Source organism: Ovis canadensis, chromosome 13 (genome assembly GCF_042477335.2).
Source record: "Ovis canadensis isolate MfBH-ARS-UI-01 breed Bighorn chromosome 13, ARS-UI_OviCan_v2, whole genome shotgun sequence".
In the NCBI taxonomy this organism is placed as follows: Eukaryota; Metazoa; Chordata; class Mammalia; order Artiodactyla; family Bovidae; genus Ovis; species Ovis canadensis.
In genome coordinates, this window is record NC_091257.1 from 53,332,465 (window position 1) to 53,404,553 (window position 72,089).

The 72,089-nt window shown below is 45.6% G+C and overlaps 1 protein-coding gene across 5 annotated transcripts; it reads left to right on the top strand.

Annotated features, from left to right (window-relative positions):
• The first annotated feature begins 33,783 nt into the window (after positions 1-33,783).
• Positions 33,784-48,480, top strand: ZNF133 (zinc finger protein 133). 5 transcript variants are annotated; one of them, XM_069547768.1, is made up of 5 exons: positions 33,784-34,205; positions 35,331-35,506; positions 42,422-42,548; positions 42,950-43,045; positions 46,597-48,480. In XM_069547768.1, exons 3-5 carry the CDS (start codon positions 42,428-42,430, stop codon positions 48,282-48,284), a joined length of 1,905 nt encoding a protein of 634 aa, XP_069403869.1. In that variant the 5' UTR covers positions 33,784-34,205; positions 35,331-35,506; positions 42,422-42,427; the 3' UTR covers positions 48,285-48,480. The 5 variants fall into 5 exon arrangements, with proteins under 5 accessions (XP_069403869.1, XP_069403872.1, XP_069403873.1 ...); XM_069547771.1 differs by having other exon boundaries at positions 34,078-34,205; positions 35,353-35,506; XM_069547770.1 differs by lacking the exon at positions 33,784-34,205 and adding an exon at positions 34,256-34,431.
• Positions 48,481-72,089: the final 23,609 nt, after the last annotated feature.

Here is a 72,089-nt window from a genome sequence, read left to right on the forward strand (position 1 = left end):
AGAGTCCACCCAAACCCATGTCCATCAAGTCAGTGATGGATGTCCTAGACCTGAGACCAAAGACATCTGTTTTCATATTTGACTGAGCATAGTTTTAAAGAAGTGTGTACATAATAAACTCTGTGCTGCTTCTTGGCCCCTGAAGTCTAAAATACTATCTGGCCCTTTAAGAAACAGCTTGTCAGTCCCCATTCGAAAGCACACCTGGCCAGGCTCTTACTGAAAGGCCATTTGAATTGTTTCCAGTTTAGTGCTATTAAAAGCAATTTTCAGTTATGGAATTCTGCCCTCAGAGTCTGTAGAGGAAGAAGTGCCGGATGCAGAGGTACACGCGTCCAGTTTTTGACACTGAACACCAAAGAGCCCTGGAGAACACGGAGTCCTTGGCGTCTCACCAGCACCGTTTCTGGTGGTATCCAAAGCTTTCGTCCAATGTGGATTATCTGTCATTTAAATTTTTATTGTCTGGTTGGAATTTCCATTGCTTTTATTGTGAATTAGGTTGATCACCTTTATATACAAGACTACCTGCTCTTGTCTTTTGTTCGCTTTTCTTTTGGATGTTGGATTATGGATATTAACCAGCTCTTTCTGATTTTTAAATAACAGTTGTTCTTTCAGTAGTAAGGCAGTTAGGCCTTTGTTGTTTTAGTAGCAAATGTTTTTTCCAAGTCTGTCATTTCAAAATACTTTTAGAAATAACGCTTTTTCCCTAAATAAACTTTTTTCCTTAGAAAATTAATCTACTGTAAAAAAATAGTTGATGTACAGTATTATATAAGTTACAGGTACACAATATAGTGAATCACAATTTTTAAAGGTTATACTCCATTTATAGGTATTATAAAATATTGGCTGTAGTCTGCATACTTTACTGTAAAATATATTCTTATAGCTTATTTTATACATAATAGTTTGTACTTCTTAATCATCTATAAAAGATTTATGGGTATGAAACTGCAGCAGTCTTTTCCTTCATGGCTTCTGGGTTTTATGTCTTATTTAGAAAAATCTTCCGTATTTGGAGATGATTTAAAAAAAAAAAAAAAAACAACCCTCAAGCTTCTTTCCGTGCTTTTATGCTTTTAAAGTACTTTTCTCCATCTGGAATTTTCTTCAGTGTAAGGAGCAAGCCATGGCTCCAGCTGGCACTCAGCTGTCCTAGAGTCATTTATTGAATCATCTATCTTTTTTTCATTGCTTTGAAATGTCATCTTTCCATATGTGTTGGGGTCTATTTCTGGGCTCTCTTATTTGTCCCATTGATCTCACTGTACATTCATATGCTGTTTTAAGTACCTTTAAGTAAGTGTAGTTTTATACGTGCTCAGTCACTCCGTCATGTCCAACTCCTTGCGACCCTGTGGACTGTGGCCCGCCAGGCTCCTCTGTCCATGGGATTCTCCACGCGAGAACGCTGGAGTAGGTTGCCATTCCCTTCTTCGGGGGACCTTCCCAAGCCAGGGATCAAACCCAAGTCTCCTGCACTGTAGGCGGCTTATTTACCAACTGAGCCACCAGGGAAGCCCAAGAATACTGGAATGAGAAGCCTATCCCTTCTCCAGGGGATCTTCCCGACCCAGGAATCAAATTGGGGTCTCCTGCATTGCAGGCAGATTCTTTACCAGCTGAGCTACCAGGGAAGCCCTAGTTATTATTACTTAGAAGGGCAGTCTCACCTATTAGCCTTCTTTTATAGAGTTTTCTTGGCTAGTTTTGCATGATATGAACTTCATTTTTTTAATGTCTAAATTTTTTCATATTTTCTTTGTGTAAATCTTATACTTCTACTTATTTATTTTTGGCTGCGCTGGGTCTTCTTTGCTTTGTGCAAGCTTTCTCCAATTGTGAGTGGGGGCTGCTCTAGGTGCAGTGTGCTGGCTTCTCATTGAGGTGGCTTCTTTTGTTGCAGAGCACAGGTTTTATGCACACAGGCTTCAGCAGTTGCAGGCATATGGGCTAAGTTGCTCCGCAGCATGTGGGATCTTTCTGGACCAGGGACTGAACTCATGTGCCCTGCACAGGCAGGTGGATTTTTTTTTTTTTTTGCCTCTTCAATGTTAACTTTATTTTTTTTTTTTAAATTTTAAAATCTTTAATTCTTACATGCATTCCCAAACATGAACCCCCCTCCCACCTCCCTCCCCAGAACATCATTCTGGGTCATCCCCATGCACCAGCCCCAAGCATGCTGCATCCTGCGTCAGACATAGACTGGCGATTCAATTCACATGATAGTATACATGTTAGAATGTCATTCTCCCAAATCATCCCACCCTCTCCCTCTCCCTCTGAGTCCAAAAGTCCGTTATACACATCTGTGTCTCTTTCCCTGTCTTGCATACAGGGTCGTCATTGCCATCTTCCTAAATTCCATATATATGTGTTAGTATACTGTATTGGTGTTTTTCTTTCTGGCTTACTTCACTCTGTATAATCGGCTCCAGTTTCATCCATCTCATCAGAACTGATTCAAATGAATTCTTTTTAACCGCTGAGTAATACTCCATTGTGTATATGTACCACAGCTTTCTTATCCATTCATCTGCTGATGGACATCTAGGTTGTTTCCATGTCCTGGCTATTATAAACAGTGCTGCGATGAACATTGGGGTACATGTGTCTCTTTCAATTCTGGTTTCCTCGGTGTGTATGCCCAGAAGTGGGATTGCTGGGTCATAAGGTAGTTCTATTTGCAATTTTTTAAGGAATCTCCACACTGTTCTCCATAGTGGCTGTACTAGTTTGCATTCCCACCAACAGTGTAGGAGGGTTCCCTTTTCTCCACACCCTCTCCAGCATTTATTGCTTGCAGATTTTTGGATCGCAGCCATTCTGACTGGTGTGAAGTGGTACCTCATTGTGGTTTTGATTTGCATTTCTCTAATAATGAGTGATGTTGAGCATCTTTTCATGTGTTTGTTAGCCATCCGTATGTCTTCTTTGGAGAAATGTCTATTTAGTTCTTTGGCCCATTTTTTGATAGGGTCGTTTATTTTTCTGGAGTTGAGCTGCAGAAGTTGCTTGTATATTTTGAGATTAGTTGTTTGTCAGTTGCTTCATTTGCTATTATTTTCTCCCATTCAGAAGGCTGTCTTTTCACCTTGCTTATATTTTCCTTTGTTGTGCAGAAGCTTTTAATTTTAATTAGATCCCATTTGTTTATTTTTGCTTTTATTTCCAGCATTCTGGGAGGTGGATCATAGAGGATCCTGCTGTGATTTATGTCTGAGAGTGTTTTGCCTATGTTCTCCTCTAGGAGTTTTATAGTTTCTGATCTTACATTTAGATCTTTAATCCATTTTGAGTTTATGTTTGTGTGCAGTGTTAGAAAGTGATCTAGTTTCATTCTTTTACAAGTGGTTGACCAGTTTTCCCAGCACCACTTGTTAAAGAGATTGTCTTTACTCCATTGTATATTCTTGCCTCCTTTGTCAAAGATAAGGTGTCCATATGTGTGTGGATTTATCTCTGGGCTTTCTATTTTGTTCCATTGATCTATATGTCTGTCTTTGTGCCAGTACCATACTGTCTTGATGACTGTGGCTTTGTAGTAGAGCCTGAAGTCAGACAAGTTGATTCCTCCAGTTCCATTCTTCTTTCTCAAGATTGCTTTGGCTATTCGAGGTTTTTTGTATTTCCATACAAATCTTGAAATTATTTGTTCTAGTTCTGTGAAAAATGTGGCTGGTAGCTTGATAGGGATTGCATTGAATTTGTAAATAGGCAGGTGGATTTTTAACAACTCTACCACCAGGGAAGTCCTCATATGAACTTTAGAATCAGCTTGTCTAATTAAGAAATAGATATTTTTTATTGAGATTGCATGAAATTTTTAGATAAGTATGGCAACCCACTCCAGGATTCTTGCCTGGAGAATTCCATGGACAGAGGATGGGCTACAGTCCATAGGGTCAAGAGTTGGACATGACTAAAGTGACTGAGCATAGGGAGGAAAAAGTATAATGTCAGTTCTTGTTATTAAAAAATAGGGTGTATTTTGCTATTTGCTCAATATTTTTTAAGTTTTACTGGAGCTATAAAGTTTTGGTTCATTTAAATTCATCTTAATTGAGTTTGTTCCTAGATATTCTGTCTTTTGTGGGCATTGCAAGTGAATTTTCCTTTTGTTATATTTTCTAACAGGTTCCTTGCACATCAGAAAGCCATTGCTTATTGAATGTTAAATTTGTAATTAGTCACATTACTGAATTTTCTTTTTATTTCTATTCATTTTTCAGTTGAATCTCCCAGATACACAATCGTATCACCCACAAGTAGCGATTCTTTCACCTAAAATTTAACTTATACATTTACTTTTACTGTAAGATTTCATTACAGGGCAATGCAAGGATTTTCCAATTTGTTGTCTTTGAAGGCTGAGTCTACAGCTGGGACAGGCAGGGTCCAGGTACTCTGCTTTCCACCCTGGGAGCCCGTGGAAGAGTCCCCTGAGCACAAAACTTAACAGAGAGAAGCTCTAAGCAGAGGGTCATACCTGGAGGTGAGAAAACCACGGGGCATCTCCCAAAATGACCTTCATCTCTGTACCCTTGAGCAACATTTTCCATATCTCTGTTGAAATGAAGATGGTTAAGATCACTCAAGTCATACCAAGCCTCAACTGAGTGATTCAAATACTGAAATTCTTTCAATACTGAAGACATGTTCCCGGCTCTTAAAGCTACTAATCCCAGGCAGGAGTAAATTGGCACAATACCTTGGAAACCTGTTTGGCATCATTTCTTAAGTTTTAAATCACCTCTAGCCTCTGATCCAGAAATTTCACTCCTAAGTTTTTATGCTCAAGAGAAATGAAATGCTCACACCTTGAGTCAATTAATCTATGACAAAGGAGGGAAGGATATACAATAGAGAAAATACCGTCTGTTCAGCAAAGCTGGGAAAGCAGGACAGCCTCATGTAAGTCAGTGATGTTAGAACCCACTCACACCATATACAAAAATAAATTCAAAGTGACTTAAGGACTTAAACATAAGACAGGACACCATAAAACTCCTAGAAGAGATCATAGGCAAAATGCTCTCTGACATAAATAGCACCAGTGTCTCCTTAGGTCAATCTCCCAAGGCAACAGAAATAAAAACAAAAATAAACAAATGGGACCTAATCAGATTTACAAGCTTCTGCACAGCAAAGGAAGTAATAAACAAAAGGAAAAGACCACCTACAGAATAGGAGAAAATATTTGCAAACTATGTGACCAGCAAGGACTTAATCTCCAAAATATACAAACAGCTCATACAACCCAGCAAAAAAAAAAAAAAGCAAACAACCTAATCAAAAAATGGGCAGAAGACCTAAATAGGCAATTCTCCGAAGAAGAAATACAGAAAGTCAACAAGCAAGTGAAAAGATGGTCAGCATCACTAATTATTGGAGAAATGCAAATCAAAACCACAATGAGGTATCACCTCACACTGGTTAGAATAGCCATCATTAAAAATTCTATAAACAATACTGGAGAGGGTATGGAGAAAAGGGAACCCTCCTACACTGATGGTGGGAATGTAAATTCATATAGCCACTATGGAGAACAGTATAGAGGTTGCTCAGAAACCTAAAAATAGAACTACCTTATGACACAGCAATCCCATTCCTGAGCATATATCCAGAGAAAACTGTAATTCAAAAAAAAAACCCCATGCACCCCAATGTTCATAGCAGCACTATTCACAATAGACAAGACATGGAAACCATGAATGTCCATTGACAGATGAATGGATAAAAATGTGGTACATACATACAGTGGAATACCACTCAGCCATAAAAAGTGAGATGCCAGTTAAAATGACATGGATGGACTTAGCGACTGTCATACTGAGTAAAGTAAGTCAGAGAGAGACAAATACAATCACTTATACGTAGAATCTAAAATATGACACAAATGAACACGTCCAAGAAATAGAAACAGACTCACTGACATGGAGAACAGACTTGTGGCTGCCAAGGGGAGGGATGGTGGGGGCCAGATGGGTTGGGAGTTTGGGATTAGCAGATACAAACCATTACATATAGAATGGATAAACAAGAAGGTCCTACTGTATAGCACATAGAAATACAGTCAATATCCGGTAACAAACCATAATGGAAAAGAATGCACATATGCACGTAACTGAATCACTTTGCTGTACAGCAGAAATTAACCCAATTATAAATCTACTATACTTAAATAAAAAGTAAGAAGAGCGAGAAGTGAGCGTACAGAGTCTCCAGTGTCACAGGCAGGAACATTTTCAGTATTTCTGCTGGCTCCATCTTCCAATCAAAACCAACTCAAATGTCCATCAGCAGGACAGATAAACTGTGATCTGTTCACTCAGCATAATCTATCTTAGCAGTGAAAATGCCTGGCAGAGACATTCACGATGATAATGACCATATTCCTGCTACACTCACAGCGTGATTGGTTCCACAGATGTGATGTGAGCCCAGAAGCCAGACCTGGCAGAGGCACACTGTGGGTTTCTACTATGAACTACTTTTGTGTATCTTCAAAATTCTCCATAATTAAGGTTTTATTTTTTCAAGCTGCCCTGAAAGAAAAAGGTAAAGAAACATGTAAAGCCATTTAGGAAATTTTCCATCAAAATTGCTAAAATTAAGTCTGACAGTTAAGAAAAAAATGGAAGGAAAACAGTAAAGCATTTTATAAAAACATTAACCCAAAATATTATATAAGAAGTTTTTGCTGTATGGAGGAGTGGGGTGGCATCGTCTGTGACCTGAATCGAGCAGCTTGGAAGAACTGGCCATGCTTATTCACTCACTGTGGGTGGACTACAGGGATCCAACCTCTAGGGCAGAGGGACAGTGCGCCCTGCGTCTGCCACTCACCTGTGCCCACACTGCTCACCTGTCCTGGTTCTAGACCAGCACCCACTTCAGTGTGTCATGAGGAATGAGAATCACAGACACAGATGCTCTCACTTCTTGCAGGAAACCAAAAGCCATGGCGTGTAGCGGGGCAGATTTGCTTTTGGAATGATGCTCTGAGTAGGCAGAGCAAGCAGATGGCAGTTCATTTAGAGAAGCACACAGAGCCCTGAGGTCGGGGTGGTGGAAGATTACTTTCGCATGAGACTGGCAGCACAGCCCCTGGAGCCAAAGCCTGGAGACCTGTGTATGCCTTGAATCCCTGATTTCAGTATGACCTCAAAGACCCAGGGGACAGAGTATGTGGGAAGGTTTAGCAGCCTATTTGGCCTGAAGGATACTTAATGCTGGTACTCAATGAACCTACTTTCTGTTATTACAATCATAATAGATCTGCCCCTTTGTTCTGATAGGGGCTTCCCTTGTGGTCACCTGGTAAAGAATCTGCCTGCAATGCAGGAGACCTGGGTTTGATCCCTCGGTTGGGAAGATCCCTGGAGAAGGGAAAGGCTACCCACTCCAGTATTCTGGCCTGGAGAATTCCATGGATGTACAGTCCATGGAGTCGCAAAGAGTCAGACATGACTGAGCGACTTTCACTTTCACCTTTGTTCTGATGTGCCATATGCCCCTTGAGGGTTTCTGGAGCCAGCCCATATTTGCAGAATGACCAGACTCCACTATGGGTAACTTGAGCATCTTTTTGCTAAAGCTTTCATTGATTCAGGCTGCACCTAATCAACTTAGGTAGGCACTCAGAGTTTTTAAATAGCCAAACAGACCTTTGATAACACTTTTATAGATCACATCCAGGGTCACGTGCCACTGTGACACAAACCTCCATTTGCTGTCCTGTGAAATGGGTGCACATCCTTCAGGTGCTAGGAAGGAGAAGCCTGTGGTTAACAGGAATAGATCCTTGCATAAGGGTAAGACTTAGAGGTCCCAGGAAGATGGCCCCGGGTGATTCCTCTCCTCTCTGGGTTTGCCCCAGACTCTCCTGCTCCTGACTTCCTCACCACAAGATGCCGGGCGATTCACCAGGTTCAGTCTGGGAGCAGGCATGAAGGGTCCTGCCCATCTTCTCAGACACACAAGATCGCAGATTTTCTTCTCTAGGTCTTGGTGTCTGCCACAGATCCCAGATATAGGCTGTAGACCGTGGGAGAGTGGATTCCCGCCATCCCTGCCTTCTCCCCACGGGGCACAGGGCAGACATTCGCCACCGAGAACACCCTCTGCGCATTTGTTTAGTAGGTGTAGCAGTAGACACGTTTCGCCCCAACAACTTCTTTAGTATTGTCACTATCATCTCAAGAAAGTCTCATCAAGCTGTTCCATTTACTCCAAAGCAGCGAAATGAAAACTGCTGTGACCAGGGCTTGGCCTGCACTTGATTTCAAAAGGCCTCGGGCGGCCCCTCCCAAGATCATCTGGGCTCAGGATGTCCCTCCCTGGTCATGCCCAGATTCTTGATGGATTTACTAAGTTTCATGGGAGAAAGCTTTTCTCTGTTATTTGTTTAGCAAATCCTCCTGTTGGGAGATGACTGTAAGAAGCACATGGAGAAGAAACCCAGTCACATGTGGTCTCCAGAGCTGACCCCTAGTATTCCAGAGGCCCCAGGGGCCAGGTGGGGAAAATGCAGTACTGGACTGGGGTGAGATGTTTGCCTAAAGGTCTGCACTCGTTGAGAGCAACGCTGACCACCCCTAGGGGAGTCTCAGACACCCGTGCCGCCAGGTCAGGCAGCAGGGAGGGAGCAGTGGCGGGGACCAGGGTGGCCAGGAGAGGCTTGCCCCTTCCAGAGGGAGCCCCCACCTCACCCCAGGCCCGTTTGCCTTGTGGAAATGAATACCAGCTTCATGTTGGACACTTTTTTTTTTTTAATTGAAAAGACATTCAACATCAGTCATCATTAGGGAAATGAAAGTCAAACGACAGTGAGATACCACCTCATCCCCATTAGGATGGGTTATTATTTAAAAGATAATAAAACAAACAAACAAAAAGTCTTGGTGAAAATGTAGACAGGCTGGAACTCTTGTACACTGTTGATGGGAATGCCTCAAGGTATAGCTGCTAGGGAAAATAGGATGGCTATTCATCAAAAAATTAAGGATAGAATTACCCTATGATACAGCAGTTCCATTTCTGGATGTATGATTTGAAACAGGGTCTCAAAGAGGTGTTTGTACGCTCATGTTCATAGCAGAATTATTCACAATAGCTAAAATGTGGAAGTACCCCCACTGTCCACTGATGGATGAATGAACGGATTAAGTGTGGTATATTCACACGATGGAAATCTATTCAACCTTAAAAAGGTAGAATATTCTGTACTACAACATGGACCTAACATAGAACATTATTGACATTGTGATACAGGAAATAAGCCAGTCGCAACCAGACAAATAGCATTGTTATTGTTTAGTCGCCAAGTCATATCTGACTCTTTTGTGACCCTGTGGACTGTCGCCTGCCAGTCTCCTCTGTCCATGGGATTTCTCAGGCAAGAGTACTGGAGTGGGTTGCCATTTCCTCCTCTAGGGGATCTTTGCAACCCAGGGATCCAACTCGAATCTCCTGCATTGGCAGGTAGATCCTTCACCACTGAGTCACCAAGGAAGCCCACAAATCATTCCATTAAACAAGGTACTTAACATGATAAAATTCATAGAAATTCAGTAGAAAGTAGGACTGTGGTTGCCAGGGGCTGTGGGAGTGGGGAACGGGGAGTCAGTGTTTAATGGGAACAGGGTTTTGTAAGAGGAAGAGTTTGGGAGACAGATAGTGGAGATGGCTGCACAACAATGTGAGTGTACTTGATGCCATTGAACTGTACACTTAAAAGTAGTTAAGAAGGTAAATTTTATGTGTATTTTCCCACAATAAACAGCAAGTTGGAAATAAAGTTTAAGAATAGCACACACCAAGGAAGGCTTGTCTTTGGTCCACTGGAGCCCAAGGCTGCTGGCTGTCCCCTCTGCTGTGGGCGATGAGCTCCCACGGCAGCCAGGGCACCAAGTCCACTCTCCTCCTGGCCCAGCTGCGTGCCATCTCCGGAACTGGGCGCACCTGGGTTTGAATCCTGGCTCTGCTTCTCAGAGTCATGAGGTGCTGGGAGACTTCTAAGCAGGGGTCAAGGATTACAGAAGCAGCTTTGCCTCTGTGTTTGTCTCCTACCTGAAGGTACCTGGAGGTTCTGACCCCACATGGCTCAGCCCAGGAAACCTGGGTGATGGCAGAGGTGAGTTCGGCTCTTGCCCACGTGAACTGATACCTGTACGCTGACCTCAAATGGTGTTTTAGAATCCCAGGCTCTCTTGGAATCTGTGCTTAACAGTTTAAGGGGAGGGCAGGTGTGCACGTGGGCCGAGCTCAACCCTGTGAAGAAAGCGGGGAGGGTGCATTAGCAAAACAATTTTTACATAACTTCCCCTCACATTTTCCTGTAGAATTTGGAAGTTTTATTATTGCCTGTTTTCTTTAAGGAATTCCAGTGGACTTGTCTTTCCTGACAGCATAAAATTTAGTAAAAGTAAATTAGAACGTTTTTGATAAAAGTAAATGTATGAGTTATAGTCTTAAATTATGCCGTCTTTTCTTGGACATTTAATGAGGATTTGAAAACTAGTAAGTTGTGCAGGGCCCTGTCCTCAAGGAGCTTACATTCCAGAGAAGAGACAGAAAATTAAAGTACTTTTGTTGCTTCTGTGCAAGGGGGTACTAGGGGTCGATGAGTGACTGGGTGGAGGGGAGAGGTCAGGGGACATGTCCTGGTGGGTGGGAAGCCTGAACTGACAGTCCCGGGGACCAGGACTGGGCCAGAGAGTCAGGGGGAGGGAAATGGAGAAACACAGGAACAGAGTTCTCAGGCCTATGATGGAAAACCTCAGATTGCTGCTAAGTCACTTCAGTCATGTCCGACTCTGTGTGACCCCATAGACGGCAGCCCACCAGGCTCCCCCGTCCCTGGGATTCTCCAGGCAAGAACACTGGAGTGGGTTGCCATTTCCTTCTCCAATGCAGGAAAGTGAAAAGTGAAAGTGAAGTCACTCAGTCGTGTCCAACTCTTAGCAACCCCATGGGCTGCAGCCTACTAAGCTCCTCCGTCCATGGGATTTTCCAGGCAAGAGTACTGGAGTGGGGTGCCATCGCCTTCTCCGAAACCTCAGATTAGGGCCCAGTATTAAGTGCTATGGGTCTGGTATTAAGTGCACATATAGTGAAGCCCACAGAGCCTCAAATGCCTGGGCCACAGCCTCTCCTACCCACCCTACTCCCCAGGAGGAAGTCCCCCACCCAAACAATCCTCCTTGTCAAGAGGGACCAGCACGGATCCTGCTTATTTCTGAGAAACGGGTGTCAGCCTATGGCATTGTTCAGACAAGCCAGCCACATCCTCCGGCATGAGCTCGAGGTCACCCCGCCCCTCGATACCACCAAGCCCACCTCCATGAGCAATAGGTTATTTGGGCCTCCCTGGTGACTCAGTGGTGAAGAATCCGCCTTCCAGTGCAGGAGACATGGGTTCAATCCCTGATCCGGGAAGATCTCACATGCTGTGGAGCAGCTCAGCCCATGCACCACAACCACTGAGCCTGTGCTTTAGAGCCTGGGAGCCACTACTTCTGAGACCACGTGCCACCACTACCGAAGTCTGTATGCCCAGGAACCTGTGCTCCATAACAGGAGAAGCCTCCGCAGTGAGAGGCTCGTGCACCACAGCTGGAGAGTAGCCCCTTCTCTCAGCAACAAAGACTCAGTGCAGCCATAAATAAATAAAACATTGAAACAGGCTGTTTGCTCTGCCTCCAGTGCAGTCCCCCTGGGGTCCTCCCCCAGCTGTGAGCACAGGTGACGGTCTCACCTGTTCATCGAGTGTCAGTGTCCTCGGCCATCCCCATAACCTAAGATGGGAATCCCTTCCTCACCAGCAGGATGAAGAGACAGTTAAGCAATGCTCAGAACGATATGTATGGAGGGCTGTAGATGACAGTTGTTGGGGGATTCCATGAAGCAGGAGCAGTGGATAGCTGCTCAGGAAGTGGGCAGAGGCCAGTTTATGACCGTTCTGGTGTCTTTAACCAGGCCGTGCAGACCTTAGTGGCAGGTGCCACTGGAGCTTGCCCAGCAGAGAGGAGGACTGACCCTGTCTGAGTGGTGACCGGATGACTCTGGGCAGTGTGTGGGCTGGGTTCAGAGGGGCTGAGGCTTGAGGTCAAGCAAGTCTGATTAGGGAGCCACTCTGGACATCCAGGTAAGAGAATGAGGACCTCCACCAGGACTGGGGTGTGGCGGGGAGAAGGGGGCCTTGGGAAGGGTTTATGATGTAGGAAATGTAGTCAGTTTGCCTCACCTGATCCAAAGGCAGCAGGTGTGTGTCAAATCCACTAGTGAGTGGGTATTAAAGGGGCTTTGGCTGGAACCCAGCAGGACCACAGAGGCTGTGCAGGTTAGCTCTTCCCCAGGGTGGCTGGCTTGAGGATGTGTGGTAGCCAGGGGCCCACCTTGCACTTCACTGGCCCAGTGTAGCAGGGAAATATGTAGGAGGTCACCAGGAGAGCTGAGATGAAGATACGGCCCCCAGGTGATGGTTTTGAACATAATCCCAAAAGACAACGTGATCTCGTGCTCAAACGCTGACTCAGGCTGGGCGTGCAGAATTCTGAAAAGGCAAACACCATGTCTCTCTCCATTTTCCCATGTGAGATAGGAGTTGGAAGAAAAAAAAACTCTCATTTCTTCCCTTTGGGTATGATTAACCTTCAGCATGTTGACTCAAGTATGAATTAACGAATGGATCCAAATTTAGGTGTTTCCCCCCCCAAATTTAGGGAGTATTTCTGTGGTCCTTTGGACTATGACTTCAAGAGAAAACACAGAAAGATAAGAAACTCAGTGAATGAAATACTAAAGAGCTGGATTGTTGCGGTTCTCAACCCTGGCTGCATGGTAGAAATATCTGGGGAGATTTTTTTAAATAGTTAAACCCAGGTCCTTACCCAGACGTTGTGAAATAGTTAGAGAGACAGAGCCCTGGCATCTGTATTTATGTTACCACCCCCAGAAAGATTTGTAGAAGGGGTGCCTGCCAGGTTGTTAGCCCAGGAACTGGTGAAAGAGAAATACCGTCATGAGTTCAACAGGCAACATGTTATATTAAAGGACTTCCACAATCACTAGTTTTCATGACCTTGTTTCACTCACATATCATACTAAACCAGTGCTCAAAACCCTTACTCATTAAATGGTTCTCAGACCAAGCATTTAAGATTTAAGCATGTGAGGGACTTCCCTGGTGGTCCAATGGTTGAGACTTTGCCTTCCAATGCAGGGGGTGCAGGTTCAATCAGGTCGGGGGGCTGACATCCACATGCCTCGTGGCCAAAATATCACAGCATAAAACAGGAATGATATTGTAATGTATTCAATAAAGACTTTTTAAATGGTCCACATCAGAAAAATCTTTTAAAAATTATACGATTCTGTTTTAAAAAAAGATTTAAGTGTGTGAAACCTTCAAGTTGGCAAAAGAAAACATTCAAGAAGTTTGCACCTTATTGTTCAAGCTTAAGTACATTATGAAGCACTTTGGAGGGCTGGTGGGTATCCAGTGTGTTAGCTGAGTTTGGTGAACCACTGGAGAATTAAACAAACTGAAAGCAGTACCCCAGACTGGTGAGGGTTAGGTGGGTGTCTTATATTCTGATGACCATTTTTGTTTCACCTTCTCCCCTCCCCAGAGTAAACCATAAATTAAGGTTTACAAGGACTCAGAGGATTTTTTTTTTCCCTAATAAGTCCCCCAAAAAGTGTGGTGGACTCTGGAGAAACCTGCTTTTCGTGTGCTCCTGAGTTCAGCTACTGATTCTCCCTGTGGCTCTGAGCAGTTTCTTCTCAGTTTTCCCATCAGCGTAATTACTGAGAGGCACCACACCTCACACACAACACTCACAGCAACATGAAACTCTGCCAAAGACTTTCAAAAACATAGAAGTCTCCTTCCCCTCCTCATACATGCTTTAATTCCAGAACAACACATTCATTGACATGGTGGTACAGTGAGCAGAGAAAATTACAGACTCCCAAGTAAATCTGACTAAAGGCATATGTATGTGTATATGACAATTTTTCAATTTTTGTCTTTTGGTTTAGAATACTTAATTCATTCACACTTAAGGCAATTACTGATATGGATGCTGGGTTTACAACTGCCAGTTTGCTTTTTGTTTTCTATGTGTGTATCATCTCCTTTTTGTTCCTCTCTTCCTTCATTACCACTTATTCTGTGTTGAACAAATATTTAGGATATTATTAACTACTTTTGTTGCTTTTATAATTTTTTGAAAGTTTTCCCCCACTGGTTACTGTAGGTATTTTAATTTACATTTTTAACTTATCAATAATAACTCATTTCAAGTTAATACTGACTTAATTCTGATAAAATATGTCAGTTTTACCTCAATATGGATCCATTTTCTCCCATTCCTTATGATATTGTCCTAAGTATTACACCCTATGTCTTATGTTACCTCACATACCACACAATCTTTTTTATTTACGAATTATTCTTTGTTTGCAGTTCTTCACAGGTGTTTTATTCCACCTTGTTGCTGAAGCTTTCAAGTGGACTCCTGAACTCTTCTAGAAATGTTTTCATTCCTAGATAGCTGTCTAATTGCTGATCTCTGTCAGGGAATGGAGGTTGGGGTCCCTTCAGTTCAGTTCAGTTGCTAAGTCGTGTCCAACTCTTTGCGACCCCATGAACTGTAGCTTGCCAGGCTCTTCTGTCCATGGGATTCTCGAGGCAAGAACACTGGAGTGGGTTGCCATTCCCTTCTTCGGGGGATCTTCCCAACCCAGGGATCAAGCTTGGGTCTCCCGCATTGCATGCAGAGTCTCTACAGTCTGAGCCACCAGGGAAGCCCTCATACTTTAAAAAAACAGATCTAAATACGGATTTTTTTCACTTAATAAATTGCAAAAGCAGGGATTTAATTTCAGATACAAATGTTCATTCAACGTATATTGACATACTTATTGTATATTATTACAGACAAGTAGAATAGAGAAAAAGAGATGATGCAAGCCACAAAAAGCCTAAATCCTCACGCAAGTTTGGTCCTTGACCTTCTGTGAATTAGGAAAAATGACTTCACTGTGCTGTGTTAGTACTTTCAGTGCCTATTTTAAAGTGTCTATAAAAGGCTTAATTAAAAACATTAAAGTAATTATGTTACTTACCCCTTAGTTCCTCTTTCTGTATAATCACCATTTAGGCAGAATATCTACCTCAGGGCATGATAAAAGATAAACAAAAGATAGACAAAACTGCAGGATATAAAATACTCAAATAATTGGGTTTCAAACTTCAGATTTAAGATTTCATTCTCATCTTGACGTTTTCTTGGGGAAGCAACAGGATGCAGTTACAAGCGTGGCTTTTACACAGAGACTGGTGTTTGAATCCAAGCTCAGATCCTGCGACTAGGCTGGCACCCTCAGCTTTTTTCTATCCACTGATGTAAAGTATTCTGTGGCCGGTCTGGGCTTCCTCTGCTGCTGTGCAGGAAAGCCTGCTTCCTGTGAATGTCTGGAAGGAGTGCTGCCTGCTTTTCACTTAAGTCCAGCGTTCCCTGTGTATGTTAGTCGCTCAATCTTTATGTCCAACTCTTTGTTTCCCCATGGACTGTAGCCCACCAGGTCCCCCCATCCATGGGATTTTCCAGGCAAGAATACTGGAGTGGGTTGCCATTCCCTTCTCCAGGGGATCTTTCCAAGCCAGGGACTGAACCCAGGTCTCCCACACTGCAAGCAGATTCTTTACTGTCTGAGCCACCAGGGAAGCCCTTTCCTCCAGAGAATACAGTCTACAATGTTCTTAAGTGAAGTGACTTCTGCCCCCAAACAGGAGGAGTCTTAGCTTTCCCTGGACAGTACCTTGATTTTTGTGAGAGAAGTTTGAAGTCGGCCCTCTGTGTCCCTGGGTTCCATATCTGAGGATGCAACCAATAGTGGGTCAAAAATATCCATCCCCCTCCAAGTTCCAGAAAGTTCCAAAAAGCAAAACTTGAATTTTCTGGGCACTGGCAAGTATTTACATAGATTTTATGTTGTATTCACACAGCATTTACATTGTACTGGGGGCTTCCCTGACAGCTGATGCTGGCTGTGGGCTGAGAAATGATGCCTGTTCCTTTAAGCCACCAAGGTTTGGTGTGATTGGTTCCACAGGAATAGGTGACAGTATAACCAGTTTGTTGGGACAAGTTGAGCATCTTAAAGCAAAGCCACGATCAGACCTGCCCAGTGATGCTTAGACACAGTCTGCAGGTAAGTAACCATCACTCATGTGCTTCCAAAGGCGCTCGGGGGTCTGGACCAGAAGAGAATATTTCAGATTGAGGAGGTAAAGCAGTGATTCTCAGCAGGGTACCATTCCCCAAAGGTGTTTTGGAAGTTCGTGGAAGTGTGGTTGGGGTGTAGGCAGGCGGTCTACATGTACAACAGAGTGCACCGCAGCCCCACAAAAAGAAGCAGTTCACCTCCTACAGGGCTTCCAAATGTGCCTTGCCCTAGGCTTCTGCTGGATCTGGCAAAGGAAGCCCTGAGAGCACTGTGGAGGGTGGAGGCGAGGTAAGGGTACCCGCTTTTGGTATATTCCCGCCCAGCAAAGGATCAGTTGTGGTCAAGTTCTCCTGCCCGAGGCTCCAAGACTCACTGTGTTCGGTCAACTGCTGCTTCTGCTCTGAAACTCCTTTGCTCACCCCTCCAGAGCCTCAGCCGTCCCCGATGGCTGCCAGAGCCTGCCTTTACCTTCCTGGACTTCCCTTACATCCTCCTCCAAGCACGCCGTCTGTTTCTTGCTGAGGCACCTGCTGATACCTTGTGCGCCCTTCGTTTCCCGTCTTTAGAAGTGTTATCCCTGCTTATGGTAAGATGGTTTCCCTTTTCTCTGATGATCTTCAAGTGAGTCTGGTCTGTCTTCTCTGAACACTAGTTTTTATTCTATGCCCCACCCTTAACTCTTCTATTTTTCTGCGCTTCTCATCTGGAATGTAATTCTGAGCTTCTCACTTACTTTAAGAAAATGCATTCTTTAATTTTGGCTGCACTGGGTCTTCGTTGCCACACGTGGGCTTTCTGTAGTTACGGTGAGTGGGAGCTACTCTCCAGCTGTGGTGCTTGGGCTTCTCACTGCGGTGGCTTCTCTTGTTGCAGCACAAACTCTAGGTACACAGGCTTCAGTAGCTGTGGCACATGGGCTTAGTTGTCCTGTGGCATATAGGATCTTCCTGGATCAGGGATGGAACCTGTGTCCCCTGCATTGGCAGGTAGACTCTTAAACACTGCATCACCAGGGAAGTCCTCACTTACTTTTAAATCTAAACTTATTAATTATAACCAACTTCTACAGAGAGGTGTGAATATTTGCTCTTTTATTACATTTTCTAGTAGTTATGCTGGAGCACCTGCTGCTGCTGCTGCTAAGTCGCGTCAGTCGTGTCCGACTCTGTGCGACCCCATAGACGGCAGCCCACCAGGCTCCCCCGTCCCTGGGATTCTCCAGGCAAGAACACTGGAGTGGGTTGCCATTTCCTTCTCCAATGCAGGAAAGTGAAAAGTGAAAGTGAAGTTGTTCAGTCGTGCCCGACTCTTAGCGACCCCATGGACTGCAGCCCACCAGGCTCCTCCATCCATGGGATTTTCCAGGCAAGAGTACTGGAGTGGGTCGCCAGTGCCTTCTCCACTGGAGCACCTACATTTTGGAATATGTATTACATATTATTTCTTCATAAATGAATTTTCTTCTAGTTATTTATATTATGATTTGGAATATACATTATATATACACATCAAATAAAACATACCTATTTATCATACATATGGTATATAATATATGTAATATTTAATTATATATGCTTATTAACCATGAATTTCATTTCCAGACAGTGAAAGGAATATTCTTAATATTAATTGTTTTGAATTCAAATCAAGCTGACCGTAATTCTGCTTTCTTACTGCTATGGCCATCTGATTTTAAACTCTGGAAGGGCAGAGACCATGTTGGTTGTGTTATCTTTCTATCTCGAGCACATGATAACTTGCTTGGCATTCAATGAGTATGTGTGAGTTGAAAGAATAATGGGCAGGAAGCTTTCATCTGAGCCCCTCCCCATCACCAGGTCCAGAAGCCTAGTGGAAATTCCCACCTCACCAATGCAGACTCAGAAGGTTGGAGTCTCCTGGGGCAGGAATGGCAGCCTGGGTGGCCTCTTTGGCCCGTGATTGCTTATTCTATCTGCACTTCCCAAGATGTTGGAAATATGCCCAGACAAGGTGATGAAGACTCCCTGAAGTAGATGCTGAGTCCAGAATAATGACAATGGGACATGCCAGTGCCTCTTGAAGAGTGAAGAAAGAAAGTGAAAGTGTTAGTCTCTCAGTCGTGTCCGACTCTCTGTGACCCCATGGACTGTAACCTGCCAGGCTTCTCTGTCCATGGGATTCTCCAGGCAAGAATATTGGAGTGGGTTGCCATTCCCTTCTCCAGATCCAGGGGAGAGTGCTCTTGGAGTACTGGGTATTAAAGACAGTGGCAAGGAACATGTAGCCTTTGACACACCCTCCTACATGTTGACTGGCATTCCTAATTTCCTTCTGTGTCTTTACTGTACATCCCGCTGCGACCTGTTGAGAAAGTTGCAGGCTATAATGAAACCAGACAAGTATGCTAGAGCTGGTCTCACTAAAAATGATTTGACTCTTGGCTGCTGTCATCACTGTGGTTCTGTAAAACCACCTCTTCCAAGGAGTTGAGAATCTTTTGCAGACATGACTTCATGTATCTGTACGACAAACTTATTCATAGGTGGGTATCATCATCCCAGTTATGCCTTAGGCAGTTAGGACTGTCTCAACACCACCCGGAAAATTGGCTATAAAGTTGAGACTGGAGACTCTGTCCTGCAATTTTCACTTTCGTTCTGGACCTGTCAGAGCTTGTTGCCACTGGCTACAAGGCATGAAAGACACTTGGGAAAATACATAAGCATCTTGCTATCCAGAGTGCAAACAGCAATACCAAACATTTGGTGTTTGAAACACTCTCCAAAGCAGGAAACCAATAAGATTCCAACACATCAGCAATAGAAACTGTAGAACATCTCTGGCTAACAACACATGCCAAAAGTACTTGGGTCTTCCAAATATCACACCGTGAAATAAAAGGAAAAAAGAAAAGAAATACAAATAAAGGATAAAGAGATGGAATCAAGAAATATTCGCTTTTAATTTCAATTTTTTTCTTTTTCTTTTTTAGCCACCCCATGTGGCTTGGGGAATCTAGTTCCCCAACGAGGGATCGAACCCACACCACCTGCACTGGACGTGCAAAGTCCCAACCCCTGGACCACCAGGGAAGTCACAAGAAACATTCCTCTAACAAAATATTGCAAATAAGGGAGAAAAAAGATTCTTCCTAGAAAGCCTGTTGCAATACTCACACGTGAGAGGGAATCAAAGAGAAGGGAAGAACTACATTGACATCATTTGCTGTTTTAAGACATCTAATTCTCCCCCAAATTCACTGCTGTCTTCTCCCAGCTGGTGTATTGCTCAGTGACAACCAAGAGTCTAAAGGGTCTTGGGGTCCCAGTTGATGCCCATGTCCCCCACATACAGGCTGTATTCATGACCCACATGGTTGACATAAATGTCTACCCTTGAGTTGAAAGTGTCCCAGCTTATGGTTAACAGGAAGCTGATTTCCTAACTTAGAAAAATTACTTAACTAGAGACTTCCCTGGTGATCCAGAGGTTAAGAATCTGTCCTGCGAGGCAATGGGTTTGATCTCTGGTCGGTGAACCAAGATCCCACATGCCACAGGGCGACTGAACTCAAGAGCCACAGCCACTGAGTGTTCTTGCCTAGAAAATCCCATGGACAGGGGAGCCTCGTGTGCTACAGTCCATGGGGTCGCAAAAGAGTTGGACACGACCTTGCGACTAAACAACAAAATAATTGTTTCGGGTACTGTTTAAGCCCTCTGTATGAATAAGTTAACTTAATAGATGAATAATGAAAATAATTACCAAAAATGTTACTTAACTAAAACTATAATAGAACATGGTGTTTAAAATGCTGCAATCACCTCTCTAACGCACTGAGTTTAGAGCTTCGCTTCTCCCTGGTGCAGGGACACCAAGCATTCCCAGCACACTGGCCAGACGTAGAGCCACTATGAAGTGGGATGAGGTGCTGGGCTTGGCTCAGAGACCTGGCACTGTGACCTTGCACAGACCAGGATCTGACACCCGGGACCTCCCCTGTGAAGGAACAGGCCCAAACTCGAAGACTTCAGAAGCCTGTCTCTTGAGCTCCTACCTGCTTACATGTGAATCTGCCTGACTAGACTGTGTGCTTTTCTGACCGCAGCTGGAGTCAGCTCGTGTTGCCCTTTGATGTGGATCCCAGTATCGCCAGAGGACTGTCTGATGGAACAAGGTGTTAAAGACCTTTCTACACCCACTGCATGGACATATTTCTTGACTTTATCGTTCCCTGGTGAGACTGTGAGTTTCCTGGGTGCAGGAGAAGGACCCCCTCAGTTTGAATCACAGCAGCCCAGTAAGGACCCAGTGTGTAGTTTTAGCCGTGTGTGTTACAGCATATTATCAAACCAATAGAGACATAAACTTGTATTTCAAACTAACATAAATAGATACATTTGTGAGAGATATATATTTGTTTTTTAAGTGAATCTACTTCAATATTTATAATCTTACATGATCTTTTTATTTCTTAAGAAAAAGAATTCTGAAAAAGTCTGTTTTTAGGTGAAAAGAAAATCAGTGAATTTAGCAGGCAGGATAATGAGACCCATTCATATTTTCTCAGTGGAATCTTGAACTCTAAGGAATTCAAAGTACATAAGCAAGACTGACTTTGCTTTTGTGATTTGGAATTCCAGCAGTGAATGAGAAGATAAACAAGATCACTGCTTAATGTCTGACCCCCTGTCTACTCCCTGTCTGACTACCTTGCTGGAGCCCATAAATCAATCCTAAAACTCTGAATTTGCAATTCACTGATACAATGATTTTTTTTTCTTCTTCTTGTATTTGTCTCTCTAAAGATGATCACTCTATGTTCAACAGCAAAAATAATTTTATTTCATTTTGTAAAGACCCAGTCCTGTTGAACCTCAGAATTCAAGTGGACAGGAGAACATTCTGGAAAGCTCTAATTTTATACAACCTGAGTTTTCTCAATGTCTGAACAACAGTGGCCCCACGAAGGCCACAGCAGCCATCTCGCTTCCACCCTGGAAGCTCTTCAGAAGTTGCTGAGGGACTTCCCTGGTGGTCTGGAGGTTAGGACCGCACAGTCTCACTGCTGAGGGCCTGGGTTCAATCCCCAGTTGGCAACTAAGATCCCACAAGCCTTACAGTGCCATCAAAAAATAATAATAATAATTTGTTCAGTTCCACGGAGTCATCCTGTCGATTTTGTCTTTCCATTTCAAGGGTTCAGCCAACCCTGGAGTACTTTCTGGAGCACCAACTGTAAAAGCGACAGGCAGTAAGATGAGACCCAGCACCTGCCCTTTGGGGAGCTCATTCCTCATGAGAAACATGTTGCAACAGACTGTAATATAAAATATTAAGGCAGAGGTTTCTAAAACGCACTACAGAAGTCAAATCAGGACAGCGTAAGGAAATTTGGAGAAGAGGCAACACTTGAGCTGGGCTTTGAAGGATGAATAAGAGTTTGTTGGAGGAAGGAGGCATGATATTCAGCTCACAGGGTACTGGAAGATGGGGACTTAGAAGCTCGATGTTTTGAGAAAATTCCAAGCTGTTTGAAGTGGCCAGGAATGCCTGCAGTGCGGAGGGGAAACAGAGAGGACACTAAAGATTTAGGGTTGAATCCAGGTAAGACTGGAACAGAGTTGAGATTTTATCCTGTAGCCAGCAAGGCGCCCCTGGAGGTTTGCGAGCAGTTTGGGTAAATGGGTAGAGCTCCATTTAGATAACAAAAGAGAAGATTAAAAGGCGGCAAGGAGCTTTCCGAATGCCAGGACACTCCTGAGCAGCTGGTGTGTTTCTCCCAGAAAGAGAACAAAGGGCCTGAGGCTACACCCAAGGCTGCGGCCAAACAACACAGAGAACCAGTAGATTAAAGAATCACTGATGTGATGGGGTGGGGGTGGGGGGGGCGTGGGCAGAAAGGGAGATGTTGGGAAAGACTCTAGGAAGGTGGGTGATCATTGGAATTGAGAGCAGGGGATGGAGGTCTGGGGTGCCTGACACCCACTGGCATTGGAGGCTCAGTCAGAGCTCAAAAGACTCCTCTGGGATGGATCTTGCATTCTACATACACAGATAAAGCTTGGTTTTGATTCAAGAGCTCATGGACCACTGTGATTCCAAAACAGTGGAGCAACACACGTTCAGATGATACGAGAAAAGCGTGAACGTTAAACTGCCTCCCCAACCCCACTCCATGCCAGACCAGACTGAGATGTCTTCTGTTTGTTTGTTTGTTCTTTTTTTTAAAATTTGTTTTGTTTCGTTTGAGGGGATGCATGCACAGTTTTGCTTGCTAGCTTGCTGTGGTCATCTAGAGATTAGCTGAGTGTCTTCTCCCGAGAATGTAATGAATTAATTGCTAGACTTCTGAATCATTGGCCTGAGATTTTATGTTTGCCTCCAGGTGAGAAAAGCTGGTGACAAGTAGAAAGAAAGAAAGCAGTTACAAAATAGGTTATTAATAAGCTGCTGCTACTGTGTTGGTTGGACCTGTCAGGAGAGCAGTTTGAGGTTGCTGTGCGAGGTGTGAGCCTAACAAAACTAAGGAGTGCAATTCACATCTGAGACCTTGTAGAAATGAATGTCTATCAGGAAAAATTTCAAGGAAAACAAAATGCCTTAAGGAAGAGGACACCTTTTTCTAATTTGCACAAGAATGCTATCAAGACTAGCAGAAGCTGTCTTTTCCTGTTGAAAGTGGTTTACTGGTGAGACATGTAAGAACAGTACATATTAATATGTTCCTTTCACCCAGCTATCAGAGGCTTAAAGGAAACACAATCCATTCATTCTCTAGTTGCTGGAATCCTACTATAGATATCAACCTGGAATTCAGTCTTTAGCCAGAAGAGACACAATTTAAGGCATAATCAGGCCTAAAATCTTGTTACAGTCAAATGCAATGTTCTTTTACCAGAAGAGAACCCACAGCCTCTCAACTTCTGCCCACATCTTCTGGAAGTGGAGAAGGAAGCCAGCAGCTCCCTGATTGAGTTCTTTGCTAGGATTCTTATATCGGTTCCTTAACTGCGAGGTGTTTTCTTACATGAGCACATGTCTTGGTCCCTTCATATTGCCAAGACAAAAATACTGCATGGCTTAAACAAATTATTTATTTCCGACAGTCCCATAGGCTGGAAAGTGCAGGATCAAGGCTCTGGCAGATATGGTGTCTTGTGAGAACCTGCTTCAGGTTCGGCTGTCTCATGGACAGCAAACTTTTCTATGGTGGAAGGGCTGAGGGAACTTTTCGGGGTCTTTGTTTCAAGGGCACTAATCCCATTCATAAGGTTCTGTCCTCATGACTGAATCAGCTTCCAAAGGCCCCACCTCCAAATACTGTCACACTGGAGCTGAGGTTTCAACATATGAATACTGGAGGGACACACACTTTCAGTCTATAGCAATATAACATCAAGAACGCCACACACAAAAAAAAGAATGCCACAAATAATATTTCAGGGTTGCTAAATATAATTCCAAAGAAATTACACCTTCATTTATTTATTTTTTAAAGTATTTATTGCCTGGCATCTTCCTGGAAATTGTGAGCTCTTGAGAAGACAGACGCTCTGTCTTGTTTATTGTCAAAGCCTTAGTGCCTAGAATAATGCCAGGCACATGCTGTGCTGTGCTTAGTTGCTCAGTCATGTCTGACTCTTTGTGACCTCATGGACTGTAGCCCTCCAGGCTCCTCTGTCCATGGGGATTCTCCAGGCAAGAATCCTGGAGTGCGTTGCCACTTCTTCTCCAGGGGATCTTACCCAGCCAGGGATCAAACCCTGGTCTCCTGTACTGTAGGCGGATTCTTTACCTCTGAGCCACCAGGGAAGCCCGATTATAAGAATATGCATCATGATTTCCGTTATCTTCAATGGTATCCATGCTTAAAATACATTTAAATATTTCAGTCTCAGAAATATCTGAAAAGATACAAGATGGGTGGTTTCCTCTGAGGCCGTGGTCATCCCTGTTGTTCCTGGGAAGGGCTGGCTCTAGACAGCTGAGCCCTGACTTCTGAGTGGCTGGCCTGTGCCCAGTCTCCACCTGGACAGCCAGCGGCCTATGGGGAGGGGAGGGCTCCCTGTGTAGAGGGTGCCCCCTGCTGTTCAGTGGTGCGGAGGCCATGTGGAGAGCAGAGGGGAGGCTTCCAGGGGAGGAGGGTCTCAGGTCAAAGGTCAGAGCCCTCTGGACCTCACTGGAAAGGACCTTCAAGGTGATCAGTTCAAACCCATGTATTTCAGATAGAGAAACTGAGGCCCAAAGAGGTCAAATGTCTTGTCCGTGCTCACAGTTAGTTAAAGCTGGCTTTCCTGACCCCTGCCTCACATCAAATAGACACCAAACTCACAACTCGAATGTCTTCCGCCATTTTATTTTTTAATTTTTTTTTCTTCCGCCATTTAAAAAAAAAAGAACAATTCATCACAAATTTATTTTCAGCTTTCTATAATGTGAATTATTCATATTTTCAAGACATGATTTAAAACAATCGAGTGATTTTAAAAGTCATTTATTATATTTGGACCCCAGAAGCTCCCCAGGAAGGGATTTCCTTAAGAACCAACAGAAGAGGGGCTTGCCTCTTACTAGCCCAGCCGTTTCGTTCATTACTTTTCTCCAGAGGCCTCATGTTTTGAAGGTTTTAAAAATCTACCAAACAAAGCGCGTATTTAGAGGAAACATGTTCACTTTTAGATGCACAGACTATAGTTCTAACAGACATCACCAAATGAAATTGGATGTGTGGAACACTCTACCCCACGACAGTGACAGTGTGGGCTTTCTGGAAACAGTAGCTATTAGGATTGTATCTTCACAGCCAAAGCCAATGGGGAAAGGGATTTTTTGTGAGTCTGTGGTGCCCTGTGGAAGGGTAGTATCTCTTCAATCTGGTGTTTTGAAATACTAAAAGAATGTTAAGAGTTCAAAGGAACCTGGTATCTTTGACTGCGGTATGGACACATATATCTGAGGATGTCTGAAGGCCCAGAAGCCCCAGGCTGGGGCTGACTCTGTGAGTCACTGGCTCTCCCGCCCTGGGGACCACTTTGTTCTCACATGGGACTGGGATGGGCCGTGATCTAGTCTGTCGATGCATCTACCTTGGTATGAGGGCTTGCCCGTACAACCCTCCAAACCTGACCACTCAACTAAAGCAAATGTTTCCTGTAAAGTATTTTTTTGGCAGGGGCGGGGTGGGGGGGGAGGTGGGGGCCTGCACCACCTTTTTGGCTTGCCTGGATCTTAATTTCCTGACCAGGGATAGAACATATGACCCTGCAGTGAAAGCATGGAGTTCTAACCACTGGACAGCCAGGGAAGGCCCTAAACTAATCCTTTCACAGATATAAATGTATCTGGAGACTAGTAAAGTTGTGTTGAACATATGCCACTGTTTGCTAAAGCCACAGGCTTCTCAAAAACAGAGAAAAAGCTAATTCCATTTATATGAAGTTCCAGGATGAGAATCACTAATCTAGCCATTGCCCTTAAGGCCACGAGGATGAGGATGTACCTGGAAGGGGCCTGAGGGAACATCCTGGAGTGATGGGAACGTTCTGAAACTGGAGAAGGATTGGGGTTTATGGGTGTCTGTATCTGTCACACTTCATTAGATGGTACTCGTTAGTTTCACACACTTCACTGTAAGCACATTTTACTTTCAAAATGAGCTGTAAACAAGTACTGAACTTTAACTAATGACTTGCATGCTGAAGTGCTTAGGGGTGAACTGATGTCTGTGACCTTGCAGTGCATCCCAAATTAGATGAACTAACGGACGGGCAAAAAGAGGGGTGTGTGACAAATACATGTATATATATATATATATATATATATACACACATATATATGATAAAATATTAACTGTGATGGGCGTCTGGACATTCGAATCTCCCAATTATTTGTGCCAGAAAATTTTAATAATAATATGGGAGAAAAAGAATTAAGATTCAATCATTTACTACCTTCAACTTTATGTTACTATAGCTTAGTCAGCTTTCAAAATTCTACTTTAGAAAAGGACATTTATACAGTTCTAGCCAAAGAAGTCTTCAGAGTGGAAAGCTGGTACCTCGGTGGTGTTTCTCTCTAGTAACATGGTTGGCTGGTTATTACTTGCAGACATATCCTTCTTTCCCATAGTCTGTGCTGCTGGAGGGCACATTCACCTAACAAGCCCTGTGAGTGGTGTGTGGTGGCCACTTAATGCATGTGTGGTAAGAGCAGAACTGGGGGCTCAGATGTGGATTCTGCAGCTTACTGGCTGCTGCCAGCTCTCAGCTTCTGTGTCCTCATCTACAAAAGGGAGTGATCTCCATTTGGCTGTTCTGAGGGTTCAAGAAGGTGATGTAGGTAAAACAAGAGTATCTGGCTCCTGAGTAGTAGTAGTAGTGTTAGTCGCTCAGACATGTCCAACTCTTTGCAACCCAATGGACTGTAGCGTGCCAGGCTCGTGTGTCCATGGAATTCTCCAGGCAAGAATACCACAGTGGGTTGCCATTCCCTTCTCCAGGGGATATTCCCGACCTAGGGATCGAACCTGGGTCTCCTGCGTTGCAGGCAGATTCTTTACCATCTGAGCCACCAGGGAAGCTCCTGGCTCCTGAGAAGAGCTTTAAAAATAGAAAAATGGGTAAAAGGTCCTAAAGGGTCTACCCAGAGATGGTCTTTGGTACAAGCAGAAACTGAGCAGCACTGAACGTGATGCCTCATGAAGGACACAATCCTACTCCAGTCAGTGCTCAGACTAGGACCTCAACCTGGGCACAACCGTACGGGAGCCCTAGGCAGACGCTAGTAAGAACCACGGTTTCCAAAAAAGAAGCCCCGACTCTTCAAAAATGCTGTTGTCATAAAAGACAAAAGCACAACTGTGGAATATTCCAGATTAGAGGAAATTAGGGACACCACAATTAAAACTCAAATCCTAGACTGGATCCTGCGCTGGGGAGGGGTACATATAAAACACACTCGGGCCAGTTGTCAAATCAGAATGTGGTTGGTAGGCTAGTGTAAAATATTGCTCTAGTGTTAAATTTGGAAGAACTGATGCTAAAGCTGAAGCTTCAATCCTTTGGCCACCTGATGTGAAGAACTGATTCATTGGAAAAGACCCTGATGCTGGGAAAGATTGAAGGTGGAAGGAGAAGGGGACGACAGAGGATGACCTGGTTGGATGGCATCACCAACTCAATGGACATTAGTTTGAGCAAGTTCCAAGAGTTGTTGATGGACAGGGAAGCCTGGCATGCTGCAGTCCGTGGGGTTGCAAAGAGTCAGAAACGACTGAGTCACTGAACTGAACCGAGTGTTAAATTTACTGAACCCAGTAAGTACTGTGGTCACATAAGAGAATGTCTTTGTTCTTAGGAAACACATGCCAACATAGCTAAGGGTCTACAGCGTGTGCAATTACACGTGGTTCAAAGGAGAGAAAGAAGAGCTTGCTCAATTGGACAGATAAGAGAGACCCTGGAGCAAAACACTAATTATCAGTGAGTCTGATAAATACAGTATTGGTGTTGTCCACTTAAAAAATATGTACAACCTAAACCCACTTTAGTATTTTTGCCTGGGAAATTCCGCGGACACACGAGCCTGGTGTGCTACAGTCCATGGTGTTGCAAAGAGTTGGACATGACTTAGCAACTAAACAATAGCAACTGTGGTTCTAGCCAATATGAGAGAACAAAAAGTTGTAAGGAACTGGAGATTGGGGCTGAAACAAAACTCCTACTGTTTACAGATGTGATAAATTGTGAGAATTGTATTTTAGTCAGTGGACATACTGAGGATTTAAACCCGAGGGACATCCTCTCAGATGGCTCTGAGGGACTGTTCAGAAGAGGTAAGGGAGGAGCCAAGAGATACAGGGGTTTTTGAGAGGAAAAAAAAAAAACCACAGGTAGTCAAAACATTAAAATATTACTGTTATTTAAAGGAAAACCAGTGGACTTCCTAGGTGGCTCAGCAATAAATAAACTGCCTGTAAAGCAGGAACTGCAGGAGACTCAAGTTCAATTCCTGGGTCTGGAGGATCCCTGGGAGGAGGGCATAGCAGCCCACTCTGGTATTCTTACTTGGAAAATCCCATGCACAGAGGAGCCTGGAGTGCTACAGTCGATAGGGTCACAAAGAGTCAGACACGATTGAAATGGCTGAGCATGCACCTAAAGAAAAACTAGTCTCAGGTTAATGAACTTAGCACTTTTCCAGGTATGGGAAAATCCAAGAGTCTAGGTTCTTTGAAATCAATCCTTTGATATACACCCAATGTAGTTGGTAAAGAATCTGCCTGCAATGCAGGAGAACCCAGTTCAATTCCTGGGTCGGAAGATCTGCTGGAGAAGGGATAGGCTACCCATTCCAGTATTCTTGGGCTTCCCTTGTAGCTCAGCTCTCGTAAAGAATCTGCCTGCAATGTGGCAGACCTAGGTTTGATCGCTGGGTTGGGAAGATCCTCTGAAGGAGGGAAAGGCTACCCACTCTAGTATTCGGGCTTGGAGAATTCCATGGATTGTATGGAATGGCAAAGAGTCAGACACAGCAGTGCAACTTTCAGTTTCAACTATCTAGGACCAGCACTCTCTTTTTCTCTATCTTGAATCCCCACAGGGTGCATAGTTGGTGGTGACTGTAGTAGCCACAGCATCCTTTGTTTACTGATTTCATAGGTGACAGTCTTTGTTCATTGCTGGTGAGGACTAAGAATGGTTACACAAAGGATGTTGTGGGCCATTAAGCCGTCACATTACTGGCCCCCTGCCCCATGGTGAGCCCTTAGGGACTTCAGGATGGAAACAGAACACTCGATCTTGAGCCGTCAGGCCCATCCCCATGTACTTCAGGGGACTAGGATGGGAAAGAACAGGATGCTAGCCCTAGATAGATAAGGTGCTTGTCAAAAAATGCTTTCAAGACGGCTTCACAGCTGAATCCTACCAAAAATTTAGAGAAGAGCTAACACCTATCCTACTCAAACTCTTCCAGAAAATTGCAGAGGAAGGTAAACTTCCAAACTCATTCTATGAGGCAACCATCACCCTAATACCAAAACCTGACAAAGATGCCACAAAAAAGGAAAACTACAGGCCAATATCACTGATGAACATAGATGCAAAAATCCTTAACAAAATTCTAGCAATCAGAATCCAACAACACATTAAAAAGATCATACACCATGACTAAGTGGGCTTTTTCCCAGGGATACAAGTATTCTTCAATATCCACAAATCAATCAATGTAATACACCACATTAACAAATTGAAAAATAAAAGCCATATGATTATCTCAATAGATGCAGAGAAGGCCTTTGACAAAATTCAACATCCATTTATGATAAAAACTCTCCAGAAAGCAGGAATAGAAGGAACATACCTCAACATAATAAAAGCTATATATGACAAACCCACAGCAAACATTATCCTCAATGGTGAAAAATTGAAAGCATTTCCCCTAAAGTCAGGAACAAGACAAGGGTGCCCACTTTCACCACTACTATTCAACATAGTTCTGGAAGTTTTGGCCACAGCAATCAGAGCAGAAAAAGAAATGAAAGGAATCCAAATTGGATAAGAAGAAGTAAAACTCTCACTGTTTGCAGATGACATGATCCTCTACATAGAAAACCCTAAAGACTCCACCAGAAAATTACTAGAGCTCATCAATGAATATAGTAAAGCTGCAGGATATAAAATCAACACACAGAAATCCCTTGCATTCCTATACACTAATAATGAGAAAATAGAAAGAGAAATTAAGGAAACAATTCCACTCACCATTGCAACGAAAAGAATAAAATACTTAGGAATATTAGGAATATATCTACCTAAAGAAACTAAAGACCTATATATAGAAAACTATAATACACTGGTGAAAGAAATCAAAGAGGACACTAATAGATGGAGAAATATACCCAGTTCATGGATCGGAAGAATCAATATAGTGAAAACGAGTATACTACCCAAAGCAATCTATAGATTCAATGCAAACCCTATCAAGCTACCAACGGTATTTTTCACAGAGCTAGAACAAATGATTTCACAATTTGTATGGAAATACAAAAAACCTCGAACAGCCAGAGCAATCTTGAGAAAGAAGAATGGAACTGGAGGAATCAACCTGCCTGACTTCAGGCTCTACTACAAAGCCACAGTCATCAAGACAGTATGGTACTGGCACAAAGACAGAAATATAGATCAATGGAACAAAACAGAAGGCCCAGAGATAAATCCACACACCTATGGACACTTTATCTTTGACAAAGGAGACAAGAATATACAATGGATTAAAGACAATCTCTTTAACAAGTGGTGCTGGGAAAACTGGTCAACCACTTGTAAAAGAATGAAACTAGAACACTCTCTAACACCATACACAAAAATAAACTCAAAATAGATTAAAGATCTAAATGTAAGACCAGAAACTATAAAACTCCTAGAGGAGAACATAGGCAAAACACTCTCTGACATAAATCACAGCAGGATCCTCTATGATCCACCTCCAAGAGTAATGGAAATAAAAGCAAAAATAAACAAATGGGACCTAATTAAAATTAGAAGCTTCTGCACAACAAAGGAAACTATAAGCAAGGTGGAAAAACAGCCTTCGGAATGGGAGAAAATAATAGCAAATGAAGCAACTGACAAAGAACTAATCTCAAAAATATACAAGCAACTGCTGCAGCTCAATTCCAGAAAAATAAACGACCCAATCAAAAAATGGGACAAAGAACTAAATAGACATTTCTCCAAAGAATACAGATGGCTAACAAACACATGAAAAGATGCTCAACATCACTCATTATCAGAGAAATGGAAATAATAACCACAGTGAGGTACCATTTCACGCCAGTTAGAATGGCTGCGATCCAAAAGTCTACAAGCAATAAATGCTGGAGAGGGTGTGGAGAAAAGGGAACCCTCTTACACTGTTAGTGGGAATGCAAACTAGTACAGCCACTATGGAGAACAGTGTGGAGATTCCTTAAAAAACTGGAAATAGAACTGCCTTATGACCCAGCAATCTCACTGCTGGGCATACACACCGCGGAAACCAGAATTGAAAGAGACACGTGTACCCCAATGTTCATTGCAGCACTGTTTACAATAGCCAGGACATGGAAGCAACCTAGATGCCCATCAGCAGACAAATGGATAAGAAAGCTGTGGTACATATACACAATGGAGTATTTACTCAGCCATTAAAAAGAATACATTTGAATCAGTTCTAATGAGGTGGATGAAACTGGAACCTATTATACAGAGTGAAGTAAGCCAGAAAGGAAAACACCAATACAGTATGCTAACGCATATATATGGAATTTAGAAGGATGGTAACATTAACCCCGGAGCAGGCAATGGCACCCCACTCCAGTACCCTTGCCTGGAAAATCCCATGGGCAGAGGAGCCTGGTAGGCTGCAGACCATGGGATCCTGAAGAGTTGGACATGACTGAGCGACTTCACTTTCACTTTTCACTTTCATGCATTGGAGAAGGAAATGGCAACCCACTCCAGTGTTCTTGCCTGGAGAATCCCAGGGGTGGGGGAGCCTGGTGGGCTACTGTCTATGGGGTCACACAGAGTCGTACACGACTGAAGCGACTTAGCAGCAGCAACGATAACCCTGTATGTGACACAGCAAAAGAGACACAGATGTATAGAACAGTCTTTTGGACTCTGTGGGAGAGGGAGAGGGTAGGATGAGTTGGGAGAATGGCATTGAAAATGCCATGTATAATGGCATGTATAATATCATATAAGAAACAAATCGCCAGTCCAGGTTCGAGCAGGATAAAGGATGCTTGGGACTGGTGCACTGGGATGACCCATAGGGATTGTATGGGGAGGGAAGTGGGAGGTGGGTTCAGATGGGGAATAGCTGTACACCCATGGTGGATTCATGTTGATGTATGGCAAAACCAATACAATATTGTAAAGTAATTAGCCTCCAATTAAAACGAATAAATTTAAATTTAAAAAAAAAGAATGCTTTCAGTGTACCCAGACTTTGGCATCTTTTCCTTCATGGAAAAGCACTAAATTCATTAACTTGATGTCTGGTTTTCCTTAATAGTAATTTTTTGATGTTCTGATATCTGTTTTGTAAAACTCCAATATATCTTGGGTCCCCTGCCCTTCAAAGCAGTCCTTCAGAGCTAACTGAGAGGCAAGGCTTCCTAGGCTTGAAGTCCTCTGAAAACCTGCCTAATAAAATAGAATTCTCAGTTTTGGGGTTGTGTGTGTGTGTGTGTGTGTATATATATATATGTACATATGTATTTTTTAGTGGATTCTAATTTCTTGGTGAACTACTAGTCCTAGTGTAGAGCAGAAAGGGATGTGGAGAGAGTGTTCAAGTCAGACCAGGGACTTTCCTTAGGGCAGGGGCTGAAATGAATTCACTGTGAATGAGGCAACCTCCGGGCAAGAGAAGGGAAGGGATTCACCGTCAGGGAGCTGACAAAGAATTTTAGGAAATGCTTGTCTCTCCTTGGCTTTCCAGGCCATGTGAACATTTTCTTGGTCTTCTAGATGACAAAACTTCAGAAAGCAAATCTAGGGGAAGTAAGGAAAACTGAGAGTGTCTTGGCGGAAACACCCTCCACAGTGAAGGGGGGCGGGTGTGCTCCTCAGCTCCCCAGTGGGCATGTCCCAGATGGCACCAGTACCTCCCTGACCTCAGTCAGAAGCCTGAACAAAGACTCAGAGAGCTGCAGACCAAAAAGAAAAAGATGCTACCAACTGCTGTTTTAGTAAACAACGGAATGCTGCCTGCCATGAAGCCATCAACCTCTGCAGGCACTCTGAGGGAAACTAAGGATGGAGAAAAACAGTATGCTGACCCTAGATACTTCAGATGCATCTCAAAGGAATTGTGTAAGAGAGCCCAGATTCTTTTATCTTCCCATAGTAAAAAACTTCTAAATTCATAAAGCTGTCTGTTCCTTTGTGATCAGCAGTAACCTTTCGATGTTCAACCACTCTGTTTTCTTTTCAGCAAACTCCTACATATCCTGCTCCTCCCATAACCCTTTGAAACAGTTCCTCAGAGGTGCGAGGCTGTCTCCTAGGTATAAGACCACCAAATAAAACACAATTCTCAACTTTTAGGTTGTCATTCTTGACATTTTGCTTTTTTAGTGGACACTACGAGGGGCTGAATCCCAAGCTATGGTCTAACGGTGAGGCTCCTGTCGCCCAGAAGACGGATGAAATTGCCCATAAACGCGCGGACTGCGACAGAGGAACAGGATCTAGGGATAGCGGTGCGGTGTGCTAGTTTGGGGACATGGGCTCGGAACCCAGGGCTGCCTTCTTTGACAGTAAGATCGCGGGAAGATGCCTCGCCTTCTCAGTGTCAGTCCCCACCGTGGGTTTAAGTGAATTAAACGGAGCTGGTCGACATCACGCCTGCGCGGCTCATGGACCCCTCCCCACCCGCCCCGACACAGCCTTGCTTTCCCCGCAAGCAAGCGTGGCCCGGAAACCGTTGTACGCTCCGCCGCGCACCCCAGAAACTAAACGGAGATTCCCCGGGCACATCACTTCCGCAAGCTGAGGGGGGGTGCCCGGCACCGGAGGCAGGAGTCACTGCTGGGGTCACTGGGGAGTGTAGTCTTTAAGGCTGAGGCGTTAGCGAAGGACTCACGGAAAGGAGAGACATTTCACCCGGGGTCCTCTGTAAAAGAGGGGGCGGGGCGGAAATCTAGGCGCTACAGTGGCCATTCTTCCCTGGGCATTTAACGGAGAAGCTGCTCCCTCAGAGGCCTCTGGGCGCGCCGAGCATCCTGGGAGATGTAGTCCCGGCGCTTGTCCGAGGATTCTGGGTAGTGTAGTCCTGGTGCTGGGCTGAGGATTCTGGGTAGTGTAGTCCTGGCGTCCTGGCCCAGCTGGTGGCTGGAGTGACCCCTTGTTCCTCGCGGGTGAGTGCGGCGCCCGTGGGGCTCTAAGCTGCAGCCGTGCCCTTCCCTGAGCGGAAAGGTAGGTCCTGAAAGTCTGGGCTGTTGGCTGCACCTGAGGCTGGGGACTGTGCGGGTGCCGGGCAGAGGAGGCGACGGCGGGACGCGCTGTCGCGATTCAGGCCGTGCCCTCCCGGATGTCATATTTGGGATGTGAGCGCGCATCTCCGATGGACGTGGGCGAAGCTTAGCCGCGAACCCGGTGGTGGCGGATGCCGGAATCCAGCCACGTCCCGGGGCTCCTGTGGGTGAGGACAGGTTAGGCCTTGGCCGAAAGAGCAGTGATGATGGGGGGGAGTCCCTCTACCCCCAAGTCCCTGGGGGCCAGAGGGTTGAGTAAGTTGGCATGGGGGCCTGATGTTTCCCAGGTGCTGGGATGAGGGCCAGCCCGCCGCCAAGAGTTTTGGTGGGTGGTTTGCCGTGGGCAGCATGTGCCTGGGATGGGCTGGGTATGGAACGGGCCACTTTGGCAGCGATCTTGGGTGTGTTTTTGACCGGTTGCCCCTGGATTCAGGCCTTGGAGGAAGAGGTTGTCTGAGGCCCACTGGGCAAGATTCTCAAAGGTCCTGGAAACCTGCGTTGACCACAGCAGTCACGGATGTGCACGGCTCCGGTGTTTCCAGACTGCGAGATTTTGAATTCCATTTTAAAGTTTTATTAGGGAGAGATTTTAGACAGAAATAAATAGAACTCTACAGACCCACATCCAGATGTAACCCTTGTCACCTGGAGAGCAATCTTGATTCATCTCAAAATGACACACTGAGAAGCCTTACAACCCACAGAGGTTCCCTGTCCCTGTCCTACTTGAAGAGCCTAGCCTCGGCTGCCAGCTTTCATCCAGACTCTGTGACTTTGTAATGGTGTCATCTTGGATAAGGGACTGACTTCACTGTGCTTCAGTTTTCTCATCTGTAAAATAAAGGTTATAAATCGTACTCCATTGGGTTGTGAGGCTAGAATGAAGTAAGACGGTTCTGTGCCTGGAACCATCTCTGATGTGTACAGTCCTAAGTGCCCAGTGAGTACGAACTTTGCTTAGGAAGGTCAGAGGCAAGAGTGGGTCAGCTCAGGCCTGGTGTCGGCAGCATTACTGGGGCAGGCTGTGTTCTCAGCGAGCTGCCCGCAGCCTTTTCTTCTGTGACAGGTCCATTCCTGATGCCTTTAAGGAAAAGGAAAGTCTAAGGGCGTGAGTTTCCAGTGACTCTCCTGAACCTTACTGCTCTTGTGCTGCCCAGAGAGGAAGCCTGCTGGGCGAGGAGAGGGCTCCTGACAGCCCGGACTCACGTGGGGACTGCTCGCCTTCCGTGTGCTGAACCAAAGGTGGGTTTCCTTCGCTCAGCCTTGACATCTTCTGCCCAGCATGCCCCGCCCGGGGATCAGAGCCCAGCTGGTTTCCCCAGGGGACATGTCTGTCATAGGGGTGGCTGCTGTCCCAGGCCCTCTTGTTCAGACCCTGCGTCCTCCTTGAAGACTGCCCCCTCCCCCCCATCCCTGTGGTTTGTTCAGGCCTGTGCACTCTCAGGCTTGTCTGCTGTGAAGGCCTCGGCCTTCTGTTCTGGTTCCATCCAGCGAGGCCCTCACTGCCTGTGTCCCCGTCCTGTCATCTCACCTGCAGTTAGCTCAGGAGGCAGCTCTAACATTAGAGCTTCCTGTAAAGTACCCACAGGGTGATCACTATACTCAAGAGAATTAATAGTTGTTTCGGTCAGAGCAGCTGTGTTCAGAGGCAGGAGAGGAGAGGTGTGTGGCCGGGGAGGAATTCCGGGGGACAGTGTCCCTGTCTCTGGCCCTCCCCCCGTTTCTGCCCTTGCGGACCTCAGTGAACACCCACAGCTGGGCCTCTTTGTTCTTTCCAGGCTCACCTGCCCTGTTCTCTCAGCAGCACGTGTGCTGTGCCCTGCACTCCTCTCCTGGTCTCCACTCCTGCTCCGCCCTCATTTTTGTCTCTTCTCCACCTTCTTGTCCCTCTCCGCACCTTCCTGTTGAATTGAGCACCTGAGGTCTACATAGTGAACGTGCCACTCAGCCTGCTAGAAAGAGACCTTCCTAATCGTCTGCTTCTGTCCCAACTCCAAAGTCAGGATGCTGGGGTTCAAATCTCAGTTTTACCATGTCTAGCTGTGTGGCCCGGAGCTTGTTATTTCACCTCCCTGAGCCTTCTTTTCCTCATCTGCCAGATGGGAATCATCAGGATGATGTCCACCTCCCAGGGATGTTGGAGGAGATAACCCTAGCAATGCAGTTACAGTGCGGGGCACATAAAGGCTAAGTAATTGTTAGAATTACTTTTAATGCCTCCAACTTCTCCAAGTCTCCTCCTCAGTCTCCTCTCCGACTCCCAACCTGGTCAGACCCTGCTTTACAGCTGCATAGAAGCATATTCCGTTGTCTGCTTGTGTTTCCCCAAGTATCTCTGTTTCTCTGTCGACTGGTAATGAGCTGGGATGCTCTCCCCCTGCAGAGCACCCTGCACATCCCTGGCAGTGTTCCCAGGCTCCCTGTTGATGATGGGACCCTGGGGCTCAGGACTCCAGGGCTTAGGCTGTGTCATGACTTACTGACCCTCCCACTGGACCAGGAGTGGTTGTTAGAGGGTAGGGTACCTCGTTTGCTCCTCTTGAGCCGTTGATACAGTTCCTGTCACTGGGTTAGACTAAGCAGGTGAAGACACCAGCGTCATCTTTGCTAGGCCCCACACCCTCTCCACATGGTATCGGGCCTCTGCTTCTGTTGGTCCCTCTAGCAGGGGTGCTGACATTCTTAACCTGGTGCCTTGGGCCCTCCGAGAGCATACAGACTTAAGCCTGTGACTGATGCAGCATCACTTGTCGCACATTTGTGGGTGAAAGCAGGGATGAGGTCAGCCTGAAGGAGCACCCAGTGTTTGATGAAATAATTTGAGCTGCAAAATAATGATAATATTCTAATATAACCCCTAGGATAAGCTATGAATCCACACTGAAGTAAATAAGAAGGGACAACTCTTAGATTTCCCTGGTGATACAGTTCCTAAGAATCTGGCTGCCAGTCAAGGGGTCATGGGTTCAATCCCTGGTCTGGGAAGATTCCACATGCCTTGGATCAACTGAGCCTGTGCTCCATGACCACTGAAGCCACCGCAGTGAGAAGCCTGTCCACTGCCACGAAGAGTTGTCCCCGCTTGCTACAACTGGAGAAAGCCTGCATACAGCAACGAAGACCCAGCACAGCCAACAATAAATAGATTAATTTTAAAAAGAGAGAAGGGACAACTCTTGCTTACAGAATTCCAGCTAATGAATTTCGAAGGAAAGAAGGAGGTAGAACATTGTCATTTGGTCAACACTGCAGTAATAATGGTTGAAGACAGGTCCCACAAAATGATGCTAAAATTATTTGGTAAAAGGTTGAAGAGAAACAGGATATTTGTATAATCTCAAAGTATCTCTCCTAAGTTGTATATTAAATATAAAGGCAAAATGAGTGACTTGTAATGAAGAAACCCAGCAGACACTGTCTTAACCAAGTGATCAAGACCAAGGTTAACATCATCAGTAGTGAAACATACCAATATCATGACCTGCTATCAAGGGGTATGAAAAGGACACGTGACTTCTGAGACAATCTAGCGAAAAGTGAACTAGGTTCATTCTAATCATTTTCTTCTCAAATCTGATAAATCACACTTGAGGGCTGTTCTTCAAAAATGTCATTCATGAAAGAAGGAACGTCACAGATTGGAGGAGATTAAAGATCTATGACAGCTAAATGCAGTGCGAGAACCTCAGTTGAGTCCTGGACCAGAAGAAGGAGGACATTAGTAGAAAAAACCTGGTGAAATGTGGTTATGAGCTGTAGTTTAGATTACAGTAATAATAATCAATGTTAATCTGGTTTTGATCATTGTAGTATAGTTTTCTCAGATGTTAACGTTAGAGAAAACTGAATTAAGATTACATGGGAATTGATATTTTTGCAACTTCTAAGTCTAAAATTCGAAATGAAAAGTTCTGTGGATTCATTAGTCTTACAGTGAATTGGATGTTGGATGAGTTCTGTTAAAGAATACTTCAGCATGTATAAATGCAATCATGTTTTTCCTCCTTGGTCCAGTTCATTAATACAGTATATTACAGTAATGAATTCCCTCAGTTCAACCAGTCTTACATTTCTGGGCACTCTGTCTTGGCGAAATTAAAAAAAAAATTTTTGTTTATTTATTTATTTGGCTCTGCTGGGTCTTAGTTGTGGCATATGGGGTCTAGTTCTTTGACCAAGGATCGAACCCAACCCCTGCATTGGGAGTGTGAAGTCTTAGCCACCTGACCACCCGGGAAGTCCCTGAAATATATCTTATTGCTTTGAATGATATTCTTTTTGCCATGCATTTAAAGTCATAAAATATATATAACATAAGACTTACCATCTTAACTGTTCTAAGTCTATAGTTCAGTATCGTTAAGGACATTCATATTGTTGTGCAGCCATTCACACTGTCCATTTCCAGAACTTTTCAGAATGAAACTCTATCCCCATTAAACAATAACTCAGTTTCCCCTTCCTCCTAGCTCCTGTCAACCATCATTCTACTTTGTCTATATGGATTACTCTAGGTACCTCATATAAGTGGAATTATATATTTGTCCTTTTGTATCTGGTTTGTTTCCCTTAGCATAGTATCTTTAATGTTCATCCATGTTGTAGCATGTGTCAGAATTTCTTCTCTAAGACTTAATAATATTCCATCATATATATACATACACACACACACACGCACGCGCACACACACACCACTCTTTGTTTATCCATTTGTCTGTTGACAGACACTTAGATCACGTCTACATTTTGGCTGTTGTGAATAATGCTGCTCACATGAGTGTACAAATATCTGTTCAAGTCCCAGCTTCCAATTCTTTGGGGGAAATACCCAGAAGAGGAATTGGTAGGTCATATGGTAATGTGTATTTTTATTTTGAGGAACTGCTGTGCTGTTCTCCAGTGTGTGTGCAGCATTGTACGTTCCCACCTGCAGTGCACATGAGTTGGATGATGATTTTGAAAAGTCTCATGGAAGTCTGGTATATTTTTTGTCTAGAGTCACTTAGGAGTTTTCTTGTTATTCTTCAGAGCCTGATAGTTTTTCCAGATAGTTGTTTCCAACTTCAACAACCTTGAAGTTGTTGGCTGTGTGTCAGCTTCTCCCTGGTACTTTGTAGGCCCTTCATATTTTGATTCAGGTCATCTTTTTTTTCCCCAATTTTTACTGTGGTACAGTTGATTTACAATGTTGTGTTAATTTCAGGTGTACAGAAAAGTAATTCAGTTATACATACACATATGTTCATTCTTTTTCAGATTCTTTTCTCATATAGGTTATTACAGAGTATTGAGTAGGGTTCTCTGTCCTATATAGTAGGGTCTAGTTGGTTACCTGTCTATATACTTTATATATTATATGTTGTAGTGTGTGTATGTTAATCCCAAATCCTAATTTATTCCTAATTTATTCCTCCCCCCACCACACACACACATTTCCCCTTTGGTAACCGTATGTTTTGTTTTTTAAGTGTGTGAGTCTGTTTCTGTTTTATAAATAAGTTCATTTATATCATTTTAAAACCTTAGGTTCCAGGTATGAGTGATATATTTGTTTGTTTGACTTCACTTAGTATGATAATCTCTAGGTCCATCCACATTGCTGAAAATGACATTATTTCATTCTTTTTACAGCTGAGTAATAGTCCATTGTACAAAGATGTACTACATTTGAAGACAGTTTTATCTGCTCATAGCTGGGCTGGGTCTTCACTGCTGCTTGGCTGTCCTCTGGTTGCGGCAGGTGGGGGCTGCTCTCCAGTGGGGGTGCACGGGCTTCTCCTTGAGGAGGCTTCTCTTGTGGCAGAGCACGGGCTGTGAGCGCAGGTTGAGTAGTTGTGGCACACGGGTTTAGTCGCTCCAAGGCATGTGGGATCTTCCCAGATCAGGGATGGAACTCGTGTCTCCTGTAGTCACAGGACTCCTTGCCACCGTAACTCGTGTGAATACAGGTGGATTCCTTACCACTGAGCCGCCAGGGAAGGCCTGTACCACATCTTTATCCATTCCTCTGCTGAGGGACATTTAGGTTGCTTCCATGTCTTGGCTGTAATAAATAGTGCTGCAGTGAACACTGGCTGTATCTTTTCGAATTACGATGTTCTCTGGATATGTGCCCAGGAGTGGGACTGCTGGATCATATGGTAGTTCTATTTTTAGTTTTTTAAAGAAGCTCCATACTGTTCTCTAGAGGGTCTGTTACCAGTTTTACATTCCCATCAACAGTGTGGGAGGGGTCCCTTTTCTCTACATCCTCTCCCGTATTTATCGTTTGTGGACTTTTTGAGGATGGCCATTCTGACTGGTGTGAATTGTAGTTTTGATTTCCATTTCTCTAACAAAAGGTCTGTCTAGTCAAGGCTATGGTTTTTCCAGTAGTCAGGTATGGATGTGAGAGTTGGACTGTGAAGAAAGCTGAGCGCCGTAGAATTGATGCTTTTGAACTGTGGTGTTGGAGAGGACTCTTGAGAGTCCCCTGGACTGCAGGGAGATCCAACCAGTCCATCCTAAAGGAGATCAGTCCTGGGTGTTCATTGGAAGGACTGATGCTAAGGCTGAAACTCCAATACTTCGGCCACCTCATGCGAAGAGCTGACTCGTTGGAAAAGACCCTGATGCTGGGAGGGATTGGGGACAGGAGGAGAAGGGGATGACAGAGGATGAGATGGCTGGATGGCATCACCGACTCGATGGACATGAGTTTGGGTGAACTCTGAGAGTTGGTGATGGACAGGGAGGCCTGGCGTGCTGCAGTTTATGGGGTCGCAAAGAGTTGGACACAACTGAGTGACTGAACTGAACTGACCAATTAGCGATGTTGAGCCTCTCTTCATGTGTCTCTTGGCCATCTGTACATCTTCTTTGGAGTATATGGCTGAAACTTGAAGACATTACGCTGAATGAAATAAGCCAGACACAAAAGGACAGACACTGTATGATTTCACATATTTGTGATACCTAGAATAGCCAAATGCATGGAGACAGAAAGTAAAATGAGGATTGGTTACCAGGGTTTGTGAGAAAGGGCATTATGGTTAATGGTCACAGAGTTTCAACGTGACATGATGAACCAGTTCTGGAGATGGATATTGGTGGTGATTGTACCACATTAAGTGCGAGCATGCTTAATGTACTGAAATGTACACTTCAAATGGTAAAAATAGTAAAATGCTTATGTATATTTTACAATCATTTAAAACCCACAAGCCGCTCCTACGCTCAACCTGTTCTGCATTTCTCCCACTTTGTGCCTTTTATTTCTCCCAAATGGTCCTACGTCCCAGGATTCAGGCTTCCTCTCCTCCTTGGCTCGGGTGTCCTCTTCTCTGCTCCCCATACACCTCATCGGGAACACCTGGCACATTTCTCTTCCCTAGACTCCTGTGCTTCATTCAACCAAGTTCTTGGGCCTCTTGAGAAAACCTCTCCTGATGTCCCTATTCCAGGGTGCTTTCCACTTTGAAACTGTGTTGCAATAAAGGCAGTGAAGTTGGGCAGGGTGTGAGAATGGCATGTGAGATGAATCCATGGACTCAATGCCAGGGACTTCCACCCTGAGCACCACAGTGTGGGACAGGATGTTTAGTGGAGTGTTACCCACAGTTGAAGAAGCGGAGATGCTAGCTGATGGCTGGGATGGGCTCCAAACCAGGGCAGTAGGGTTCAAATTCGTGCTTTTCACCATTCCCTGCTGGTGCCTCTCAGGGAAGGAGGGCCGGAGGGGCTGTGGGATTGGGGGAAGGACTGAACTGTGTTTGGTCTCTGCCATAACTGAATTGTGTGAACCTCAGTCATTCGGGTGCTTCAACACTAATACAATGGTTCAGACAATTCTTTTAAATTCTTTAAACTCAAAAGTCTATCGCTTTCCCTCAACATAGAGTTAAAGTTCCTGAAAGTTACAGGCTCCTATTTCTGTATGTATTCTCCTATTTCTGTATGTATTCTCCAAATCAGCCCACCTAGGACCTTGAACGTGCTAAAAGGTGCCACTGCCCAGATGGGGAGTGGGCTTTAAAGATCTCGCAATACAGAGCACCAGGGTCAAAGGCAGGATCTAGATCTCTCACCTGCCTCCCCCGGGCAGCCTCCCCCTTGCCCCTTACCCTGAAGCCTGGGCAGGGCTGGCTCCCGGGTGAACAGGGCTGTTTTGTGTTATAGGCACACATGGCATTCAGAGATGTGGCTGTGGATTTCACCCAGGATGAGTGGGTGCTGCTGAGCCCTGCTCAGCGGTCCCTGTACCGGGAGGTGATGCTGGAGAACTACAGCAACCTGGTCTCACTGGGTAAGCCTGCATGTCTCAGGACCCGGGTCCTGGCTGCTGGCAACTTGGAGCAGCCCTCCTGGTTTCTGGCCTTACCTTTGGGTTGGCCTCCAAAGCAGAGGCACTTTGTAAACGTGTACAGGTGTGTGTGCATGTGTGTGATGCTCTGCATGTCTAGCCTTTTCCCGCAGGCTCTCTGGTAAGCATGGCATCTCTTCCTAGTCAGTATCTTCTTGTAAACAAGGGAGGTGTTCTCTCACAGCATGAGGTCGGGTCAGTGAACTCCCATCCTGGCTTCCCTTCCCTGGTGGGGAGCTCACCACTCTCAGATCTTCCCCACCACCTTTAGAAATCCTCGCCCCTGGTGTGGCTCTGAGTGCAGGATAACCTGCGACCATCTTGTTCTCTTTTCCTCTGAGCAGGCATTCCGTTTTCTAAACCAAAACTCATAACCCAGCTGGAGCAAGGGAAGGAGAGCTGGAGAGAAGAGAGGAAATGCTCGCCCGTCAGCTGCCTGGGTGAGTGGGGACACTGGGTGGTTCAGAGGGCTGGGGGTGGGGAGGTCTTTCTGCTGGCCCCCTGGCCGCTCACCGGGTGCACTGCCCCCTTCCAGACCTGCAGCCGCACTCGAGCTTCCTGGTGTCTCGTCTCTCTGCACTGGGTTTGCCGTCTCTGCCTCACTTAGTTCTCTCCCACCTACATAGTCTGGTGGCTCTTGTTACTATATTTTTAAAAGGATATTTTCCCTGGATTGGAATTTTAGATTGGCTTATTTTTTCACCACTTTAAAGATACTGTTCCCCTGTTCAGGCCTCCCATTGTTTCTGATAAGAAATCAGCTGTCATTTCCACAGTTATTGCTTTGTGTTTTTTTTGTTACTTTTTAAACCTCTGGCTACTTTCAGAGTTTTCTGTATGTTTGGTGTTCAGCTGTTTGACTGCGATGTCACTGAGGAAGTGAGCTGCTTTTCTTTGTAGTTTTCCTGTCATAGCGTGTGCTCAGATTTTTGAATCTATAAATTTATGGTTAGAGCCACATTGGGGAGATTTTTGGACATTATTCTTTTGTTCCCTTCTGTTTCCTTCTGTTTGGAATGATAGTTACATGTGTATTAGTCCTTTTTACATGGTCTCCAGTTTACTGAGCCTTTTTTTAAATAACTTTCCATTTTTATAACTTTTTGGAATGATAGTTACATGTGTATTAGTCCTTTTTACATTGTCCTACAGTTTAGTGAGCCTGTCTGTACTTTTTTTTTATAACTTTCCATTTTTGTGATGATGCTTCCTAATTGTTCATTAATGAAGGGCAGATTTTCCTTTACCTTCTTTAACAGAAAAGCAGATACTTAGAAGATACATTTTTAAGTGAAAAATTGCAAAACAATGTTTATTACATAGTTGGGTTTGTGTGAAAGACTGTATCAACATGTATATTTGAACAGAGCCATCTGCATTATTATTGACCGTGATCTGTGGTTAGCTTGGTGGGTAGAGAATTGGGAAGAGTAGAGTTTCTGGGAAGTTTTTTGACTTGGCATTCTTTTTAAATGATAGAGGATTAGATAACTGTAGGGAATTGTGTGTTTTTTAGCTTTTAAAATACTGTTGACAGTTTCATAATAAAGAGAAGTATATGTTTTCTTTTTCTGTAAGAGATTTTCTATTTCTGTTTTATCAAACTTGAAACCTTAGTCAATTTTGTTTTAAAATCAAGGGAAATAGCATATATAATAGAAATCATTATATTTTTCAAGTTGTTTATATCCTTGTTTTTGGTCTGCTAAGAGTCATAGCACATTACTTAGTAGATTACTCGCCAATGTCATTGTAATTTATATCAAATCCCCCATTTATTTCTTAGTTTTTGCTGTATATTTCACTTCAGTGTACTGTTAGGCATGTAAAGGTTCATGACAATTTTATCTCATTAATGAAGTTTTTAATGTTAAAATTCTTTTGTTCCACATTATATTCCTTAAACTTTCATTTTTTTTTCTGAAAAAAACATTTTTAAATTTTATATTGAAGTATAGCTGATTAACAATGTTGTGATAGTTTCAGGTGGACAGCGAAGGGACCCAGCCATCATATGCATGTATCCATTCTCCCCCAAACTCCCCTTCCATCCAGGCTGTCACATAACATGAGCAGTATTCCCTGTGCTGTAGAGTAGGTCCTTGTCAGTCATCCATGTTAAATATAGTCGTGTGTTACGTATCAATCCTATTATTTCTTCTTAGTCTTAGCAAGTCTCTGCTGTGTTGTGGCTCTTTGTTTTCTAGAGTTTTCGTATGGTATTTAATGTGATTTGGGGTGTCATGTAGCTGCTATTGCATTTTCTGCCAAACTAACTGTTATCTTTGAATAGAGACTTTGGCCCTTTCACATTTACTGGAACAGCTGATGGATCTCATGGGACTTACTTAGGGGCAGGCTGTAGGGCAGGTACAGAGGCACTTAGGGAAGAGCTCAAGGTAGAAGCAGCAGCATCTCTTTTAGCTCAGGCTGCTGAAACACAGCACCAGAATTCATGGCAGAAGCAAAAGGTTTTACTGTGTTTCTGGAGGCTCGCAGTTCTTGGTTGGCGGAGGTGTTGGCAGTTTACACAGGAGGTCTCCCTCCTGGACTATGAATGGCCACCTCCTCACTCTGTCCTCACCCGGCCTTTCTGAGGCTGCACATCCTGGCTTTCCTCCTACAGGGAGGTCACCAGACATATTGATTAGAGCCTTATGACTTCCTTTAACCTTAATCACCTCTTTAAAGGCCCTGTCTCAGAATACAGTAGCATTCTGTACTGATGGAATAATTCTAGAATGTAGATGTATACACAGTTGGTTTTCAAAAGTTCAGTGCATCAGTGAAGGCAAGTGTTCAGGCAGATGCAGTGAGGTCTGGACCTGGTTCTTCAGACTATGTGATCCTGCATTCCCGCCAGCTGAATAGAACCAGCGGTGCTGAAGCAAGGTGTTCAGTGTTGACATCTCCTTATGAGAGGTACTATAAGAAGAAAACTTTTATATTGATTCCTGGTGCCATTTATATTTAGGTTAATTATGGAAATTAACAAGACTCAAACTGATCCATGGCACCAGTCATTGGGGGGCCTAGACTGTGTGTAACTGTTGTCTACTGCTGAAAGCCTCCTGAAGTGAAAGTGAAAGAAAGTGTTAGTCACTCGGTTGTGTCCAACTCTTTGGCGACCCCAAGGACTATAGTCTGCCGGGTTCCTCTGTCCATGGAAATTCTCTAGACCAGAATGCTAGAGTGGGTTGCCATTTCTTCCTCCAGGGGCTTTTCCCGACCCAGGGGTCAAACCTGTGTATCCTGCATTGGCAGGCAGCTTCTTCACTGTCTGAGCCACCAGGGAAGCCCTGGCTTGTGGGAATTCTGGTCCAGAGTAGTCCTCTAATAAGTATTTGTCAGCAATGACACCCCACTCCAGTACTCTTGCCTGGAAAATCCCATGGACAGAGGAGCCTGGAAGGTGGCAGTCTATGGGGTCGCTGAGGTTTGGACACAACTGAGCGACTTCACTTTCACGCATTGGAGAAGGAAATGGCAACCCACTCCAGTGTTCTTGCCTGGAGAATCCCAGGGATGGGGAGCCTAGAGGGCTGCCGTCTCTGGGGTCGCACAGAGTCAGACATGACTGAAGTGACTTCGCAGCAACGGGACCCTCCAGGTTCAGGTGTCTCACACGTGGTATCTTTAACCACTCCGCTGTGTTGCCTCCTACACCAGGGTCTTCCAAGCTCAGGGGCAGCTCTGTTCTTCCACCCCATCCTCTCAGGGAGACAGGGAAAGACAGACACGTTTCCATGTGGGTCCTCTGGTTAGAGCTCTCTTGGTCACAGACAATCCCTTTGGACCCTGTTTGTGTCACTGGGTGGTTGTGCGTTAGGAGGTCGTTGTAGTAGGTCCTCTGCAGGAAGTCTTGCTGGGTGGCCCTGAAGATGTAAACATTTTGAAGAACAAGGAATGGAGTCTTAACCATCAGACGAGGCAGAACTGCTTTGGCGGTTCCACGTCTCAGTTCTGACTCAGACTCTTCTCTCTGCCACAGAACCAAAGCCAGAACTCCACCTCTGTCCTTCCTGCCCTCCGGATCTCTGCAGTCAGAAATTCCACGTGCAGCAGGTACTGTGTAGTCCCCCACCCTGGATCTTCACGTGCCTGTATGCCGAGGATCCCGTCCAGCCAGGAGACCTGCGCCTGGAGGACCAGCAGCAGCAGGCCGCTGGTGGTAGTGCCTGGATCGAGGAAGTGGAAGGGCAGGAGAGGGAAGGTGCCCTGCCTTTGTTTGGAAAGACAGAGAAAAGTACTGTAGAAGTATTCCCCAGGCCACCCCAGAGGCAGCCAGTCTTCTCTGGGGGTGGGGTCCCAGGTATGGAGATAGAGGCCGGCCCGGCACAAATGGGGACCCCTGAGGAAACAGACAGGCTGTTGAAGAGGATCGAAGTCCTGGGGTTTGGGACTGTCAACTGTGGAGAGTGTGGACTGGGTTTCAGCAAGATGACGAACCTGCTCAGTCACCAGAGGATCCACTCCGGGGAGAAGCCCTACGTGTGTGGGGTGTGTGGGAAGGGCTTCAGTCTGAAGAAGAGCCTGGCCAGACACCAGAAGGCGCACTCAGGGGAGAAGCCCCTCGTGTGCGGGGAGTGTGGGCGGGGCTTTAACCGGAAGTCGACGCTCATCATACATGAGAGGACACATTCCGGCGAGAAGCCGTACATGTGCGGTGAGTGCGGGCGAGGCTTCAGCCAGAAGTCCAACCTCATCATCCACCAGAGGACACACTCTGGGGAGAAGCCCTACGTGTGCCAGGAGTGCGGGAAAGGATTCAGCCAGAAGTCAGCCGTCGTCAGGCACCGGAGGACACACCTGGAGGAGAAGACCATTGTGTGCGGTGACTGCGGGCTGGGCTTCAGCGACAGGTCGAACCTCATCTCACACCAGAGGACGCACTCAGGGGAGAAGCCGTACGCCTGCAAGGAGTGTGGGCGCTGCTTCCGGCAGAGGTCCACACTCGTCAACCACCAGAGGACACACTCGAAGGAGAAGCCCTACGTGTGTGGCGTGTGCGGACACAGATTCAGCCAGAATTCAACCCTTATCTCGCACAGGCGCACACACACCGGGGAGAAGCCTTACGTGTGTGGGGTATGTGGGCGGGGCTTCAGTCTCAAGTCCCATCTCAACAGGCACCAGAACACGCACTCCGGGCACAAGCCCATCGTGTGCAAGGACTGCGGGCGTGTCTTCAGCCAGCAGTCCAACCTCATCCGACACCAGAGAACGCACTCGGGGGAGAAGCCCCTGGTGTGTGCGGAGTGCGGGCGAGGGTTCAGCCAGAAGTCGAACCTCGTGGCACACCAGAGGACACACTCCGGGGAGAAGCCGTACGTGTGCAGGGAGTGTGGGCGGGGCTTCCGCCACCAGTCAGGCCTCATCCGGCACAGACGCACACACACAAGGGAACAGCCGTACAACTGCCGCCTGTGCGGGCGAGGCTTTGGCAACAAGTCCGCCCTGCTCATGCACAAGTGGTCACACTTGGAAGAGAACTCCTGTCTATGCCCAGAGTGCGGCCAAGGCTTTCCCCACAAGTCACACCTCATCCTGCACCAGATGACTCACCAGGGGAGGACGCCGCACGTGTGCAAGGCGTGCGGGCAAGGCTTCAGCCAGAAGTGCCACCTCAGCAGACACAGGAGGAATGTGTGCCCACCACAGACCACCGTTTCAGTCTGACCCCGAGGCCCCGCCGGAGCATCCTCCTGACCCCCTCACCCGCTCAAGAGCGCAGACTAAATCAAAACATTTTACACTCTTCTTGAAACACATTCCCTAAGCGGTCAAAAAGACGTTTGAACTCAGTTTACTTCCTCTACCCCAAGTCGTCGTGTTTGGGGCCTTTTGCTCTAATAAAACTCTGCTGCTTTACAAATCTGTGGCCTCAACTGTGTCTCTCATTCACCCACCTATAAAGGTAAGGAGTCAGGGGTGGTACAGAAATCTCGAGCTTCTGAGGCCATGGTTCCGCGGTAATTCAGTCCTTTGGATGACATAAGAACTGAGTCAGTCTGATTCTTGGACAGTCTGGTCCTTTGTAGAGGGAGAGGATCCTGGAACTGTGTTCAGGGGATTTGGGCAAGGGAGGGGTTCTTCCAGGAAACACGACCTCCCCTAAGCTGCTCACTCTCACCTGCAGCCCCACCCCACTCTCCCCCAGCTCCTGTGGCAGCCCCCTACTGGCTTGCCTCCTCCTCGCTCTCAGATGTCTCCACTTCTGCCTTTGCTGAGTCAAATCAGCGGTTAGGACCACTGCTACTGCTTAGAGTTAGGGTAAACACACCACGAATAATTGTGAGTCAGCTGGTTAACCTAGAAGAAATGAACAAACATCTAAACACTTAAATCATGTATAAGCAGGAAATCTGAACAGACCAGCATGAAGAAGGAGATTGAGTTAGGAATCAAAAACCTTCCAAAAAAGCCTGAAATCAGATGGCCTTATTGGCAACTTCTAGCATTTAAAGGATTAACACCCATTCTCAAAATCTTACCAAAAAAAACTTCCTAAATCATTCTCTGAGACCAGTATTACCCTACTAGCAAAACCTGACAGAGACAACACAAGAAAACTACAGACCCTAACCCCTATGGATATAGAGGGAAAAACCCTCGACACAGTATTAGCAGCCAAATCCAGCAGCATATGAAAAAGATTTTCACACTGTGACTGAGTGGTTTCCTGGCTCAACATAGGAAAAAAAAAGAAATCAATACATCATGTTAATAGAATAAAGGGGGGAAAAAAGCAAACACATTCCATTTATATGAAATACCCAGGATAAGCCACAGCAAAGAGACAGAAGGCACGATAGTGGCTGCCAGACTCTAAGAGAAGAGGAAATGGGGATGACTGTTCCCCATTAACAATAAAGGACTGCCCTTGTGGGTAATAAAAATGTTGTGGAACTCGATGGTAATGATGGCTGCAGAACATTGGAAATGTTAAAATTCATTGAACCGTATACTTTCAGTTCAGTTCAGTTGCTCAGTCATGTCCGATTCTTTGCGACCCCATGAATCTCAGCACGCCAGGCCTCCCTGTCCATCACCATCTCCTGGAGTTCACTGAGACTCACGTCCATTGAGCTGGTGATGCCATCCAGCCATCTCATCCTCTGTCGTCCCCTTCTCCTCCTGCCCCCAATCCCTCCCAGCATCAGAGTCTTTTCCAAAGAGTCAACTCTTCACATGAGGTGGCCAAAGTACTGGAGTTTCAGCTTGAGCATCATTCCTTCTAAAGTAATCCCAGGGCTGATCTCCTTCAGAATGGATTGGTTGGATCACCTTGCAGTCCAAGGGACTCTCAAGAGTCTTCTCCAACACCACAGTTCAAAAGCATCAATTCTACGGCACTCAGCTTTCTTCAGAGTCCAACTCTCACATCCATACATGACCACTGGAAAAACCATAGCCTTGACTAGACGGACCTTTGTTGGCCAAGTAATGTCTCTGCTTTTGAATATGCTATCTAGGTTGGTCATAACTTTCCTTCCAAGGAGTCAGCGTCTTTTAATTTCATGGCTGCAGTCACCATCTGCAGTGATTTTGGAGCTTCAAAAAATAAAGTCTGACACTGTTTCCACTGTTTCCCCACCTATTTCCCATGAAGTGATGGGACCAGATGCCATGATCTAGCTTTCTGAATGTTGAGCTTTAAGCCAACTTTCTCACTTACCACTTTAACTTTCATCAAGAGGCTTTTTAGTTCCTCTTCACTTTCTGCCATAAGCGTGGTATCATCTGCATATCTGAGGTTATTAATATTTCTTCTGGCAATCTTGATTCCAGCTTGTGCTTCTTCCAGCCCAGCGTTTCTTATGATGTACTCTGCATATAAGTTAAATAAGCAGGGTGACAATGTACAGCCTTGACATACTCCTTTAAAAATGGTCAAAATGGTAAACATTATATTACCTGAATCTTACCTCAATTAAAAATTTTAAATCTTACCCACCCAAATCTTGTCATTGGAGGGAAAATAAAAACCTGGGGTCACAGAAATATCTGGGACCTAGAATTGCTGACATAAGATAAAGCACAACATACACTCGGTTGAAGCCTAAACTGGCAGCGACAGCATTTCAATTGTTAAAAAAAAATTTAAGTTTTCCAAAGCAAATTCTTTGTCATACTTGGAAGCAACTCAAATGAAAGAGAGAAATGGTTCTGAGAAACCAGAGGCTTTGCTCTCTTTTTTAGATCAGAGCTGATTGTTTGGGATTGCTATATCCTCTGAGTATCTATTTATTAATCTGTTAAGTGTGGAAGCAAACATTTCAGAAGCAGGTGTAGCCACCCTGCTGGCCAGCCAGACTGAGTGCCTGGCTCTATAATGTCAGTTTCGGGAGAAGAAAGAAAGGAAAATGTAGTGTTCTGATCTCTGCTCTCGAGCTGCATACAGTATTATAGAGAAGAACTCAGTCCTTACGGAATACCAGGACAGTCCACAGCGAAAGGCCGTGTCTGTGCCCCTGTGTCTCGGTGCTCCCGATCAGCCAGAGGGGCTGCCTGCACAGAGGAGAGGTGTAGCCAGGGATGTTCTCATCAAAGATGGGGAACTGCCTGTAGGATCAAGGAACGATGACAAGGACCTAAAAAGTCAGAGGAGAGAAAGCCGAACCCAGGAAAAATTGGAGGGAGAATTTTTAGGTATGAAAACAACAGCTATAGATTCCACAGAAGAGAGACTCCTGTGGCTGGACTTTAGGAGGTGTATTAGGGAAGTAAGATAAATTGTTACTAATGGTCATGTCAAATCCTGGAGGGCTTCAAAAACCACCTTGAGAAATCTAGATTTGGAATTATAAAGGAAAGGGAGAAAATAAAATACTGAGGCATTTAAACCACGGGAGATACTTGGTTTGAAGGGTTTAAAAAAACAAAAATAAAAAACAGCCTGACAATACTATTACTCAAGTTTGGATGTAGATGGTAGGAGAGAAAAGGCAAGATGCCTGGCCTATTTCAAGTCAACCATTAAATATCTTTCAAAGCTAGCACATGTTTCTACTTTTGCTATTTTATCTCAAACCCAAAGGCCACCATATGCTTCCAGCTGCATCCGTAGCTCTCTCTCTCTCTCTCTTTTTTTTTCTTTTAAAGGATACCTCCACTCTCCTTCGTGCATCTAACTGCAGAGATTTCTACCAGAGCTCAGACTGCTGTGTAAACAATGGTGGTTTCAATTCAGAAAAAATGCACCCTGCTGCCCTGAGAATGTGGTGTGGGAACCAAGGGATGATCAGGTCTTAGTTGGTAAATTTTCTTATTGTCTAGCAGAGTTGAAGGAGCTTTTTCAGACATTCCCTTCACATTATGGTGGTGGTTTAACACTAAGTTATGTCCCACTCTTGTGACCCCATGGACTGTAGCCCTCCAGGCTCCTCTGTTTATGGTATTTCCCAGGCAAGAACACTGAAATGGGTTGCCATTTCCTGCTCCAGATCTTCCTGGCCGGGGGATCAAACCCACATCTTCTGCATCACAGGCAATCTCTTGCCTTGCAGGCAGATTCTGTGTTCTTCTTAAAGAGAGAAACTTGCCAACTGACTCAGTCTGAAGTCCTGACTAATGGCATTCTTTATTCCTCGTGATTTGAATCTAGATGTTATAAAAACAGTGGTGAAGCTGCCTGTATCTGAGTCAGTATAAATACCAAGCTTCCCTGCCTGCCGCTTCCGTACCCAAGAAGAGAATTAATCACCTATATGTCTCTGCTTCAGATTCTCTAAAACTCTTTCAGCTGTATTCCCTGGGAAAATAGCAGCAAATTCGGAATCTGTCTAAGCTGCAATTCAATGGCAATTTCTCATGGCCTATTGGTTAATAAGTCATACCTGGAGTTATTTGTTAAAGAATAATGATTCCCTGGCGGTCCAGTGGTTAGGACTCTGCATGCCCACTGTGGAGGCCTGGGTTCGGTCCCTGGTCTGGGAACTAAGATCCTACAAGCCTCAAGGTGTGGCAAAAAAAGAATACAACTCACCACCACCAACAAAAATGAATAAAGAATATGTAGGTAAGCTTATCACTGAAAATCCATAGTCAGACAAGTGCTGTAGTTGCCCTACCATTGTCACCATTAATTAGGCCTTCTTTTACACTTGCTTGTACACAGCTGTAGCCACAGGCGTATATGCTCAGTCATGTCTGACTCTTTGCCCACCAGGCTCCTGTCCATGGAATTCTCTAGGCAAGGATACTGGTGTGGGTTGCCATTTCCTTCTCCAGGGGATCTTCCCAGACCCAGGGGTCGAATGCACATCTGCTGCTGGCAGGTGGATTCCTTAGCAGTGTGCCACCTGGGAAGCCCTTGCATCCATTTAGGGGTGGGGTGTGTAAATGAAACGATAAGAACAATAAAACAGCCAAACAGTAAGATTCTGAGATAACTGTTTTTTCGTTCTCTGGAAGATGGGGAGATGTGGGAACATGAGGTGGGACGTCGTCAGGAGGGCACGAAGGTACAGACAAGCTCTGTGTAAACACCGCACTTCCACCAAGTGTGAGGCCAGCATGCAGGACACTGAATCGTGATGAGTAGGAAACATGGGAAGTGGCTGGAGTAGGAAATGTCAGCCTGTGTCAAGTCTCAGCAACAAGGTAAGTCTCAAGGCTGGACGCACCCTTGCCCACATCCTACCAGAGAGAGGACATGTCATGGGATTCAAATGAAGGGAGAGGGTTAAAGCCTTTTGTAGCACCAAGAAGCTGACAGGACAGGGTGACTGGACACAGATGACTGGACCTGGCTGCAGTTTTAATTGGTGACCTTCCCCGGGCACCTCCCGAGCCACTGGGTAGGGGACAAACCTGCTAATGTGGGAGCCTTAAATTCTCTGCATCCAGCATCCTCTCAACATCACGGCAGGTCCTCACACACCAGGTCACTCTTTATGTCTGAAATATTCTGAAGTTTTCAGCCCCATAGCGTGGCACACACTAAATGCTCCCTCAACACCTTTTTTCTTTTTTCCTCGACACCTTTTGATTGGATAATTTGACTTTCCCTGTAAAAGCTGATCCTGATTTTAAGGAATTTGAAGGAGAAGAGTAGGAGAAGCGAGGGATTTTTCCCCAAGAGGGAACAGATTTCTTGGTACCTGGAGTAAAAAAATCAGGGTGTTGGTGTTGGGTAGGGAGGTTCCCTGGTGACTCAGCGGTATGGAATCCGCCTGCCAATGCAGAAGATGTGGGTTCAATCCCTGGTTCTGGAAGATCCCCTAGAGGAGGAAATGGCAACTCACTCCAGTATTCTTGCCTGGAGAATCCCCATGGACAGAGGAACCTGGTGGGCCACAGTCCATGGGGCTGCAAAAGAGCTGAACATGACTTAGCAACTAAGACAATTTTTTTTTTAAACAAGGAAATAGATTTCAACATTATCAGTGAACAAAGATATTTATGTAAAATAGTCTACCCACAGAGACATCTAGAAAACTCTCTGGATGGTACTCTCTGGATCCCTCCTTGACTTGAGCTTTCTGCACTGTTTTAGTTTCTTACAATAAGCATGTAAGGTTTGCAGAAACAATAAATCACCTCCAGTAACAGAATTAGTAAATCGGGCTTCCCTGGTAGTTCAGTTGGTAAAGAATCTGCCTGCAATGTAGGAGACCTTGGTTTGATTCCTGGATCAGGAAGATCCACTGGAGAAGGGATAGGCTACCCATTCCAGTCTTCTTGGGCTTCCCTTGTGGCTCAGCTGGTAAAGAATCTGCCTGCAATGCGGGAGACCTGGGTTCCATCCCTAGTTTGAGAAGATCCCCTGGAGAAGGGAAAGGCTACTCACTCCAGTATTCTAGTCCAGAGAATTCCACGGACTGTTCCCTAGGTTCGAAAAGAGCTGGACACAACTGAGCGACTTTCACGTTTTCTTCACTTCAGTCTGTCAAAATTTGATGAAGCCTAAATATGCACCTTGGTTGTAAATGTGCCTAAAGAGATAAAACACACTGTTACCTGTTTTATAACAACCTATAAACCCACCTAACGAGGATATTATTTGAAATGTAAAATGTTCTGAAGTTTTTCAGATTATGAGATTTGATATCCAAATATTTTCTAATCTACTGACACACATTTATTTTTCTTTACAACCTTATATCAGAACTATCTGATTAAAAACAACAACAAATGTGTTTTTCAAACTCCACAGCCAGGATACCCCCTGCTACAAAGCTTGTGGTTTGTCTACAAGATTCTTTTGCCTGAACTCAAAGATACAGTGAATTTTCTCAACAGCACTTTGCTGAGAACCTACTCCACCATGTTTATCTTGCTAGACTTGCAGGAAACCCAAGCAGAGTCTACAGCAGAGAGGGTTTATTAGCAGAGCCACCAAGCAGGGAGACGGGAGAACAAACCTCAAACCTGCCTCCGCAGAGGCAAGGGACTTGAGTATTTACAGGATAACCAGTCAGGCAGCATGGCGGCCTGAAGCACAGGAAGCGGCGATTGGGGAAAGGTATAACGAGCTTCATTTTGCACAGGTGGAACCAGGCTTCAAATTCCCGCTTCCCTTGGGTCACCCTGGGGATGCTGGCGCCCACCCAGCTTAGCTGGCTGAGCGCAGACAGATGTGCCTGACTCCAAGTCCCTGGAAAACAGCTCGGGCCAACATCTTGTCTAGGTTCTGAGCTGCTTGGAGGACAAGCAGATCTTAAAACAACCTTGATTAGTGCTGGCAGGTGAGGTCGATTTGACTCATCACTCATGGTATCACTGCCCCATGCCAGGGACTGGAAGGAGGTACCAGAATCTCATGCCTGCAGATGTTTGGTCTCTGGGGAGATGGGCATGTGACTGGGGAGAACTGGCTGGACAGGTCATCTCTGTAGAGGGAGGGGCAGACGGGCTGGGGTTAGAGCTTCCCAACCCGGAGCTGAGGAGTCAGGCAATGCTCTGGGGCCCTGGTGGGATCTCAGAGCAGAACCAGAGAAGAGGCTGTGGTGATGTTTAAGGCCGCTGGTCCAGGAGACCCGGGCAACTCAGGAACTGCATTTGGGTTTCTCACAACGACAGTTGTGGGGGAGGCCAGGCCTGAGCAAGGGCAGGGCCAGGAGTTGGGTTGCAGGGTTGGGACCACAGGGCAGGCATCATGCCAGCCGATGGGTGTGGGTGACCTGGGCACAGAGGGCGTGGGGGGCCCACGGGGTATGTACTGGGGTTGCCCTGGCGAATGGTGACAGAGAGCCAAGCAAAGTGACTTGGAAGCCCACCAGTGCTGAAGCCAAAGACCCCAGAAAAGGGACAAGACAGGAGTGAAAAGAGCAGATTCAAGGACTGGTCCTCAGTGCCCCCAGAGACCGAGCACCGGTATCTGCACAGAGCAGCAAGGGAGGCCACCCTGGTCACAGGACTGCGGCCTGAGGGCACCCTGACAGAGGTAGGGACTCCTGGGGCCTCCCTGCAGCAGGGGGTGGCTGGAGAGGCTGCAGGGAGGAGACCCCGGCCCTGCTGGGCCGCTGGCAACCCTCAGGCAGGAGGAATCTTGTATCCAGGCCCGTTGGGTGGGAGGGCCCGAGGGGAGACAGGCCCCTACAGCCCCTGCCCTCCCTGGCTTGTGGGCGACAGCATGTACTGGGCCCTAAGCTCTGTGCTAGGAGTCGTGGGCCTCACCTTTCAGAACTGGAACCAAGTGCTTATTGACAGAAGTCACTGGCCAAGTTCAGTTCCCAACGGTGCGGCCTTCAGCTCCAGGAGGCCACCATCAGCCCCACCACATGCAGTTTGCTTCTTCAGAACCACAAGAGACTCAGCTGTTTCGGGTCTCTGCCCTTGAAACACTGTTTTAAAGGGCGCCACTGATTAGGTTAGGCCCACCTGGGACAACCCCTTTTGATTAAATCAATTAATTGCTATTATTTTAAAATGATGTCCAGGCTCTTGTCACCTCTGCCACATAAGATAGTCCAGTCTCAGGAGCAACTCCCCTTGGTATTCCCAAACACGTGACTCACTGGGCATCACCTCGGACCAGCCTGTCTCGCCCGGTCCCTGGCATGTTGTACCCCCATTTGAGAAAGAAAAAGTGTGAAAACGGGGCTGAATATCAAAGAGGAAAGACAGTGGACTAAAGCATTGCATGAGCCAAGATTTCTGCAGAGAAACAGAGCCGATGGGATAGACGTACACTATAATAGGGAGAGATTTATTACAGGAACTGGCTAGTGCTCCTCGTGAAGGCTGAGAATCCTTACCTCCTGATGTCCGCAGCTGAGACTCAGGGAAGCTGGCCACCTGGTTCCAGTTTGAGTGCAGAGGCCAGAGAACCAGGAGTATGGGTGGTGTTGGCCCAGTCTGAGGGTGGGATAAGGGGTCCCAGCTCAGGAGCCAGGCAAGGGGCGTGAGTGCTCCCCTCCTCCACCTGGTTGTCCAACCCCCACCCCATCCACAAATCCGGATCTGTTTGTTGTATAAATGTCCACTTAAAATACCTAAGAAAATGGCCAGAAAAAGAGCTAACAGCTAACTCTGAATACTTCGCTGACATGCTTTCTATATTAATCTACACAGTAAGCATCCGTTTTAGGCAACCTTGATGGAAAAGGAAGCAAAGTGTTTTTTCGAGCTTGCTGACTGAGGACAGAGCCTCCTTCTTCAGACCACCTCTCACTGACTCACCTGGATTCATTCCGTGTACTTACTCCCCACATGGCCTCTCAAAGTCCTTACCTCTTTTTTTAAAAATTTATTTGTTTTAATTGGAGGATAATTACATTACAGCAGTGTAGTGGTTTTTGCCATACATTGACATGAGTCAGCCATGGGTGTACATGTGTCTGCCGTCCTGAACCAACCTCCCACCTCTCCTGATGCTCCTGCCTCTCACACCCTGGGGAGCTGAGCACAGTGGGAGCCATGGGAATGGAGGTGGGTGCTCCTGGGGCAGGTGATCCATCAACAGCTGGACCCGGCTTCACCCTCTGGGACCTTCCCTTGAGGGTCCGTGGAGGAAGGGGTGGTACCTGCATTCCAGAACTCACAACAGGCTCCTGATCAGAGGTAGCAGGAGTGATGGAAAGTGGGAGTCATGGCTGGAGACAGAAATGAGATGAGCAGCTGAAGGTCTGCATTCTCCTGGCCCCTGGTCCTTCCCTTGACACCACCACCCCGTCCCCTGCACGTGCAGATGTATCTGCAGCCATAAACGTATCCCAGCGGAGAAAAAGTGTGGTGGCCTCTTTTCTGAAGATGATACATGGAGCCTCTGGTGAGAACCAGGTCAGCAACTCCCATGCCCAGAGGGAAGCCTTCCACTTGTCCCAGCACGAAAGTAGCTTCACAGACTCGCCAAGCCCCCCGTCATTTGATAAGCTCCTGCTATATACACAGAATTCCCACCCACCTAGCCCATTTCCCATTTGCAAACCTGAATGGATGATAAAGGATTGTGCACATCTGAGAAAAACTGGCAGCATCAAAGAGAAAAAAGCCGAGACACAGAAATATGAGAAATTTAAAATGACTGAAGACGACATAAGACAAAAACAGAGGCTGTGAAGAAGCAGCAATCAGAACCAAAAGGCACTCTTAGAAAGTAAACTTCCAGATGTTCAAGTTGGATTTAGAAAAGGCAGTGGAACCAGAGATCAAATTGCCAACACCCATTGGGTCATAGGAAAAAGCAAGAGAGTTCCAGAAAAACATCTACTTCTGCTCTATTGACTATGCCAAAGCCTTTCACTGTGTGGATCACAACAAACTGTGGAAAATTCTTAAAGAGATGGGAATACCAGACTACCTTACCTGCCTCCTGAGTAATCTGTATGCAGGTCAAGAAGCAACAGTTAGAACTGGACATGGAACAACAGCTGCTGCTGCTGCTAAGTCACTTCAGTCATGTCTGACTCTGTGCGACCCCATAGACAGCAGCCCACCAGCCTCCCCCGCCCCTGGGATTCTCCAGGCAAGAACACTGGGGTGGGTTGCCATTTCCTTCTTCAATGTATGAAATGAAAAGTGAAAGTGAGGTCGCACAGTTGTGTCTGACTCTTAGCAACCCCATGGACTGCAGCCCACCAGGCTCCTCCATCCATGGGATTTCCCGGCAAGAGTACTGCAGTGGGTTGCCATTGCCTTCTCCTGGAACAACAGACTGGTTCCAAATACGGAAAGGAGTATCTCAGGGTTGTACACTGTCACCCTGCTTATTTAACTGATATGCAGAGTATATCATGCAAAATGCTGGGCTGGATGAAGCATAAGCTGGAATCAAGATTGCTGGGAGAAATATCAATAACCTCAGATATGCAGATGACACCACCCTTATGGCGGAAAAGAAAGAAGAACTAAAGAGCCTCCTGATGAAAGTGAAAGAGGAGAGTAAAAATGATAAAAAGTGAAAATATTAAAACTCAACATTCAGAAAACGAAGATCATGGCATCTGGTCCAATCACTTCATGGCAAATAGATGGGAAACAATGGAAACACTGACAGACTTTATTTTCCTGGGCTCCAAAATCACTGCAGGCAGTGACTGCAGCCATGAAATTAAAAGATGCTTGCTCCTTGGAAGAAAAGCTATGACCCACCTAGATAGCATATTAAAAAGCAGAGACATTACTTTGCCAACAAAGGTTCATCTAGTCAAAGTTATGGTTTTTCCAGTAGTCATGTATGGATGTAAGAGTTGGACCATAAAGACAGCTGACCACCAAAGAATTGATTCTTTTGAACTATGGTGTTGGAGAAGACTCTTGAGAGTCCCTTGGACTTCATGAGAGCCACCCAATCAATCCTAAAGGAAATGAGTCCTGAAGATTCATTAGAAGGACTGATGCTGAAGCTGAAACTCCAATACTTTGGCCACCTGATGTGAAGAACTGACTTATTAGAAAAGACCGTGATGCTGGGAAAGATTGAAGGCAGGAGAAGATAGGGATGCCAGAGGATGAGATGACTGGATGGCATCACTGACTGGACGGACATGAGTTTGAGCAAACTCCGAGAGTTGGTGATGGACTGGGAAGCCTGGCATGCTACAGTCCATGGGGTCACAAAGAATTGGACACAACTGAGTGACTGAACTGAACTGAATTGAGGAAGTAAAGAAGCTGACTGTTGAAATAAAGAGTAGTTAGCAAGAGAGCCAAGAAAACCTCTTTAAACAGAGAGAAAAGGAGAGATGAAAAAATATGGGGAAAGAAATTTAAAAAGACAGATAGAGGGGGTCAATTCAAGAGGCCCACCATTAACTCATAAGAATTTTAGAGAGACATCAGAAAAAATAGAAGAAACTTCCCCTGAAAAGACACATGATTTTTCAGACTGAAAGGGCCACCTGGATGAGGGAACAACACTACATCAAAAAAATACCCATGTGAAATCTCAGAACATCAGTGATAAATGCTTCCAGGAGGAACCAAGAGCTCACAAGTAAGGAAGAATTGGCTGTAGCATGTGCATGGGCTATGCTGGATGCTAGAAATCATCAGAACACGGCTTACTAAGACGTGAGGAAAAGTCATTTTGAAGACAGAAATTAATATCAAAATACCAATTACTATCAAGATATCAGTCAAGAGTGAAGACAAAAGAAAGTCATTCGTGACATTCAAGGACTCAAAAGTTTTTTCTACATACCCTTTCTGAAGAGGTTACCTAAGCCCACACTCCAGACTGACAAGGGTCAAAACCAAGAAATAAGGAAGAGTGAAGAGTAACTCCAGGTGGATTCCAGTGGAAAGAAATGCCATGATGACCACTGTGCAGCAGGGCCAGAGAGCTGTTGGGCAAAACCTGACTAATGAGTATGTATGCTCTGAGAAGACAGCCTCTAAGAGGAAAAGCACTGAACAAGTAAGGAACCAGGTAAGACGACAGATGTGGTGAATGTGTGTTCTCTTTCAAATCAGGAAAAAAGCAAAGGCCATCACAAAGTCCAGGGGAATCAAAGATACACAAAACATGAACAACTTAGTCATGGATTGCGGAAAAAACAAAAACGAAATGTGGCCTGGTTTTGAATAATTTATGGTGTGGAAGAAGAATCCATTTGACATTTCTGGTGAGAAAATTTTACTTTCACTGGCCTAAGTGGTGGTGTTTTCTTGAACCAACAAACAATAAAATTAATCAGAATATAGCAATGAATGATACTTATGTAGCTGTTATAATACAATTACTCTTCATACTTTTCAACCATTGGAATCACTCTATGGATGAAGAATGGACATCTTAGTTATGTTAACACAAGTAAACATAACTGTGATTCGTGTTGTAAAAAAGTAATCATTGACTAACAGAAGTTGTGGGATGGAAGGGGAAGGAAAGAAGAGGTGAAGGTATAGAGCATTTATACATACTTGCACACACAGGTCAGTCAAGGGATATCACTGAAAGATGATAATCAGTGCAGAGTTCAGGACTATCATTGTTATTTTCACAGTATTTAGTAAAGAACCAAAAACAGTAACAGAACGATCAAAACGTGATGGTGGGGTCAGCAAGTGTAATCACCATTTATCACAGCAGGAATCAACAGATGCTATCTGAGCGTGCTAGATCAGGAATGACCCGTTTAAGTGTACTGTTTAGTGACAGAGATATAGCTGACTCCCAGGAGAACTTTAAAATATTTACACTAGTTGTCCTTGAAGACAGAACTGCGGATGAAGAGGTGAAGGTAGCGGAGGCCTGCCAAGCTCTTCCACAGGATGTGGTTTTCTTCAGGAATGTCCACATCTTATTCTGATACAATTGAAAAGTTACTTGGTGTGTATGGATTGTTTTCAGCCATCATACACAGTTTAAGAAATCTTTCTGCCAGCCCAGTCATAAATAAGACAATGTCACTAGGACGGGTCCAGAAATGATGAAACAGGTAAACAAACCTCCCACGCCGCTCTGTACCTGAAGCAAGCCTGTCCCAGACTAACTCTGGCAGCCTCTGCTCTGGTCCTGGGGGATGGTGGGGGGGCCTCTCCTGACCACACCACGCTCGACTCTCTTACCTGGCTTTATTTTCCTTGCAGCACTTCGCATTCTCTGCAATGACTCATTCATCTGCTTACTTGTTTATTGTCTGTCTCCTCCACTACCCTCTGAGCTCTATGAGGGAGGGGTCTGTCTCCATCACTGCTGTATGTCCACTGCCTAGAATGCTGACCAGCACACAGTAGGTGCTCAGAACCCACTAGTGAAATGAATACACCAATGAAGAGAATGAACAGACAGACAAACTTGGGGAAGGCCTTTGCCTCCTAGACCCACATGACTTGCAAGAATTGCAGGTAAACATGTCTATGAACCTCTGCCTCCAACGGTGGGTAAGGGAAAGCCCCTGCCTGATTCTGGCTCCAGAGTCGGAACTGTCCAGGTGATAAGACTTTCCATTTTCCAGAAAGTGAGAAACGTAGCACTTTCAACTGGTTTTTGCTGCAGCAGAACTCTCAGCACCAAGCCACCCCAGTGGTTTCAGGTCTCATCTAATTTTAGATCTTAGCATTCATGTGTGTTCCATTCCGCCAGCTTACCTGGCCAAGGACCCTGGTCCCAGGGAAATCGGTGCTGTGATCGGCTAGTTCCTCCTCATCTTTCTCCAGAGGCAGGAAGTGAGAATGGCTGTGTGCCTTACACCTGAATTCCCATGGCTTTCCAAAGATCTGCCTTTGGTTTGAGGCGTACAGTAGCTCCTGGCAACTAAGATTTGGGGATCAGCCTTCATATTGCTGGTGGTGGTGGTGGTGATATTATTATTCGTTTGAGCAGATCAACATCACTGACCTGTGAGGCATGGGGAAAATCCCATGTCGAACAGCACTGTGAGGCCATCTCCTTACTGAGGGCCACGCTGGGCCATCTCTTAATATCTCGGTGTTTGTAAGAATGGGCTTTGATCCCTGCTACTCAGATGGTGGCACCTGGACCACTGGCCTCTCCTGAGAGCTTGTTAGAGATGCAGGATCTCACCCCCGGCCACACCCAGATCCACTGAATGTGCATTTTAACAAGGTTCTTGAGTGATTCATACACATGTTACAGTATAAGAAGCACTTCTGAAGTTCATCTTCTTAGAGCTTGGGGCATTAAAAAAATACACCTGCCCTTTCCTTAATGTGAAAATGTGGAGCTGGGAGGGCTTGGCGACATCTCTTAACAGCAACAGAAGAATTCAGAACTTAAACCCAGTCCTAATACCCTTCTGGGCTATTCTCCCTGGACCCTCTCATCCCCATCTCATGCACTGTCCATCACTGAGCAGTTGACACTTTCCACTCAAATCCTGACAACCCACCTTTTCATTACCGCAGCGTCGTGACTGCTACCACTAGACGCCAATCACTGGGCTCCTCTCGGGCACCTCAAAACACTCATTTCATCCTCCACTAACTCTATGATGTGAGCACAATCACCCCCATTTGACAGATGAGGAGAATACGCTCACTTTCTCCACATTTTGCTGTCTCCTGCCTCCAAACTGTTCCGTCACCACAGAAGACTCCCTCTTCCCCTTCCCCCACCGTTAGCAAAATCCCCAGGGGTCACCTTCACAGTGTGTTTCTCATGAGGTCTTTCAGGTCACATCTCCTGGGCTCTAAGACACTTGAATTCTTTGCTTGTCTGCTCCGCACACGTGTGGGTGCCTCCTGGTGCCCTTAAAGGTGCCAGGGCCAGCAGGTCACGTGTGACACAGTGCTCGCTCCTCTCTCGGGGAGCTGAGACCAGCCAGTTACACATTCAAGGTGAGGGGTGTACAGCATGCCGGGGGCCTGACCACGGAGGTCTCGGTCACACCGGCCTCCTCCTCGTCCTTCATCCTCCCGCCTCCCTGGTGGTAGAAGGCTTACCCGTCACTTCACACCCTTGGGTTCTGGGGGGCTTCATCACGCATTTCCCATTTGAACTTATTTAGTCACAGGGTCAGAGCACCTCCCAAGTGGACTCCTGACCTCCTGCCTTCAGAGCTCTCCCCAGACTGAGAGCAGAGGGTGTTCAGTTTACTGAAGTTTACTGAATGAAGGTGGTGTGGGGGTGAGGGGGGCCGGGTTGCAGATGGCTACATCTTCCTGGTTAGTAATTGATATATCCTGTGTAAGCACAGTCCATTTGGGAAAATGGTAAATCTTCACTGTATACTCTGCTCCTCAGAGTAACTGACTCCAACAAGGTGAGGGCATGAGATGGAACACACCCTCGTGTCAGAACATCTGACAGAGACTGGGAGGACTCAGGCCCAAACATTTCAAACTAGCAAATACTAACCAGTCTTAGCAGAATTGGCTCTCAGTGGAAAAATCTGCTTTCCGAACCCCATCCTACATGACCCATAAACTGTTAACAGTAACCAAGACAACACAGGGGGAAGTATAAAAGGGCTGTTACACACACTCAGCCAGACCATACAGCCACGAGCTAGACTTAGTAGAAACGCAAGGAGATCACCCATGGGTAAGATGTCAGTTTACAGAATGACAATAAAGCAAGAATGGGAACTGAGGACACCAAAGAGAAACAGGTCATCTGTTCCATGTCCAGAGTAGTTTTATCCTCTTAGCTGGACTCTTCATAAAGCCAGGACTCATCACACTTAAGCATCGATTCAAAACATGCTTGAGAGATTTTTGTAAATCTCTCAAAACACAAACATTATTCTTAGATGCAATTTAAAAATCCTTGTCTTGGACTACAGTGGTGGTACAATGGATAAGAATCTGCCTGCCAATGTAGGGGACACAGGCTGGAGAAGATCCCACATGCTGCGGGGCAACTAAGCCGTGTGCCACAACTACTGAGCTCCCGTGCCTAGAGCCTGTGCTCCCCAACAAGAGAGGCCACCACGTGAGGAGCCCACGCACCGCAACGAAGAGTAACTCCCACTCGCCACAACTCCAGAAAGCCTGCACAGCAACAAAGACTCACTGCAACCCCCCAAAAAAGTCCTTGTCAGAATTATACAAATATAAGGTACACCTTAACACAAAACAAGGTGGCATTATTTCTATTAATAATGGTAATGTCAGTGTAGGTAAATGACGAAACTTACAAGGTATGATGCATGAGAGCAGTAAGAAAACCTAAGAAAGTAAATTCCAGGCATCAAATGCAATCACCCACATCCCAAACATTCTGCTATAAAGTGAAACTAAAAAGGGGTCCCGTCTACTGACATGGGATCCTACTGGGCAGAAACCTTTGAAAACATACATAGAAAAATTGAGGGATTTTGAATAAAAATGCTAGAGGACATTTTGAAACAGAGGAAGACAGAAGTGAAGCTATTGCATTTTCATCCTCTGTGCTCCTTGCCATCCTCAGAGGCACAGTTCATAGACGGACCCCACCTGGTCTCAGCAATAGCGAGGGAGGCCGAGCGGCTGACCTGCGATCAGGGCAGTGGGATATGAGCTGTTAACAGCGAGGCCCTGGACTCAAAACACCATCCACCCCAGTTTCCAAAGTGATTCGCAAGTGAACAGAGTCACCAGGCGGGGCGGCTCCGGAGGCAGGTAAGTAACTATTCCATGTCTCCAAGTGTCTCTCTGTCCTGCTTCCTGGCTGGGGACGCCGAGGCACCAGGAGATGAGGTGGTCAACTCAGCTTCCTCCCAGTGTTGTTAGTATCTGGAGATGCCAGGACAAGGTTTTCTTTCTGCAGTAACTTCATGGGTACATTTCCACAGGGAACACTCTTACCATTTCAGATCATGACGAAAACAGGGCTTAGCACCCAAGGACTAAGGATTTGCGGCCCCACAGATATAAATAAATTCATGAGCTAACAAACTGGATCATCATGTATAAAAGCCACTGAAAGATGATCCAATGATCTGTTTAAAAACCTTTGTTTTCCCCAGATTGGGAAAACAGACAACAGTCAAGTCTCTCATTCAGGCCAGAATGGGTTGAAATGGTCCTTAAGTGATTCAGGTTGAATGGGGTGGGCGTGTAGACTGAGAGTGGAGCCCCGCCAGGCCCTCTCCCCTCCTCGCGTCTCACTTACGGGCCCCACTGCTGGTCCACGTCCGCGCCTCTCTGCACGAGAACCGGGATGGCTTCGTGGTGTTGGTTCATGGCCGCCAGGCTCAGGACAGGCCGGTCTTGGCTGTCACTGCAGTTGGGGTCGGCTCCCTGCCGCGTGGGGAAAGGGACAAACTCGCACAAGAGCCTGCGTTCCGTGGCACCCCCTCGCCCTCCTAGTAGCAAGTCCCTGGTGGAAGTAAACTGCTTGACTCAGGAGAGAGGAGAAGCAGGCAGCCCAGGACCAGCTCTGAAGACAGAGCTGTCAGGTCACATGGGTGATGGACTGAAGTTCCTGTCCCCCCCACCCCTCACCCAGCAGGAGGCCCCCAAAGGGACCACTCTGCTTCTTCAGGAGACAGGAAGCTCGCACAGGGTCACAGACCATGGGTTCTCTTCCCAGGCCTGCAAGTTATATGGGTTCCTGTGCGCTCTTCGGCCTATTTTTTTTTTCCTATAAAAATTAGCAACAGGTAACAGTGTGAAGTGTTTTGTTTTTTTCTTTTTAAATGCGGATCATTTTTTAAAAGACTTTATTGAAAACTGGCAGAAAGGACTCTTGGGGCTGGTCCTCTCAGTCCAGGACTAGAGGATGGATGAGAAGGAGGGGAAAAAAAGAAGCTACAGTTTTCAGACCCCAAACTGTGCCCCCTGCTCCAATCTATCTGCAAAGGTCTCACACTTGACTTCTGGGAGGCCAGGCAAGGTAACATGGGCTGAGGGTGAAAGTGCTGGCCAGGTGTGGCTGGCCAGCAAATGGTAAACACTTCTCTGCCGTCCTTACGGAGTCACTGTGTTGTTTTTGGTCCACCGTCCTTTTAAATTTTTATTAAAAACATTTTTTTTTGATGGGCACCATTTTTAAAGTCTTTGTTGAATTTGTTACAACACTGTGGCCTCTGTTCTATGCTTTGGTTTTCTGGCTTCAAGGCACATAGGATCGAACCTGTACCGCCTGCAACAGAAGTAGTCGTAACCACCAGGACCACCAGGGAAGTCTCCTGGTTTTTCTTTTTTTAATTATTATTTTTCTTCCAGTTTTGTTGAGATGTAATTGACATAGAGCACTGCCTAACTTTCAGGTGTGCAGCATGAAGACTTATGCCACGAAATAGTGATCACAAGAAGCTTGGTGAACAGTGTCATCTCATACAGAAACAAAACTAAAGAGGTAGGAAAAATACAGTTCCTCGTGATGAGAACTCATAGCATGTGTTCTCTTAACAATGTCCATATTTAATGGGTCAACGTTTTAAAGTTCCCAGAAAGGGGACAACTCACCCAAGCTGGACCCGCTGCTGAATAGCCCATTCCCACCCTCAGTGATGCTGCTCAGGAAGTGGTCGCTGACATTCATCGCCTTGTTCAGGTAAAAGTTCTGGCCAATGAAAAAAAATCATGCACAGTGAATGGCGCCATGTCCCAGCAGAAAGAACGGTCTCCCTGCTTACCTGCCCCTCTCTCTGTTAATGACGGATGGTCAAGCCTGAAGCCTGGCCATCCTGGACATCTCCCTGACCTCACCGTGATGCTTTGTCCATTCTGCCTCTTAAACAATGCCTTGGTCTGGCCCCTGCTCTCTCACCAGGAACATGGCAACAGCCTCCAAATGGGTTCCTGCCAGCCCACCTTCCTGCAGCTGCCCCAGCCCCTCTATACAATGTGTATGTAACTGTGCCCCCCCAAGTCTTGGAATTAGGTGGGCCTGATGGGTAGGCTCAGGCTGCAGAGCTTGAATCCTGGTGCTGTCACTTACTACCTTAGGAACCTTGAGCCTCAGTGTCCTCATCTATCAAGTGGAAATATGACCAGAAGGTAAAATGAGGTTATGTGGATGTCTATAAAACCAGGATGGGCGGGACAAAGGCCAGATCTGGAATTCCAATCCACCTGGACCACTCGCACAGCGTGGCATCCTGCCCACCCCACCATGGGGCCACCCACTACTTCCTGAGCACAGAACAACAGGCTAAGAAGAAACATACTGTGGACCTGGGGACACTTTTCCCAATTCTACATGATGGACAACACATTGTAGATACGCTTGGTGCCTGCCCAGTTCCCCTAAACCAGTCAGCTACCATCCCAGGTGCTACGCTGGCTGCTAACAACTCATGGCTGACCTCTGTCCCCAGCTGCCCTCAGTTCTTTTACCAGAAGAGAACCCACAGCCTCTCAGCTTCTGCCCACATCTTCTGGCAGTGGAGAAGGAAGCCAGCAGCTCCCTGACTTGAGTTCTTTGCTAGGATTCTTATATCGGTTCCTTAACTGCGAGGTGTTTTCTTACATGAGCACATGTCTTGGTCCCTTCATATTGCCAAGACAAAAATACTGCATGGCTTAAACAAATTATTTATTTCCGACAGTCCCATAGGCTGGAAAGTGCAGGATCAAGGCTCTGGCAGATATGGTGTCTTGTGAGAACCTGCTTCAGGTTCGGCTGTCTCATGGACAGCAAACTTTTCTATGGTAGAAGGGCTGAGGGAACTTTTCGGGGTCTTTGTTTTAAGGGCATTAATCCCATTCATAAGGTTCTGTCCTCATGACTGAATCAGCTTCCAAAGGCCCCACCTCCAAATACTGTCACACTGGAGCTGAGGTTTCAACATATGAATACTGGAGGGACACACACTTTCAGTCTATAGCAACATAACATCAAGAACGCCACAGATAATATTTCAGGGTTGCTAAAATTAATTCCAAAGAAATTACACCTCCATTTATTTGTTTACTTTTTAAAGTATTTATTGCCTGGCATCTTCCTGGAAATTGTGAGCTCTTGAGAAGACAGACGCTCTGTCTTGTTTATTGTCAAAGCCTTAGTGCCTAGAATAATGCCAGGCACATGCTGTGCTGTGCTTAGTTGCTCAGTCATGTCTGACTCTTTGTGACCTCATGGATTGTAGCCCTCCAGGCTCCTCTGTCCATGGGGATTCTTCAGGCAAGAATCCTGGAGTGCGTTGCCACTTCCTTCTCCAGGGGATCTTATCCAGCCAGGGATCAAACCCTGGTCTCCTGCACTGCAGGCAGATTCTTTACCTCTGAGCCACCAGGGAAGCCCGATTATAAGAATATGCATCATGATTTCCGTTATCTTCAATGGTATCCATGCTTAAAATACATTTAAATATTTCAGTCTCAGATATATTTGAAAAGATACAAGATGGGTGGTTTCCTCTGAGGCCGTGGTCATCCCTGTTGTTCCTGGGAAGGGCTGGCTCTAGACAGCTGAGCCCTGACTTCTGAGTGGCTGGCCTGTGCCCAGTCTCCACCTGGACGGCCAGCGGCCTATGGGGAGGGGAGGGCTCCCTGTGTAGAGGGTGCCCCCTGCTGTTCAGTGGTGCGGAGGCCATGTGGAGAGCAGAGGGGAGGCTTCCAGGGGAGGAGGGTCTCAGGTCAAAGGTCAGAGCCCTCTGGACCTCACTGGAAAGGACCTTCAAGGTGATCAGTTCAAACCCACGTATTTCAGATAGAGAAACTGAGGCCCAAAGAGGTCAAATGTCTTGTCCGTGCTCACAGTTAAAACTGGCTTTCCTGACCCCTGCCTCGCATCAAGGAGACACCAAACTCACAACTCGAGTGTCTTCCGCCATTTAAAAAAAAGAACAATTCATCACAAATTTACTTTCAGCTTTCTATAATGTGAACTATTCACATTTTCAAGACATGATTTTAAATAATCAAGTGATTTTAAAAGTCATTTATTATACTTGGACCACAGAAGCTCCCCAGGAAGGGATTTCCTAAAGAACCAACAGAAGAGGGGCTTGCCTCTTACTAGCCCAGCCGTTTCGTTCATTACTTTTCTCCAGAGGCCTCATGTTTCGAAGGTTTTTAAAAATCTACCAAACAAAGCGCATATTTAGAGGAAACATGTTCACTTTTAGATGCACAGACTATAGTTCTAACAGACATCACCAAATGAAATTGGATGTGTGGAACACTCTACCCCACGACAGTGACAGTGTGGGCTTTCTGGAAATAGCAGCTATTAGGATTGTATCTTCACAGCCAAAGCCAATGGGGAAAGGGATTTTTTGTGAGTCTGTGGTGCCCTGTGGAAGGTTAGTATCTCTTCAATCTGGTGTTTTGAAATACTAAAAGAATGTTAAGAGTTCAAAGGAACCTGGTATCTTTGACTGCGGTATGGACACATATATCTGAGGATGTCTGAAGGCCCAGAAGCCCCAGGCTGGGGCTGACTCTGTGAGTCACTGGCTCTCCCGCCCTGGGGACCACTTTGTTCTCACATGGGACTGGGATGGGCTGTGATCTAGTCTGTCGATCCATCTACCTTGGTATGAGGGCTTGCCCGTACAACCCTCCAAACCTGACCACTCAACTAAAGCAAATGTTTCCTGTAAAGTATTTTTTTGGCAGGGGCGGGGTGGGGGGGGGAGGTGGGGGCCTGCACCACCTTTTTGGCTTGCCCGGAACTTAATTTCCTGACCAGGGATGGAACATATGACCCTGCAGTGAAAGCATGGAGTCCTAACCACTAGACAGCCAGGGAAGGCCCTAAACTAATCCTTTCACAGATATAAATGTATCTGGAGACTAGTAAAGTTGTGTTGAACATATGCAACTGTTTGCTAAAGCCACAGGCTTCTCAAAAACAGAGAAAAAGCTAATTCCATTTATATGAAGTTCTAGGATGAGAATCACTAATCTATCCATTGCCCTTAAGGCCACGAGGATGAGGATGTAGCTGGAAGGGGCCTGAGGGAACTTCCTGGAGTGATGGGAATGTTCTGGAACTGGAGAAGGATTAGGGTTTATGGGTGTCTGTATCTGTCACACTTCATTAGATGGTACTCGTTAGTTTCACACACTTCACTGTAAGCACATTTTACTTTCAAAATGAGCTGTAAACAAGTACTGAACTTTAGCTAATGACTTGCATGCTGAAGTGCTTAGGGGTGAACTGATGTCTGTGACCTTGCAGTGCATCCCAAATTAGATGAACTAACGGACGGGCAGAAAGAGGGGTGTGTGACAAATATATGTATATATATATATATATATATATATATATAGTATATACACATAAATAAATAAAATATTAAATGTGATGGGCATCTGGACATTCCAAACTCCCAATTATTTGTGTCAGAAAATTTTCATTATAAAATGGGAGGAGAAGAATTAAGATTCAATCATTTACTACCTTAAACATAATGTTACTATAGTTTAGTCAACTTTCAAGATTCTACTTTAGTAAAGGACATTTATACAGTTCTAACCAAAGAAGTCTTCAGAGTGGAAAGCTGGTACCTTGGTGGTGTTTCTCTCTAGTAACATTGTGATGCTGAAGGTGATGAAGTTGCTCAGTCGTGTCCGACTCTTTGCGACCCCATGGACTGTAACCTACTAGGCTTCTCCGTCCATGGGATTCTCCAGGCAAGAATACTGGAGTGGATTGCCATTTCCTTCTTCAGGGGATCTTCCCGACCCAGGGATCGAACCCGGGTCTCCTGCATTGCAGGCAGACGCTTTAACCTCTGAGCCACTCTAGTAACATGGTTGCTGGTTATTAGTTGCAGACATATCCTTCTTTCCCATAGTCTGTGCTGCTGGAGGGCACATTCACCTAACAAGCCCTGTGAGTGGTGTGTGGTGGCCACTTAATGCATGTGTGGTAAGAGCAGAACTGGGGGCTCAGATGTGGATTCTGCAGCTTACTGGCTGCTGCCAGCTCTGAGCTTCTGTGTCCTCTTCCACAAAAGGGAGTGATCTCCATTTGGCTGTTCTGAGGGTTCAAGAAGGTGATGTAGGTAAAACAAGAGTATCTGGCTCCTGAGTAGTAGTAGTAGTGTTAGTTGCTCAGACATGTCCAACTCTTTGCAACCCAATGGACTGTAGCGTGCCAGGCTCGTGTGCCCATGGAATTCTCCAGGCAAGAATACCACAGTGGGTTGCCATTCCCTTCTCCAGGGAATATTCCCGACCTAGGGATCGAACCTGGGTCTCCTGCATTGCAGGCAGATTCTTTACCATCTGAGCCACCAGGGAAGCTCCTGGCTCCTGAGAAGAGCTTTAAAAATAGAAAAATGGGTAAAAGGTCCTAAAGGGTCTACCCAGAGATGGTCTTCGGTACAAGCAGAAACTGAGCAGCACTGAATGTGATGCCTCATGAAGGACACAATCCCACTCCTGTCAGTGCTCGGACCAGGACCTCAACTTGGGCCCAACCGTACAGGAGCCCTAGGCAGACCCTAGTAAGAACCACGGTTTCCAAAAAAGAAGCCCCGACTCTTCAAAAATGCTGTTGTCATAAAAGACAAAAGCACAACTGTGGAATATTCCAGATTAGAGGAAATTAGGGACACCACAATTAAAACTCAAATCCTAGACTGGATCCTGTGCTGGGGAGGGGTACATATTATAAAACACACTCGGGCCAGTTGTCAAATCAGAATGTGGTTGGTAGGCTAGTGTAAAATATTGCTCTAGTGTTAAATTTGGAAGGACTGATGCTAAAGCTGAAGCTTCAATCCTTTGGCCACCTGATGTGAAGAA

Coding starts and splice junctions, on each gene's coding strand:
- ZNF133 (XM_069547768.1), top strand. CDS start 42,428: ATGGCATTCAGAGATGTGGCTGTGGATTTCACCCAGGATGAGTGGGTG. Junction 42,549..42,949: donor CAGCAACCTGGTCTCACTGG/GTAAGCCTGCAT, acceptor TCCTCTGAGCAG/GCATTCCGTTTTCTAAACCA. Junction 43,046..46,596: donor CTCGCCCGTCAGCTGCCTGG/GTGAGTGGGGAC, acceptor TCTCTGCCACAG/AACCAAAGCCAGAACTCCAC.